The following is a 72,089-nucleotide window of genomic DNA, read 5'->3' on the forward strand; positions in this document are numbered from 1 at the left end:
ATACATGTTTCTGTATGAACACGACTATGTGAAGAAGTTATTAAGTAATCGTTTTATTCTTTTCATTTACCTGATGGTATTTTCATATAATAAATATTTTCAGCACATCGAGTAAAACGAGAGCAGCGACGACATAGTAATAATTTGCAAATGGCCACACGTAAATCGCTTGTTAATTTACCTCAGTTAGGGTTTTATTGTAACTGTTCATGTAAATGCTTAAATAGTAGTAAATTACACGCCTCCTATCACCATGGCTTAAGAACTAATACAAATGCAGTGATATTAATTACAATTTATTAGACGTCACTGGTTTAGAATTACTCAAATATTTAACATACCTTTTAACAGTAAATAATTTCCATTTGCCCTGGCGGTGCAAGATATCTATTCACCCTTGTTTTATTTGAAAGGGACAACAACCCGGACGATGCATCTTATTTGGTCTCCTCTCGTGTCGCCTACAGGACGAAGGGGATAATTCCCAGATTGAAATTGTAAATTACCCGAAAATGGATAGTAATATACTATAGAGCCCTGCATATGGCGTATACATCTCACCTTGTAACAACTGTTATTGACACAAGTTATTGACTTAAAGACTAGTGTGTCAAGGATGCTCCCTCAAACCTCTCCACTCTTCAGTTTCTTAACTTCTGTGTAACACTCTGGCTGGCAGATGTGGGCAGATCATTGCAAACCTCTTGCGATCTGTTTCGTAGTTTTTACCTAATTCTGTTTCCGCTAGAGGCATACTAAGTATCGATGTTTATTACATCATCATGGTACTTTTATGAACATTTGAAATCAAACTGCGACTGACATATACCTATAATTGTAGTGCTGTTTTAAGTAGTTTTGCAAATGCATATTGCGATTATCATTCTTCACGGTCTATGAGTGGTACATGAATGTTGGTCTTGTTTGGGCCGTTCATGAAAATTTTCGATATGACCTAGAAAACTTTTATCTTGCTCATCAGCAACACACTGTAGAGGAATACAATACCTCTAAATTACGCAAGGAAAGTGTCGGTGTGCTAAATAATGGCAATTGTCTAAAAACAAGTAGATCTATTAATCATCTGAATTATCCTCTCTAGTGGCGTAGAGTACAAGCTATTGCGCCAGTGGTAAAATATCGAAAGTTGTCAAATACATAAACCATTATGGTATAGAAGAGTGGCACATGTAATTGCCCTGCTTGCCAGCCTGGAACTGAATGGCGACGAGAAAAAAAGTGACGTCGGTGTTTTGTACCAGCTGTAAATCTCGTGACATAAGGTGTATACAGGTATATAGGAAATGCACCGTCTGCCCCACGTGTTGATGTGAATTATGCGCTATCTATGTATGGTTGTTAATTGGTTGAGTGACTGGCTTTGTTAAGATTGTTCAATCATATCTATACGTCGCATGCATCTTACATAGATAGGCATAAAAACTGTAATATACTAAAGACAGGTGTCAAAATAGCATTTCAGACAGTTTAAGCCACAGAAAACCCTGAAATGAAGTACATATACCAGATGAAAGGTCATTAAACGCTCTTCAGGAAACAGTTTTTTAAAAAATTTTTCGATGGTCTGTTAGGACCCAGAGGGCACCATTATCACAATATGTTACATCTGTGTTTTTGGGTCGAAATCAAGGTCCAGTCGACGAATGCGTTCATACGTATTTTGAATTATGAATTATACCAGTGTATGAGTGCTAAATAGACCCTCATGTGTCTTGATAGTGGTCTCAATATGGCCACCATAGAATCCAAAGTTTAAAACGCGTTTAAAAAGGCTGAACAAATTAAAAACAACATGTCAAACTACTTTCTTAGATTTAATGTTTTTCGACATCGTCTCCAATCGCCTAAATGATATTCGCCAGTAATACGTGAACCATGTCCCTCTCATCTGTTTCACTACACAAATAACACTGTGTCCTAAAATAACGGTTCCTTAAAAAAAGGAAATGCTAAAAAGTTCACAGGACTACAAAAGATGTACATTTCTTTATCGTTTTACGCACCGAACGACGACTAATGAAAGAAAGAGCAAGGTTTATTATCCGAAATGTGTTTATTTATAATTTTACGATTGCATGGGCGCTACATCATGGGGGAGGAGGGTGCAAGATCAGTACAGACTCACAATTTCATTACGGTGCTGTGGGTATTGAGCAGATCACACTTGGTCGGAAGGCACTGAGGCTTAAAGTCACTGACCACACAATGTGATGGCTTGTGGAAAATTGTGGTGTGTCACACTCTCATAGTCTCAGCGAATCAATGACCACCAAGGTCCGGTCTCAACCCAGTTGACCATTTACAGACGTGGTCATTTTATTTGTGACTTATTTGTGACAGGAATGATGGATTTCCGTCTACGTGCCCTCTAAGTGCCCAGTTTCCCATGTAATGAAGACGTTTATACTCACTGAACCGAATAACTCAGGACGCCGGAGACACTTTGATCATTTACCTCTGTGACCCGCCTAGGTATTAACCTGACCGACGCTGCATTGGCCTTAAATTATCCCTGGATTTTCAATATACCTTACAATTAGAACAGGACGATCTATCTGTTTACCGCACGTAGAAGAACTGACCAGACATTAATATTCCTCAAACGGTGGGTCCAAGGTAAGGAATTTAGCAGCAATTAACAGGCAAATATAGAAAATCATTTACTGAAGAGGAAACGTCCGGCGTCGGCCCACCTTGACGACTCCAGAAGTGGTTATTCTCGGCTATAAGTAAGTCGTTCCCTTCTCAGAACCTCGGAAGTGGAAAGAGAGATAGGCCTATCTCAGAATGGATGCTCGACTGTTATTAGCAGCTAGTGGTTCCAGAATCACGTCTAAATTAGACATTTAACCTATACATATATCTAAACTACACCATATTCCATGTGTTCGTGACGGTCGTTCCATAAAGTAATACTGAAACTTGCATACAATTGACTGGTAGCATGCATGTATGGGGCATGCTAACATAACATCGTTATCATGTTGCTACTTATGGATAATGCATTCCGCTGGAGTCTAGGAGGTGAATGTCGGATGTAGTGCAGAAACACCTGAATCTGACCACTGATGCTTGGAGATTTCATGGGTGAATGGCATTGCAACATCCAGTAAACTGAACATGTAAGGACACTAGAAGTTGTATTTTTATAGCTCAAAAAAGTCATCACGATTGTTTACTAATGTTGCCTCCTAATTACATTGTACCGTTAACGTTGTATTCCAAGCACTCATATACAATAATGTCTCTCGAATGCACACTTACTCTGTTTTCAGAGCTCTCTCAAAATATGCAGGGATTCTCTGAAAAAACTCCTTCGCGTGTACACTAATAATATATTTACATATGAGAGTTCTAATCTCCAGATTGACATTTTCTTCATATTCTTCAAATGTACGAGTACGTAATCCTGTGGATCAGTCCGTTACAAATCAGTTTTCCCGAGGTTTTTTAACCTCGTTTACCTCCAAGACCAGTTACATATCAAGTTCGAGTTTCGATACGTTTCGTCCATTTTCATCACAATTATGACTGTTCATTAAAACAGCTAGATGTGTGTCCACGGAATTAATCACCATTTTTTAACGAAGTCTTTCTAATTTTATACTATGTACTTAGGCCTCTGCTTAGAAAAACTAACAGATTGCATATAGATATTTAAATGACCAGGCAGGAATGCCTGTAACTACAGTATATCATTCTGCACTAATCCTGATTCAGTGGGGACGGGAAATAAGTTACAATTACGTGTAAAATGTGTGAGAGTATCGCATATGTCTATTCTTAAGAGAATGAAGGAAATCCGATCGTCAGAAAGAATGGCGCCCTTCATTCACCGCTTGAAAACAGCAAAACTTTTGTTCTCTCTGTTCATCACACACACACCCGTATTAAAGAAGAAAAAAATTTAAAAACAGGGCACTATAGGCTGAAAAGAGCACATATTTTTCTATCCGGTGGTGACTGCTGCATAATTTTGCGATTTTTTCTCGCCATACACGTGAAGTCTATAAACGGCAGAGCTGGCGTAAATCGCTGAGTAGATCGCATCCTCCATCTTAAACACCCTGTAATTTATGCTGGGGGTGTGTTGTCTCTCAGCCAGTGAGAGTCGTTAAAACTGCCGGCTTGTTCGTGTAAACTCGGAACCTATGTCCAACATTCCGGTTTCCGGATCGTCAAGGGGAAAACGAACTGTACTGTTCGCTAGCTTCTGTGAAGAAGAGTTCTACCGGAAAGGTACGAACTGCACTTCTTCGGTTTCCGACGGCAAGACTTCAGGACTAGTTCTTATCCAAAATGGAGTCGCCCACAGCGGATTTTGGATTTATAATTTATCAACTTGAGGTACATATTAGAATTTTTGTATGGCATGCACCTGCGAAGAAAAGCATACTCTTTTCATTGGTATTTGATTGATTTTCAAATTTTCTTCTCCTTTAACGGAAGCCTTTGGTTGCCGTGGGAAGCATTGCAGCCGATAGGCCTACAGATCAGCGCATAAATCAGACAGATGTTTCTCTCAGCCTTTACCACTCATTCTAATAGAAGGGGGTCCCTGTTTCGAGTTTGTACCATATTCTGAAGCACAGAACATTATGCGTCAAAAGTTTATGGTAGGCCTATGTCGTTATAATCACGACTGACCCGACCATTGACTTCTAAAGTTCCACGTTTAGCTGTATATTTCTTGGGTTTCGCCTTATGAAGAATTTGATGATTTACACGTCTATCCAGTCACATGCAAATGTAACTATAGAGAAAGTAATTTACCATGTGGCGACACGTATTTTGTCCAAGCCTGACCACTGGTGAATCGATAGCTCTTACAAGTTTATTATTTCCATCGGATAACCTGGTTGAGGTTCGCCGACACATTGCCGACGTGTTGTTAATCCGCAATATTCCCTTTACTTTTATTACTGACCTTTCGAAACAAAATTATAAAGTCTGGTAATGTATATGAAATCCTGCAACATTGTCTTTTACCTTTAACCTTTCGCATAGATAATCCTTTTACCGCGTTATGGGGACCTAAATGAAGACATGCATGCGAAAATGTCTTAATTATAAACACAACCAGATTCTAGGTTTATATGGTTAAAAATATATCTATGTATTTCTTTCAGTGAATAGCGCTCTATGCGGCTGTAAATGTAGCCGTAAATTTCAGAATGGGTTACAAACATGAATATCGATAGGGATAATCATGCAGTCTCATAAGCGATCGACTTAATAGTCCTTCGCTGTCTTTGATAGTCTATTTCCGTTTCACCAGAGTTTAAGAAGGAATTTATACACGAGTAGCATATTTTCTAGCTCTGAATTTTTTATTCCACGTGTTATGTCGTTTATTGCTGCTTCACATCACCAAAAACTCTATCAGATTAGGAAATATCAATTGTTTCATAATAAGTACCTATTTACCGAAGAGACAACGTGGTTGATGTAAGATTTGCAACAACATCGGATCTGGTTGGGGAAAGTCTGGTTTGTAAAATCATTATTTATAGTTCCACTAAACTAAAATCCTGTAAGCAATGATAGCCTTGGGCCAAAAGCTATCGTGCAATAAATCAGACAAATAGATTCATGGTGACCAAGTTTTTGAGGCTTGAAGAGTCGGGTTTTGGGCACACACTTGACCCCTTTTCTCTGCATGTTTAGACCAGTTTGATAAATCTGAAGCCTGTCATGCAGCACACATGAATCCTAGTAATTTGCTAAACCTTGAATTAATTAGAGCGTCCTAACGGAAACAGGGTATGATATTCGCGGAAATGTATCTATCGTCTCCGTGACAGTTGGTTTAAAGCCAATTTTTGAAGCTTTGTTGGTTAGTTCTAAGACCAAGCCTTGGAACCTTGAATTTGACTCCCCGAATCTCTAAACTGGTAAGGACAAATGAATTGAAAAATGACATAAATTCAAAACATTTGGTATATCATTTTAACAGACGTCACTTCGAAAAATTGGCTATCGCAAGCTGTAAAACGTTTTGACCAATGATCCAGATGATAAAAGTATAAATGGTGATTGCGATTCTTTCAGATTTATTTTCCGTACATCTTCTGCAAGTGGAGTGAATCTGCTGACCAGTAAGATCAAACTGTTGTCCAATAGGACAATTCACATGTTGGAATGCAGTCCCCCCTATTAGCTCAGTTGCATCAACTCATGTTTTCGTGACACAATTTCTTTAACTTCTGCATAATTTTCAATCCATCGCTGATACATCATCCTGAATAGCAGCCCATTTTCTAAATTGTCATTCAACAAAATGACCTCAACACTCATCATTTTTATACCATTTTATACCAAAGGCAAAAGTCAACAATAATAAACAGCAGTCATATTGATCTTTTTTCCATCATGTATATAAGATACAAAACATGTACATTCAACAAAACAACAGCCATGCAGATGAACAAATTCACACACCTGCTGATAATGAACACAGCTTTGGAAAAATTCTATTTTGTTTTACATTTGAACGAATGCATCAATGTTAAGTTCTGAAATTCAACAGAAAAAAGCAGAGACAAAAGAAAAATCACATGCTATCTTTCTTGGGACAATCATGCATACAGCTTTGTCAATACTCGAGGAATGTCCTTATGGCCGTTATCATAAAAGAAATGTTGTAAGAATGGACCTCTTGAGAACAACATAATTATCAGTATCACAGTAACAAATTATTAACATGACTAAAACAAAAATAGTTTTTGAAAAACTTATGTTTATACAACAACATCCAGAAACAATTAAAGTTTTACAAGGGTACAAGGGCACATGATGTATAACATTGTTTTGTATACACTATGAACAATACAAATTTTGTATACAGGAAAAATGTTTTTTTATGCTGTCCTTTTTATAAAAGTTACATACTTAAACACACGTAAACCAAAGACAAAAGTTGTTTTTTTTTTATAACACTGTGGGGCACCTGCACACCCTAATATGAAGCACCTAGAATAAGCTGGAGATGAAACAATGGCAAGAGCCAAGACAATGGCAGCACTTTCTGTGAGAGCAGTATTTAACTCTCCTCTTCTCCTCCCTTGACACTGTTCCCAGGGAGCTGTCCCAGCAAGTCAGCCCATATGCCTCTTTCCAGCCGAACAGTTTCTGGGGAAAGCATTCCACCAGTTATCTTACTTCCATCACTCTGCCAACACATGGAAAATTTTCAGGTGTTTAATTTACTGGCCATTGAAATTAAGCAACTTCAAAATCCTGATATTAGCTTTTCGACTAGATATTCAACAGCTATATAAACCCAAAACAAGAGCAAAAGCAAAGATATATTAAAATTAAAATCTTTTTATGATGTTGTAAATTTGACCAATGGTTTATGGAAATTTTAGAAAACTCCATCCACTGGTTCTTTACAAGATGTTTCAAGGTGTTGCTAGAAATCTATTAAGGCTACCATCTAAGTGATCTAGAAAAACAAACTTCAAAACCATTCAAGATAATATGCATGAGAATTTGGCTGCCGAATTTCAAACAGCTGGGGTTTGCAGTTTTCATATTAATTTATTTGATATTCAAGTATATTTCACTTGTACGACTACATCGTGGTGGGAGGCAAGCAAATCAGAGCCTGAGGAAAACTCAAGACCATCTGAAGGTTGCTGACAGACCTTCCTGCATACAGGTATAACCTGACAGGAAGCCAGCATGTGACAGATGAACTCACAGTAACCACACTGGTGAGAGGCTCCTAGGTCACTGTGCTATGCTAGCAGTGGTTAACCACTAAGCCAGGGTGGCTGCTGCTTGAACAATCTGTTTCAATTTTAACCACTCACATGCAAGTGATTTCTGTGACCCCAGAACGCATCTTTTTCTACTGACGTCATGCAAACCTGTTTTGTCCCCTAGGTCTGTTTCCGCCTCTCTTCAGAGATATAAACTATATTATTTGGTATCTTTTTCTTTTAAGACTTAAAACATTTCAGCACCCTGTACATTTGTTTACATTCAGAGTCTTACAGGTATGTAAATAATGAGCAATAATCATTATTTTCACATCATTTCGCAAAATTTTCATTTTTACCCCGGTAAAAACTTTCTTTAGCAAATAAAAGATTCTTCATAAAAAAATGGACTCACCAAATGTAGATCACTGACCATCAAAGTGAGAGCATTTGGCTGAAACGACTTCGCTGTTTCTGAACAAATAAACGGTTTCTTTTGCTGCCTCCAAATCTTTGCTGAAGGCTATGTATTCAAAGTTTTCCTGAAGTAGGAACAGAAAATAATTTTTTTTACACATAATATGCAACTTAAAAGACTTGTGCAAATGCTTTTTAACAAATAAATAAATCACAAATACAGGCAAATGTTTTTAATTTTTACTTCACATCCTCAGTGATGTCTGTACAAATGCATAGATATCCCTAGATGATAGATGCAGGGTGGCTAACAGATGATGGCTGGAGGATTGCTAAGGGATGCAGCCATCATCCATGCAATAAATTGGCACTCCAACTCCACCCAGAACATAATTCAGAAAATTAATTTGATTCGGGTTAATTCGTTTTCCATATTTTATGTACCATCCCATGTTAAAATTAGCAGGCTGACCAATGTCATATCGGAAAGGGAGGTCATTCAGTGGCCGCAACATTGTATCTCAAAATTTGCGTATCAGCTGAAAGTGTTGCTGACAATGCTCTGGTTAAATATTTAAAACATATTTTAAAAGTTATTGTATATGCACTACATGTATATTTAATGTTATGTTCAAATGATAACTGATTTCTGCTTATTTCAGCTGCTTTTTAATTTAAAATGGAGCTGAAATCTGGTTTTGTATTTTGGACAAAATGTTTAATTTATTTGAGCCTTAAAGGAAACCTCTAAGAAAACATCAACTCAACTCTGACGACATTTTCCCCATATCATGCCTTACCTTACCTCATAACAACTGATAAGATAAAACAAGGATTTAAAACTATTTGCCACAAATGCATAATCGTAATCTGATTTAAGATCATGGTCCAATTTAGAACTACATGTATCTTCTTTAACAGGAAACAGCAAATAATAATTAGTTCAATAATAATGTCGTGTATGTATGTTTAAAGGTTGGACGTGGGCTTCACTTACCCCAGCAGCTTTAAGGATATCTCGTAGAGCAGGTGACACCTGCAGCACCCTCTGAGCCCTGGTAATTGCTACATACAGAAGATTCTTCTCATCCTCAGAAGGGGTGTATAACGAATGCACTATAAACAGAAAATCAAGGCAGTAATATTTAAGCTTGTTATGTTCAGAGGTTACTGTTTCTTAACACAATGTCAAACAGAAATAAAATATAGCTTGCCATGTTCAAATTGCCACATCATAGTAGATTGAAGTCGTTTGAGAATGAGGCTTGTGGCCCCTCAATCTCAGACAGACATGTTGTCAAATATAGTCCAGTGGAAAACTCCGGCCTTCGGTGATCTGAACATGGCAAACTACGTTTTATTTCTGAAATAATGGCAGGTCCAGTCACCTAAAATCTCTGGAAATTTCCACCAACTAACTGTGAATTGTAGTACATAAAAATTATTGTGAAAAATCATGTGAAGTTATGAAATAGATGTACTGTTAATCATATTTCACAGAATATTTCACCATCATAGTAAACACTAGGGCAACTAATTTGTGATAAAGTCCCTGAAATTATTTGTGATTTACTGTAAGCCCAGTATCAACTCTAGTGCCATTTTCTTATCGTTGTCATTGACGATCAAATGAATACTTTGAAATCACAACATTTCAACTCTCGAAACGTAACAAGCCATGGCGTTTTGAGAAAATTATATAGACTGCCAGCTTTGCGTGGTTCATTTCTGAATTTCAGCGTACACCTATACAAAACAACAGAAAACCTAACATAACCATCATAAAATCATGGTTTACAAATTTACAGCTCCAGTTCTAAGACTAAACTAAAAGGTCAAAAGTCATCTCTAAAAGTAGGATTTCTCTCTAGGCTGTGGATCTTCTAACTGACACAGTCAAACTTACTAGAGCCATCGATCAGTTGTTGCACGGACGTCAGACAGGTTATGAAGTCAATGCCTAACCTCACTGCTGGAAATTCTAAACCCTTAGCCTTGTGTGCGGTGGTGAAGATAAAATCTAACACAGAAAAATGAAGAAACAACAAAAAAAAAGAATGTACTACATGATATGAGTGATTAACACCTAGGACCAGATGATGAACACATAGGCCCGAGTGATAAACACCTGGGATCAAGTTAGGTTTAATGTTAACATGAAAATCAGTTCACAGATATAGCACAAGATACTAAACAAGCAAGTTTGCCCCAATATGAAAATAACTTTAATAACATCATAATAATTGTCTGTACATCTAGCAAACATGCCCATATAATGCTTTTCATCTGTTCACATATTCAGACAGTAGGTTTACAGGTGTGGTGTACCTCAGTACTTACCAGCTTTTGCCTCATCTGACACATGTCTCCACTGAATGGCATTAATACATGTGGGTAAATTGTGTTGGTAGCATCGGACAATCTTGACTTTGCCACTTAGCTCCAGGTCCATTGTATCCTTGGCATATTTCTCCAATGCTTCAATGGAACCAAGGTGTTTGAGAAGCTTGCTAGTTATAGTTCTCCCTGCTGTGAAGTCAAAATATAGCACACCAATTAAATATGTTATTTATTTATTTGAGTACTGTTTAAAGCCATATTTAATCTTAATCATATATAAAGACTGGGTGTACACCTGGCCTAGTTTTCAACTTGTGGAAGATTTAACAATAACGGTAACAGTTTTTTTGCCACGATACAAACTTAGATCCATATAATGTATAAAACGAAACTCATTACCTTTCCTTCTTTCTTGATCAGACAGAGTTAGGGTATATATCTCTTGTATCATTGAAAATCCAAAGTTTTGAAAGCCCTAAAAAGTAAAACAAACCAAAATGATTTTCAGTAACTAGAAGATTGCATCAAGAATTTCCATAAAAGAAAATATGCAGGTTGCTGGTAGACCTTCCCACATACACCCGGAGAAGAAGCCAGACAAACTGTCTGTCAAAGGCCAATTCTGAACCTGAACCTCATGTGTTGTACCCATTCTGAACCTGAACCTCATGTGTTGTACCCATTCTGAACCTGAACCTCATGTGTTGTACCAATTCTGGACCTGAACCTCATGTGTTGTACCCATTCTGAACCTGAACCTCATGTGTTGCACCAATTCTGAACCTGAACCTCATGTGTTGTACCAATTCTGAACCTGAACCTCGTGTGTTGTACCCATTCTGAAGCTGAACCTCATGTGTTGTACCAATTCTGAAGCTGAACCTCATGTGTTGTACCCATTCTGAACCTGAACCTCGTGTGTTGTACCAATTCTGGACCTGAACCTCATGTGTTGTACCCATTCTGAACCTGAACCTCATGTGTTGTACCAATTCTGGACCTGAACCTCATGTGTTGTACCCATTCTGAACCTGAACCTCATGTGTTGTACCCATTCTGAACCTGAACCTCATATGCTGTACCCATTCTGAACCTGAACCTCATGTGTTGTATCAATTCTGGACCTGAACCTCATGTGTTGTACCCATTCTGAACCTGAACCTCATGTGTTGTACCCATTCTGAAGCTGAACCTCATGTGTTGTACCCATTCTGAAGCTGAACCTCATGTGTTGTACCAATTCTGAACCTGAACCTCATGTGTTGTACCAATTCTGAACCTGAACCTCATGTGTTGTACCCATTCTGGACCTGAACCTCATGTGTTGTACCCATTCTGAACCTGAACCTCGTATGTTGCACCAATTTTGAACCTGACCCTCATGTGTTGTACCAATTCTGGACCTGAAACTCAAGTGTTGTACCAATTCGGAACCTGAACCTCATGTGTTGTACCCATTCTGAACCTGAACTTCATGTGTTGTATCCATTCTGAACCTGAACCTCATGTGTTGTACCCATTCTGGACCTGAACCTCATGTGTTGTACCAATTTCATTTCAAGCACATTTAACCAGTAGACCACGGCTCACTCCCCACCTGTTTTAATGGACAGCTTGTGGACTGTCATATTATTCTATTTTTCATGATTCACAAAGGCTGTTTATGAATCATTTGTGAAGATTTATCTGTCTTTCCATTTGCTTGTCTATGACAGTGACATGAACAGGAACCTTTTTTTTTTTTCACGCTCAGTCTTCTATTTCCCATATTTTAAAACTGTCTGTTTTTGCATATCCATATTTTAGTATGAGCTGCATCTCTCTAAACAGCTTTGTATATTAAGACAAAAAAAAAAAAAAAACAAAAAAAAACAACTTAGGATCTCTTTCTATGTACATGTTATATTTAAAAAAAAATATGATCTGAAGTCTGTCAGTAATAGGATCTTCACATGACCAGTAATGAACTCACATTCAGTTTCTGAAATAACAAACCTAAGTATACAAGAGAAATATATGTAGACAGCCAAATCTCTGATGATACCAATCACATTGCCACCATTTTCAATCTCCTGCTTTTAGTACTTGGGCCCAGCCTATTTCAATTACTTGGAGCATCCCATTAATCCATAGCCCATGGACACAATGGCTCCTCCCAGAACAGTGCTTGCATAACTTACCCCGATTATATGTATTTTGTGCTCCTTTTCAGAATAGCAGCATTTTTTCACTGCTTCCGAGAACAACCCAAAATTTATGCGATTAATAATACAAATTTGACCCACAGCATCATTGCACACGGAGCCTGAAAAAATTCAAAAATGAAATCACTTACACTATTGACCAAATTTTTTTTCAGGTAATGTTACGGGTAAAAGGTAAAAAGAAAAGTTTTATGTAACAAAAACAAAGATGCTTTCTTGGAAAAAGTTGTAACAAAATGTTTATCATTTTATAGTAAATTGTGAAAACAAAAAAATTAATACATAGAGAATGATACAAAGAAATCAAAGTTTTCTGGCTTCACCTGGTGCATTACTTCCTACAAGGCATCTTCCTTCATTCTTTAAAAATTCTAGGCAAGTGGAAGCTACTCCTGCAATTTCAGCTCCAAAACGGAATGACTACAAATGAGAATATACAGTGTTATTTTGTTTACCAGTAATTAATTTCACAACAAAATCTTAATACTACTACAATGTGGTGTATCAACAAGACATTTTCATCAAACATCACAAATTTTCAAACAATTTCCATATTTTTCATGATATTTGACTTCAACAACTGCAAATTCCTCCTAAAAGTTTATGCACAGCAGAAATATAATAGAAATACAGATATTACAAAATCAGGACAGTTTGACCTTACATAGTAAAAGATAACTGACAGAACATGTGGATTGGGATGTTTGATCCATCAATATAAATCAAGTTATTTCTAGGCAATACAGCTAAAGAAAGGGTCTGACCTGTGTAAGGTAGAAGACACGTGAAGCCTGGACTGAGGCAAGAGCATTCACCGCTCCACGGAAAGAGTAGATCTGCTGGTGAGGATCTCCTACCAGAATCTTACACTGATCTTGGCTCAGCAGAATGTCTGCGACAGCTGCGTCATAACAATGAGAACATTTTTCATTTAATGGTTAGTCTGGTATAGAGCAAAATATATAACAACTAATAATCACTAACTAGTTCCTACCTACCTGGGTGATGCCATTTTGCCATGTAAGTTATCCAACATAACATTATATGCACCATGCATGTAACTCTGCGTACTAAATAACAAATGAGGTCTATGTCATCTGGCATGAAAACTTGATAAAGACAAATAGCCCATGCAAAAATTTCAGCTGAAATCAAGTAGTTCCACCGATAAGTTTCACTAAATACACAAGTACATGTACCTACATATAGTTTAACTTGTCAGACCACAGTTGTTCAAAAGTCTATTAGCTCTTCAGTCCTATATTAATTCACTCTGGACTTACATGTACATCACGTGAGATTTGTATTAGAATAACTTTTAATGCACTTTGGAACAGCCAGCCAATTTATAGTATATTACATCATAAAGCCAAAATTCCCTAGCCCTATATCTCTGTCATTGTTGTCCAATTTATATCACTCTGATGGTAATAAAACAGAATGCTGAAATACTGAGTCAAAAGGTTGTGAGGTTGAACAAAAATGAATATTAAAATAGCACTGCAATCCGATACTTAGAATCCACACTAATAATCAAGAGCTGATAAGTATATTGGCGTCACAGCCAAATGTTTCACATGAAAGTTTCAATTCTAGTGGATGGCCAAGTCCAAATAAGCCTCTACAACATGGCTAGTCGGAGAGTATCATCTGTCAATGTCATATCTGCAAAGCTGAATTCCACCCTCTCAGGTTTTGACCCTTCTCACTTCTTTTTTTTCCCTATGTATATATACATGTAATGGCAGACTTTATGTGCACTTTAACCACTACTACATCTTTCTCAACAAAAGATTCATGGCTTTTTTAACAGTGAATACACAAAGACATTTTGTTAACTTTTTCCAATATAAATGGTTTTCATGCTTTTCACATATCTGTGGTTAAAAAAGCCTTCATAAATGAACCACTGGCTGCAGTTTTCAATGCTTAGGTAAATATCATGTGGCATAGAATGCCATTTAACATTATACAGCAACATCAAAGCCTGAAATTCTCATACTGACATGCAAGTTAGGTGTACACTAGAAGTACATGTACCTGGTGTTAGATCCTGGGCCTCATCAATCAGAATACAGTCAAAGTTTCTCAGCTTGGGATGTCTAAGTTGATACAGCTTCAGGTACCCGTCGTGTGAAATCTTCACCTCAGAGCATTTGATATCCTTCATCTTGTTCCACAGAAATTGAGCATCCACAACATAATTCTGCAATGTTAAATACCATATGGGGATATTAGTTATCTGATTATTTATACCAAGTGAGCATTTCATAACCCAAGTCTAGGATACATTGTTGCAATGCTTGCTTATACAGTTCTGGAGGCGTTATGCTCATAAGAGCTATTAAGAGAAGTCTAGCCAGACACGTACAATGACTCTGCCACTCTCCCAAATTATCCCAACACCTGGGCATACTTCATGACAATGTGCTAATAAGACTGAGGAAGGGAAGGAAAAGTATTCAATTTGCAAGAACCACATGTACATTTGAGAAAAATGATGGAAATCATAACATACCTTCCTAAGATGTGGGCTAATGGGTGTCTTTAATCCCTGTTCTGATAGCATATCAGCTGGGGTGTGATCAATGGTGATGTACTCATCAGCAGATGCCAGGAAAGTCCTTACAGTCTTCAGGACATGCTTAGAGCGAATGTACAAGTTCTCTCCCTTTCTTGGCGGTAAGATCTGAGCAACCTCATACACTTTCATATCACCTCCAAGCTTCTTAGCTGTGTTATATCTCCAAACAGATACAAAAATAAGTATCTATGCATGTAGTCTGCTCATGTACAACCTTCTTTACACTAACCACCCTTAAATCACATCTTAATTCTGAAGATTATGAAATTTATACATTTATTTATTTATTATTTGTTTGATTGTTGTTTTAAGGACATACTCAAGAATTTTCACTTATACGTAAACAATACTGGTCATAAGTTTTATAAGTGGAAGAAACCACAGTACCTGGATTGAACTAGTGACCTTTAATAAATTAGCGAGGACCCTTCCTACATGTCATGTAAAGACATGCACTTGTTATGGGTGGAAGACAAGTGGTCTTAACTAATGTCTTTTTAAATCACAGGTGTTTCCAAGTATGATTTATGAGCTCACCTTCGTCCTACTGTTTCATAAGCTAAGGAATGCCCAGTTTTACAACAGACATTGGGGGGAAATTTCTTGGCAGCATGAAACCTCATGGCCCTGCAAAATATCCATGAAATATGATAATGACAAGTTATTTACTTATCAAAAGAACAAAATCTATTTCTTGTTTTCCATGACATGTTGTTTTTCATATTCGACACCTATTTTGCTAAAATAACTGCCCATCCTTTATATTTTTTGAAAATGATCTTCCACTTTATTATTTTTTCCTTATAATCCAATGAATATTGTAGAAAAAAATTTAGAACTCTTCAAGTGGCTCATTTTCACTCCAGAACTATTATACATTCTTGGAGAAAAGTCAAAATAGGAAATTACCTATGCTATGTTTACAAACCACTGCCTAGCCACTGAATTAAAGCTATTCAAGTACGGTATCAGAAATTATGCATACAGCTTGCTAACATAAAACTGGTCACAGGGAACCATTTCGAAATTGGGGAAAGAAAAAACTAACTTGTTGAAGACAACCAAGAGAAACCTCATGCTGGGTCTGATCTGTGTAAGTGCCAGTAGGGTGGAAGTCTTCCCTGTTCCTAGATAAAAAGAACAAAAACATCACTAATGACTGATTTTCTTTCTTCCACTGCACTTAAAGTCTTCACTTATATGAAAGGTAAGTCAAGAATGTGCTTGTGTACAAAATTGCCACAGAGCAGAATTTCTGAAGAAGCCAAATACTAAAAAATCATCATAAAAGTAAAGCAAAACAATTTACCTTTCATATTCAGTCTTTAGCTGTAAGTGTTTTAAGTGGATAGATAACATTATTTATTTCATTTGATAGGTGTTTTATGCCGTGCTAAAGAACATTTCACTTATAAGATGGCGGCCAGCATTATGGTAGGAGGAAATTGGGCAAAGCCCGGGGGAAACCCACGACCATCTGCACGACCCATCATCTCGGAGACCTTCCCAAGTAGAGGCGGAGAGGAAGCCAGCATGAGCTGGACTTAAAGTCACAATGACCGCATTGGTGAGAGGCTCCTAAATCATTGTGCTGTTCTGGCATGCTAACCACTTCAGCTGAGGAGGCCCCCGGCTAGATAACAGAGCTAGTATCTACGTCGAAATGTTGCTAAAGAATAAACAAGTTGTGAATCAAATAATTATGCATGGTTTTAAATCATGTTTACTGTAGACTCCTATGTATGTGTATAACAAGCTAAAAGTGACATACCTGCAAAAGCTACAATTTTAACAACTTCTCCATGCCTGATTTCATAGTTGCAAATTCGTAGCTGTTCGTTTGTGAGGCACAAATTTGAATCTCCTAATCTGTAGAAGAATAAATTATACCAAATTATTCTGCTTTCATGTTTCAATTAATTGTACATGCGAGGCTGCTTAGACAACTAATACATACATTTACTCCTGAGAGAACATGAGCTTTCCAGTTCTCATTTCTAACCATCTACTGACCAGAAAAAAATGCAAGAAGAAATGATAGAGAGTTTGCATGATCTCACCGAAGATGCTGTTCCTTCAAATTTCTTCTCAGCGAAGACTGGACATTGCCTTGGTTCCCTGCTGAGTTCTCGAATAAGTATAGCGCACAATACAGCCTGTAGTGCATTCTTGAGAAAATTAAAAAGAAAAGAAAAGAAAGTGTGAATATTAAAACTTTGGCATAATTACATGTGCTAGATACAGATGGTGTATATTCAGCATTTTGATCTGTACTTGTATGTTCATAACTTTCATATCTTTTTCCGGATGCTGAGAATGGTTGACTGATATAAAAAATGGCTGTTAACAAAATTTGGTTTGCCTTCGATGTGACAGGTGATTTGTGATATGTCTTTATTATTCATTGATAATAAGGTGACATAAAGTCAGAACTACTGTAGAATTAAGGAAACATTATGACGACAGCACACATGAAAAGGCTGAGTTAGTTAATGGAAGAGTACAGATCTGCATGCTTGAAAACTAAGCTGGGAAGAATGAGACATATCTTACATCCAAATTACAAAGTACAGTGACACTGGTCTAAGCAGATACAAGATTAAGCAGTGTAGGGTAGTGACAGAAAGGGTGAAAAAACTTTACTACCATCTGTGTTGCTGCTAAACTTCTGCAACCTATCACAGCACTAAGGTTAATTATAAAAAAAAAATTGAAGCCTAAAATGTTGTCAATTAACTTCCAGATTTGCACCATCTTCATGTACAGGGAAAACAATGGGTTTTACCATACTCACAGGAAACTATTTTCAAAACTATTCACAAGATGACATAAAGCAAATAAACTCCAAGATGACTGCAAAAATAAAAACTATTACCAGTAGGATATATACTATATACATAACTTTATACATCCAAAGCCTTCTTCAGATCATTGTTCACTTGGGACAACATTGCATATTTGCAAAGTCTGATAATCTTTTAAAGGTTCTGCTCAACTGCACAGAAGTTCTACATTTACCACAAAACAATGCTGTACTGGTATGGCTTAGTAAAGGTCTAACTAAATTATTTATCTGATAGTTGCCTAAAACTATATTCAAAAATTTTATGCTCGTACAACTGTAGTCTGTTATATGGATGGAACCGGAGTGCCCACGGTAACCACTGACCTTTGACAAGTTACCAATGAGCTTTCCAACATGTGACCTGCAGATAAGCAAACCATACTAATGCAAGACAAATGATGTTCAATCCAATTTAAATGGCTACAAAAGTGTCACAATTTGAATGGTAACAAGAGCATGACTGACTTGTTGATTTCACCAAGCATGCCACGGCCACAAGGACAGCACATAAGGGCATGAGAATATACAAATTCCCTTTGCAATGCCAGGTAAGATCTTGCCCCCTTTGGTTCTCTGCCTGGATTTAAGGGTTGGAATACTACTGCAGATTTCAACAATAAAACAACATATAATTACACAATTACACATAATTAATTATTATAGGCAAATAGTGAGAATTAGAGTAGGTGCATTACCCATTAAAAATCCCATTGCGTACTCGTAACTTGAATGCCAAAAAAAATGTTGCCAGGCAGTATAATGCTTCCAGAATCATAATGGATGAGCACTTAGACTGTATGCTGAGTAAACTGGTCAAGAGATTGGACACATCCTTCACAGACTTTGCGATGACCACAAGAATAGCCAACACACATGCAGGATGGGGTTCCTGAATCAAATATAAAAACATATAATCTTTAACTCATGACTGTTAATATCTAATTACCGCAGTCATCATGTAGATGCAATAAGATATCCACTACACAATAAAGTCATGCTGAAGATAAAAAGTTTCAATTTAGAGTTATTTGACTCTTGAGTATAACTTTAGATCAGCAATTAGAACACAGTAGAATGGATATCATTTACTCAGAGTATAAATGATACAGTATAGTTTTTAGTGAGAGCACATAGGAGCTATGAAGATAGGCTGTACATAGACTGATTTAACTTTCAAAATACAAGTACATGTACTTTGTACATGCTCTATGCAAATCTTACACCCCTACAGACTTCATATTGATTATTTAATACACAATCAGACTTGAGATAGCATTATTCTGTGAATTCAAAAAAGTTTATATATTCAGGCATTTTGTAAATATGGGTACAAATAATGCACCAAATGCATTCACACTTTTTTTCTTGGCTCCTGACAGACATATTACTTACAGAAACAATATAAACTGGAGCCATTTATATATGCCAGTGTAATGTGCTTTTTGTTCAAACAATACAATGGAACCCTCTTCCGTTTTAATGTTTAATTCTTCAACAAACTAAGATACCTTTATGTAGGTCATACTTCACTTACAAGATGGCAGCACAAATATTCACCCAAAGAGAGCTTAAAATATTAGCCATATCAGCGAAAGGCATGGGATCACCAGTCATGAAGACCACCTCACTTGAGCTATGAGTGCTACAACATTTTATTGACACCCCAGGCAACATACCTGCAAACACTATCAAAACATTGTGAAAGTCAAGGCTTTGTTCATAACTCACTCCAAATAGGAAACAATCCATGAATCTCTCATTCATCAAGGCAATGGCCCAATGGTATTTTGGGGTTTTCTGAAGGCATTCCAGAAGTCTATCAGAGTTCAACTGCTTGTGGTTCATCATGTGTCTAAAAACAAAACAAATCCCATTTAAGTGAAATGCTTAATAGTTAGAAAAGTCACAGGTGTTTTAAATGTACATTATTTTTCTGGAATTGGAGAGGATGACCCAGTGAAGATGCCAAAGAAAAGTACTGCACATTGTGAAGAATTTGACAATCATTCAATTAAGAAACAATCATATATGACAATGATAAGCTAGTTGTAGAATATTTTGCATCCAACGTTATAAATGAAAAAGGTTTATCGATCTTCAGGTAAATCCAACTGTTTTCCTTCATAGCTGAGAATGGTCTCAAGGCAGTCTGACCCTCAAAAGAGATGATCAAGCTGCAAAATTTGCAACGTCCATTAATATTGTTTTGAAATATCGTAAACAAACTTTTAAACACATGCAGTATATGCATCCCTCTTAACTAGGAAAATTTGCAACAGCATTTAAGATACTGACCTATATTCACTTTTGATGGTAGCTACGAAAGCTCTTTTTATAGCCACAATTTTACTTACTGATTGTGATTAAAGTTTTATCATGTTCCACATCCTGTTTCATCGCCAACATATTTAATATCAACACAACAGCACATTTAATCTTACTCTTTAATCTCAAATAAACATACTGTGTATCACTTCATATAGCAAACATGTAATACAGAACTTCTACAGTACATGTATGTACTTATACCTTATTAACCCTGTGAGAAAGTCATTTTTCTCTGCCATTCCATTTTCCATTAGGAGTTCAATCATCTCACTACGTACAGAACCATAGCTTTTTGATAGCTGAAAATACTTCTTCTTCCAATGCAAAAACTACAATGCAAATAAATTAATAATAAGACAAGATACATGTAAGAACTATGTTGCTGTGTCCTGTAATGATATAAATGCAACAGAACCACTGCAGTCTTCTAATATTTCAAGTTTTCAAAATGGATATAAATCTATATCCACAACTAATAAACATTTTCATTTTAATTTACAACATTTTACTCCTTACATGTATGTAACATGTTTAGCCTATATATTTTTAGAAGAACACAAATACAAAAGAAAAATTTCTTCAAGCCAAACCCCCAACACTTTAGATTCCAAATTTAAGTCTTAAAACCTACTCTCTCAACCATAAAATACATGTAGTACCTGGGGGTTTGATATGATTTGGTTCCAAGCTTTGCAAACTCTGTTTGCATTCAGATACAAGTCTTGAACTGGCAGGAAGCAGAAAATATTTTCCATGACTTCAGCTGGTAAAAGTTCAAACGTGTTGGTTTTATCTACAGGATCACATGGATATCTCCCGGAGCCCAAGAGTCCATACCTGTCTACCACATCTAGGAGATCATTGTCATTCATCTCGCTACTGCTGAAGGCATCTGAATCATCATCTGCATGCAACATTGTGGTGCTTTCAGTTTGAAGCACAGGCAGAATGCCATGGCTTTTAACATATGGAGTACAACTGCCAAGGACATTCCTAGACACTTTTTTTTTATCAGAGACTGAATCAGGACAGCACTCCACAACGTAAATTGAACTTTTTCCAACCTTTTTTAGAGGTGAAAACATTTTTGATGGTGTTCGCTGACTGCTCTGTGACGTAGATGGTGACATCTCCTGTGTGGAAAGCTCTGGTGTCCAAGCTCTCTCTTCACTGCCACTGGGGTTGCTTTGACTGTTTGTCATTTCCATGTCACTTAATGCAGTTTGGCTAGTTTCTTTCTGGCAATTTTCACTTGAGAAATAATTGGTTATGAGGTTCATCTGAGTGGGTCTACACTTAGAGCAACGCTTGGGGCTAGGAGTGTTTTTTTTTTTGGCAGGTGATCTCTCTTTACTCTCAAAGGAGCAAGTAGGTGAAGGCATGTTTCCAGTATAAAGTTTCTTACTGGATACAAATTCATTAAGCCTACACTCTGTGCTCTCTTTCACATATCTAGGCCTGAGACCCTGATGCGGGTCTCGCGAACTCCGAACAACTGCTAATGGTGTAGTCAATGCTGCAACACCTGTTGGAGATTTGCTGTACTTCAAGCAGTCAGTTGTATCTAGGTGAATCTTTATCTTTTTGCAGCAAGGTCCCTTTGGTTCCTCCACACGACTAGTCATGTCAGGTGCTACCTTACTACCTGGGAGACAAAGCTGTTTTCTGTATGCCTCATCATCTTTAATGGTGCTGCTATAACTAGGGCTACCGACGTGGTTCTCACACCAAGGTTTCTCGTTCAAGTTGTTGTTGTTAAAACTTTCACGTTGTAAACACAGTGGGTTGCAATCTTTATCCGAATTTGAGCTTGTCGCTTTATGTGGATGCTCAGACATGACGCTTGTCTTTGTTGCTGACGGTGGCTGGCTACTCAACAGGAAGGCAACGCATAGCAGATACACATATGTTCCTCTTGTCTCTTAGGTTAAGGTCTTGTCTTCCGTTTTCGTTTTCGCAGTTGGCATCTTATCACTGTCTCCAACAGCAACGAAAAAATCAAACATTTATCTTAATTAAAGTTAACAGGTTCACTGTAGAAAAATTAACATCTTTACAATACTATAATCGATGGCAATTAAGTGTAAGTGAGAGGAAATTATGTGAATTGTCTACTTTGAATGTAGTTATTAATGGCTTAAGGGTCTTATTTGAATCTCAGCTTGCGCGGGGTTAGTCGCTGGCTGACTGATGTGCTCATATAGGAAGGATTATGAATCGGAAATAGACGGTTGCATCAATCGCCACCGTAGTTTTTCTTCAGTGAAAAGTTGACAGACCTTCTCTGAATTAGATCCATAAACTGTCATCCTGGTAGCATAGTCTGCGAAGTTTAAATTAGTGTACATTACAAATACAAGCAAAAATCTCACTATGCCCTACCACACTGCATAATAATGGAGAGAAAGCTAAAGGAACGATTGTTACAAGCAACCCAGCATGGAGACATCAAAATTGTACAGAAAGCTGTTGATGAGTGTAAGGGAATTAGCACAAGCTGGGCAGACAGTCAATTGAACAAATCATGTGATACTGTTGTACACTTGGCAGTTCGTCATGGTCATGTAAATGTTTTCCAGTATCTCTGTAATAGCTCATGCAACCTCGAAAAACAGAACACGAACGGCAAACGGCCGATCCACGAAGCTGCTCACTTTGGCCAAACAGAATGTCTTAGACTATTGCTTGAGAATGGAGTGCAAGTTGACAGTTTGAAGAGAGCAGACTGGTATGTTGACAAAGGCATTGGTGTGGTAATTGGCACGGATTACTGGATACTTAACATTAAGCCAGATCAAGATAAACAACCTTGATGTAAACAAATAAAAATTGATCAGATCAGAATCTGAATTAGTCCTGTACAATATGACTCTAGTCGCTTTGTACAGGACTAAACCTGATATAACCTTCTATGTTAAAGATGCAGGGCAAGGTGTTTTCTTTCCATTCACAGAAGAAAATCTGAAAGACTTTTGCTACTGTTTTAGAGTAGCCCAAGTAATTACCTTTAACAAAATGTCAGCCTCACCTGTACCTGTTAACGTTCAAATTTGGTAATAAAGTTAAAAAAAATTAAAAATTTATAAAATTTATAAAGCAGGTTGTATTATAAAAGTTTTTAAAACTTTACAATCATTTTAACACTATACATAGTACATATGCAAACCTGATGTTAATTACCAAAAGGCAAAAATTTGAGATATAGATGGATGGTAAACACAGAAATTGTGATACTGTTAGTGAAGATGGATGCATTTTGTCAAAAATCTGGGATATAGCCTCATTAAGGACTGTGTCTCAGTAACTTGTGCTTGTATCCACGAATTTATTACTTTTTCTGTACATGTACATATGACCCATGTTATTTATCCCACTTACACAGAAGAAAGTACATTTCATTCAGGCATTTATATTCTGGGATATGCATAGGCAGCTAATATTCGAAGGCCTGCCTCACTGTAGACAGATTCGAATAGGTTCAGAATATTGTTTTGTCTGATGATTCTTACAAGACTCATTCTGCATGTAAAATATGACACACTGAAATAAAAACCCTGAAGTCCAAAAAGAAGAAATTTGTCATGGTTTTTTGAAATGGAAAAAAACCTACACAGAGAAATGGCGTTTACAACCCTGTGTCAACATGATTCATAAGTGTGCAAGTTATAGCAAGGCATGTGACATCATGCATACATGTATGGTTGCCCGCACCTTTCATTTGCTGGCTGATTCATATCCCTGTGTTTATAATAGTCCCAGATTTGAAGAAACATACTGTTCACCCTGAGACTATGGCTTGGCTTGTATTCATCACAACATTGGTATTAGAAGAAGTACATGTAAAGTTAATTAAGCTTGATATTAAAGTGATGGTTTCTTCACATCAGGTTGTAACATGACTGTAGCATATGCCAGACAATATAAATACTTCAGTTTTATCTGAACATCAAAATTTAGATGGGTGCAGATAAAATCCTGCGATTTTCATGGTATGGTTTGTGTTTCATCCAGGACCCCATTAATGCTGGCTTGCACAAAGAAAAACAAAGATATCATAACATTGCTGCTCGAGCATGGGGCTAACCCTGGCCTGAAGAATAAAGATGGATGGAATAGTTTCCATATTGCATGCAGGTGAGTATGTCCCTGCATTGTTCAAGGCTAATTGTACTAAATGTACTATATATATATATATATACATATATATATATATATATATATATATATATATATATATATATATATATATATATTTATATATATATATGTGCAGTTTGTATGCTGGTGCTGTATACACTGGTAAATGTATTCTAATATTTATAATTATTTTTTTAATGTCCACTATCACATGACCAATTCTACTGTTGCCATGGTATCCATACTGGCAATTTATATCTGCTGTATGCATAGGTGTGACTATGTGTCTAAGCTCCAACTTAAAACTCATGTTGTTTTTCATGTACAATTTTAAATTTTAGTGAGTACATTGATACACATTCAGGGTTGATTTCTCTATTCACAGTTGCTGTGGTAAAGAGATTGCTAATATACACCCAATATCAACTACTTAAATATGAATGCCTTGAGATACATGTACTGCTACATGTATATATATGATTGTCATTCTTGATGCTTATCATATTCACAGTGAATGTTAGATACTGTGTATGTTACATATCAGTCAATGGCAATTTGAAACATGCAATTATATTCTAACAGGGAAGGTCATATGGACATTATATCTTCTCTGCTAAACTGGAAGAAAGATTTATGGGATACGAAAAGTAACAATAGACGAACACCCTTACACACTGCAGGTATTGTACACCTGTTGTTGTAAATGTTCAAATACAAATTCCCAAAAGAGAAAATGTACAAGACTGGAGGTTCCAGGTTAATTAACCATTTTTAAGTACAGTTACAGACATTGTGAAAAAATTAGTTGAATAATTATTTTAATCTACTGATTTAGTAGTTAAAAGGTTTACCAGCGACAGGTGCTTTCTCTGTCTGGAAACATACCAGGTTTTTTGGAAGTGTATTTCCAGTAAACCTAGGAAAATTAATATGCACATGTATGATATCTTTTCTGTATGAAAGGGACTCAAAGAGTTTTTCTTTCTTTCTGCATTTCAGCTTTGCACGGTCACAGGGAAGTAGTGGAGTTCTTAGTAAGTCACTGTGACTACCCCAGTGACGTTACAGATAGTTGTGGCACGACTCCTTTCATGGATGCTGTCAGGACAGGGGATATCCCTGTGGCAGATTTACTACTCCGAAAACATCAGGTGGGTGAAACCCTGTTTCACATAATGAAATATATGTCCTAAGACAGTTTATTTCAGACTCAAAATTAGACTGGTTTAATGGCCAGATTAAAATTCACATTCAAAATGTATTTGACCATCTTAAAAAAACAACCAACAAAAACACAAACACTTGTCACTCTGATCAAGCATGTATTTTGCCAACGTGGGACAAAATTTACTCTTGCATTCATATATTTGAATATGCCCCTGCCACGGCTTTGGCTGGCTCTCTTCTAAGCATGCATAAACCAGAAGATTATACCTGTTGATTCCACTCGCCCTTTTCACATACCATTACATTCTCATGACAACCATGATAAGGTTAATGAAAGACACCAAGAAACCTCTTGCAATCACGAAAGACACCAGCACTGAGCCTGATAAGAACATCACTGTTGTTGTTTTTAACTGGGTGAAATTGGGCCGGTGGTAATAATCAGTTTTTTTGCCTGTCTGTCAGTGGTTTGTTCAAATTTGTGTTTGTATTTTGTATGCCTGTTGAAGTTTAAATGTACCAATCAGATGATAAAAAAATAACTAGCTTTGTATCATGGGTGTACAAATACAATCTATGTATTACACATTTCAAGTTGAAGTGTGAAATCTTTGTATGTACACTGTATGCTTGGGTTTTATGTTTTTCAGTGGTATCACGACTGGGTGCCATTAGGTGTGTGTATACTGTGTCATATAATGTGTCTTCTGGTGACAGGATAGTCCATGGTGCCAAAGTGCTGTGGCCACTGAACTGTCATGCTGAAGACACAAGACATGACACCTCTCACAGTCACATTATACTGACACCAGGCCAACCAGTCCTGTTTCCTTGCTTTAGCCTCTCAGTGCTTACTGCCAAACAAGGCAGCATCAAGTACTGTTTTTAGCTGGCCTTACGAAGTGAGAGAGGGATCAGATGCTGTCGGCAGTGGTGTTGGTATCCAGTTTGGTTAAAGCTTTTGGGCAGTCATAGGGTTGAAATGGCCACCCATAGTACACAGATAGCCAATCATCAGTAACATTTTGCAAATCGAAGACCAAGGAAGTCTTTTACCTAATAGCTCTACATTTTACTCAGCTATTCACAGGGTTGCAATTGCTTCCCATAATACATGGATTGCCAAATACAGTTCACGATTTGCATATCAAAGGCCTGTGGTGAAGTACCACATTGTAACTCCCCACAGTGTGTCTTTACCACCACATTGATTTACAACTCTGTAACATATGTAGTCACTGCTCTGCAACCTTTAGGCATATGATAAACAGTGATAGTTGTGAGAGTATAATAATTTTAGTCTTTCTGGTATGTGTGTATGACAGTGTCCATCATTCTACTTTTTTTTTTCTTTGGTTTAGAGGTCAATATTTGAATGTATTACATGACTTGAACATTTTGAAGTTTTACAAACTGCTCAATCAGGCCAGCTACCAGTATTATTTGCTGAATGCCGTGTTAAAGTCTTTATTATGGCCTTACCCAGGTTTGATCCCAAGTCTCTCGACTTTGTACCAAAGAAAATTTTGAATCCTCAATGAGGCTGCATTGAATTACACCTTTGAGGTCCTTCTGAATGTCACCAGCCCGGATAGCACAGTTGGTAGAGCGTCCGCTTCGGGACCGGTAGATCCAGGATCAATCCTTGATCGAGTCACACCTAAGACTTTAAAAGAGGAAGTTGTAACTTCCTCGCTTGGCGTTCAGCATGAAGGGGATAGTGCAACGACTGGTTGACCCGTATCAGTATAATGGCTTGGGCAGGGCGGCTTACTTGCCTTTGGTAAGTCGTCTCAGTGAAGAAGCACTAAATAAAAGAGCGGTGGAAATCCGTCCTGCAACAAGGAAGCACATTACACGTACATGCACCCTAATGATTCCTTCGTCGTCATATGACTGAAAAATTGTTGAGTACGACGTTAAACCCCAAGCACTCACTCACTCACTCCTTCTGAATGTCTTTATGATGTATATGTAAGCTATGGTCAGGTTGATGCAACACGTGGATTGGCCTGAAAATAACTCATGACGAGTTTCAAAGTTATCTTATATGGCATAAGGTACAAGTAGTTGAAGACCTACCTTCAAGACAGATTTCACTTTTGTAAGCTGATTTGAAAAGCCCAGGAAAAATGTTCTATACCTTTGTGTCAAGCTATTTGCAAGCTATTATAAAATTCCCTGTAAGGGTACAGTATTGTACATGTACAACATATATACAGCTTAGGTGCACTCCATCTACATGTACTTTATGTGTTACATACCGACGGACAGTCAGTCAAACACAGAACAGGTTTTCTAGACTTTTTTTCAAAACAGTTCATTGTATTGAATTTAAAATCTGTATATTATGGCTTCACAATGACAAGTTGCAGATGAGATTCAAGTTTTGAGCTATTTTAACAGTTTTAAGCAAAAAACAAAATGATGGCTCTGATAATTCTTGTGGTGTGGGTTTTTTTGCATAAGGTGCACATCTTATGGTTTTAAAATCCATTGGTAGACACCAGAGCAAAATAGTTTCTGACTGATTGTTTCTTCACGATTGGTTCTTACAGCAGATGGATAATTACAAACTCTTTGTGTTTGGCTACAGACCCCGTAGTAATTTTCCGTAAGCGACAATGTTAACATTTAGCGCTGTAGCTCAGTCCCAAACATTCCATGGTCAATAAGCTTTGGTGCATACCTGGCCCAGCCTGTGAGAAAAAAGCCATAAACATCTTGACATAGGTTGACCGTCAAAATATAGACGTTTCTATGCCGGCAGCTGGGAAGAGCCTAGCAACGTCAAGGGATGTCACTCGCAGCCAGTCACAACCTGTCTCCCTGTGTCCTCTTGCCCCGAATTTCAAACTTTCATCATTAAAACTCATACCTGCCCGAAGCTTAGACAATTTCCATCATTTTGATACCAAGCAGGCACCTGTACACCAAAAATGGCAGGCTGGCACTGCGAAAAAACTTTACACCCTAATATACACAGAATTACATTCGTCTCTCCCGAAAAATAGAAGTTGTAATGGGGTGCCGAAAAACAGAAGTTGTAATGGGGTACTGGATCCATTTAGTAGGCCTACTGTGAGTCCTTTTTTTCTTCTCTACATTTTTAGGCAAATCCAGCAAAGGGAGACAACTCTGGTTACCAGGCCATTCATATAGCAGCTCAGACTGGTCATTCAGAAACTGTTCAGTTTCTGATTACAAAATGTAATGTCAGTATCAACTCCTCCACACATAATGGGATAACACCTCTACATATCGCAGCAAAGGTGAGTCCTAGTTGACATTGCCGTACTTGTATATTGGTGGTCTGATGAGGAACTGGAGAGAGTTAATTCTCCTTATAATTCATGCAGCAGGCAGCCTTCCAGAGTTAGGTTAATGTCATTCAGTTTGAATTTCCCCAGGCTGTACTCGGTTTCCTCCAACCGCCATCATATAAGTGAAATATTATTGAGTAAGGTGTAAACCACCAGTCAAATAAATAAATATTGTAGGATAGCATGGGATGGCATCCACAATGTCCTTATGATAGGTACTAATGTTACATTCAATAAATGAATGAGTAGGGTTCAAAACCACATGGGCATTAAACTACTTGAAGATGATTCAGTCATATTCTTTCAAACATTGTGTATGTAAGTTTATTTACATGTTTATAGATCATACATAGTGTACACTTCTAAGAATGTAATACTATGCAAAATCATAAACAGAATGAAAACATGTGAACTAAGGTTGACCCGTCCAAACCTACAGGCACATGTAGTGCTGTTTACTATTATGGTGTGTAGGTGGGTGTATCCCAGTTGATGTCTGACATTGGCCAATCATATTTCACGAATTTTCAGTCCAAACCAGCATTTGGTTATATCCCTTGTCAGCTGTTTCCTGGTTATGTGACCACAATCCATTTTAATTACCAATGGGTAAGAGAGGCAATAACCTACTTACAAAGTACCTCACTGACTTAGCTCCAAAAGCTCCTGATACCCAAATGGGCAGAGATGCCCTTTTATTATTTATACATCAGTGAAATCCCAGTATTTCCTTCGTTGATAAAAATGATATCTACATTAATTAGATATCACTTTTGTTATTACATTTTGGTATTAGACTGCTTGAGACCTTGACCCCACCTTGACGCGAAGTGTCTTGTGGGTTACCATTCCCACCTCTCACTCGAACAACATTTATGGTATTCAACCTTCACTGTGCAATATCCTGTATTAATCCATTTCCAGAGGAGTATAAAATCAGAACTTCAATCAATTCATTTCAGTCCTATAATGGAACTCTATGTAGATGATACATGTGTATGAGATTGATGTATTTCAAAACCAAAATGTACTGTAGAAAGATTTTTATGAAAACCAGCTATCTGGTTTTATAATCGTCCCCAAATCCTTCTTGCTGTTAAATGATAGTGCTTTAGAAAACAAGCTATAAAGTAGCTATGATTTAATTTCGACAGAAATATTTAGCTTGTTAATTTAGCTTACTAACTATAATTGTTTTTTGGTGTGTCTGTGTCGAGGTGGGGAGGGGGCATTAATTTTTTGGAGAAACTTCAAAAGTAAGATGTATTAAAAACAATTTTCAGCAAATAATCTGAGAATTTTTACTATATATTGTAGGAAGGACAGGTCGAGGTGATAAAAACTCTTGTTGAAAATGGGGCATGTTTGAATGCAGTTGACAGCAAAGGAAGGACAGGTAGGCTGATTCAGATGTTTTCCAGATACAACTTTTAGGTAGTGGTAGAATTTGTTATTCTGCACTTTTGCAAAAGCTTCATTCTTAGGTTTCACCACTGTTTCTCCTGAAGAGAAATAGTACTGTTTCTCCTATCACTTTTTCTTCTACAGCTATGCTACTGTTCGTTCCACACTTTAATACCACTGTTTCTCCTACATAACAATGCCATCTTCAATCCACACATAAATACCACTGTTTCTCCTACATAACAATGCCATCTCCATTCCACACATTAATACCAATGTTTCTCCTACATAACAACACCATCTCCATTCCACACAGTAATTCCCTCGTTTCTCCTACATAACATTGCCATCTTCATTCCACGCTTTAATACCACTGTTTCTCGTACATAACAATGCCATCTTCATTCCACGCTTTAATACCACTGATTCTCCTCCATAAAAATGCCATCTTCATTCCACACTTTAATAACACTGTTTCTCCTACATAACATTGCCATCTTCATTCCACGCTTTAATAACACTGTTTCTCCTACATAACATTGCCATATTCATTCCACGCATTAATACCACTGTTTCTCCTACATAACAATTCCATCTTCATTCCACACATTAATACCACTGTTTCTCGCACATAACAATGCCATCTTCATTCCACACATTAATACAACTGTTTCTCCTACATAACAATGTCATCTTCATTCCACACTTTAATACCGTTGTTTCTCCTACATAACAATGTCATCTTCATTCCACACAGTATTACTTCATTCCACACAGTATTACCATTGTTTCTCGTACATAGCAATGCCATCTTCATCCCATACATTAATACAACTGTTTCTCCTACATAACAATGCCATCTTCATTCCACACATTAATACCCTTGTTTCTCCTACATAACAATTCCATCTTCATTCCACACATTAATACCACTGTTTCTCACACATAACAATTCCATCTTCATTCCATGCATTAATACCACTGTTTCTCCTACATAACAATTCCATCTTCATTCCACGCATTAATACCACTGTTTCTCGTACATAACAATTCCATCTTCATTCCACACATTAATACCACTGTTTCTCACACATAACAATTCCATCTTCATTCCACGCATTAATACCACTGTTTCTCCTACATAACAATTCCATCTTCATTCCACACATTAATACCACTGATTCTCGTACATAACAATGCCATCTTCATTCCACACAGTAATACCATTGTTTCACCTACATAACAATGTCATCTTCATTCCACATAGTAATACCACTGTTTCTCCTACACAGGAATGCAGCCCTCAAGATTTGAAAAATCTGCTCAACCAGAAAAAAAAGGTCTTGTGAAATTTACTTCGCAGAACCTTAAGTTCATTTAAGCATATTATTTTTGCATAACCCCTGGGTTATACAAATGGGTTTCACAGGAATTGGTTATGAAATTTGAAGTGCTACTTCAGTCAAATGATATGTTTCATAAGTCTACTAAAAACGGACATAATTTACACATATTACTAATTGGGAAGTAAAAAAAAAATTCACTGTTTTGGTGCAGTAAGTTGGCATTTTAAAGTCTATTTTGAAGTTGTGTCGAGCACGCCCAAAGACAACTGCCGAGGTGGAGTGTTATGTGCATGAAGTCACAGGTAGATCCTCACTGTAGCTAAATGGCAGATAACGAGAAAACATTTGATTGGGAAGAATTGGATGAGAGCGATGATGAAGTCGTCTTAAAGTGTTCTGAGTTTATGTGATTGAGTTGATGTGTAATTAAATCGGCACAAAACCTCTGTTTGCTGGAATATCAAACAGCTATTAGTTCAACTCAGATGTGAAAGTCTCAGGATTCGACAGTGAAATGCTGCTAAACTTACATGTGGGTTACGTATGGGTAGTAGTCATTATGTTCATAGCAGCATGCCAATTTCTATAGCAGTTATATTCAGCAGTACCAAATAATATTATAATACCATCAACTTCAGGGAGTCTACCTGCTCACCTGCACGTGGACTACTCTCTTGTCCGCCATATTGTGTATACGTTGACCCTTGTTACTGACACATTTCTTACACAGCCTGGCTGACAACACTATTCATCCTCTAAAATAAATTTACTGAGAGAGTAGGTCTACTATCTTGCTTCCTGGTGAATCATGAATGGGACTGAATTCATAGCATTCTTCTGAAAAATGCTTCAAGCACAAAACAGTGGTTGTGGTTGCAGTTGTGGTTGTGTCCTGAGGGCTCGTTGGTCTGGATGAAAGTTGCCCACAGCATCGCCTTTCCCTTGTCTTTGGGCCACCTGTGTAGGCTCACACTGTCGTTGTTAATGCAGAACAGCTGTAGGCAACACATTTCTGAACCATCGCGCTCAACTTTAAAAATCTACTTTTCTGTGTACTTTGTTTGGCAAGTCTATTACTGGTCTCTACTGTTAACTATATGACTAACTCACATGTCTACTTGTGACATCATAAAGTACACGGACACGAAAATTACCGAGTGCAAACAGGTTTTGGGGCAAATCCCAAAGTTGACAAAAAAAACAATCCACTGAAAAAAAAAAACATTATATTTGGAGAAAATCAACTTTTTAATCTACTCACACTAAAACTATATACCAAACTTTCACTTTTTGATGATGTAATTTTACTGAACTAGGACTTAAATTACATTTAGATTTAATAGTGGACAAGTACTGGACTCTCCCAGTACAGTAAGCAACAGTCGTCCATTAAGAGGTCGCCAAATGTCGGACTTGCAGGTTTATAGATTTCAGACTTGCTGGGAAACGCTTTTTCAGTTCCGTGTACTTGTTTCGCCACAATTTCTACTATGGGAACTGATTTCGCTCATTTTTAAATTTATGTGACCTCTGCGCAAACTGAACGTTTCCCAGTTTTTGAGAGCTGGGAATGCCACTGTTGCCTACTGTGGCCAAGTGGATAGAGCTTCCACCACAAGGTCGGCAGACCTTCAGTAGCAGCATGGACTCGCCCTACCACAAAAAGACATAGTACATGTATATGTACACACGCCTAATGACTCCTCGTACTTAAGTACGACATTAAACCCCAAGTATACATACATTTCTCTCATAATTTGCCTGTGTCAATGATTTAACAACAGTGATGTAAATTTTCAATAATCCACGCATTGTATAAATAAACTGAAATTTTGATTGGTCTCCTGAACATTCATTGACAAGCTTATGCAATGAAAAACTCCATACTGACTACTTCCATTGTTTGTTGCTGTGGAAAAAAAAAAGGCAGGCTAGCAATCACTGACTACACTGCAATAGCTGTTTCTAGGTAACAAATGGTTAAGTTTTTTAAACACTGGATACGCTTAAAATTAATCTTCATGAAATGTGAAAAATACCAAAGGCTGTTGAAAGGAATAAAGCGCTCGGCTCTAAATGCCTAAATGGGCTGAGGCTAAAACAAGGTACCCGAACACAGAAACAAGAGTTCAACCATCCACGACAGCAGCATCGGTATCAGATTTTTATGAAATGAAACACTTACAAACTTACCTTACTACTTTGTAGAGCACCAAAGAGTTGTCTCGTGTGTATGAACTGATGTACCTCAAGATTATTCTTAGATCTAGTCCATTTTATTTACCACATCAAACATGATAATTGGCCACACTGTGACCTTTTGATTCAACATCACGTTTAAGGGTCTACCATCACATGGAAAGTCCAAAACAGAGCCAAAATGAAGCCCTGTGAAACACAGTTTGTTGCATTCTCAAATTTCCATGATGGATTGTAAGACAAGCAAATAAGTTTTGAGGTGAATTTTTGGCTTCAAAAGCCTAAATTTGAATATTTCATTCAGTATGATTTTCAAAATCACCGCTCCTCACACCCTGCAAGTCATTGTGTGACGTCATAGACATAAGTTTTGGAGCCAAATGTTTTGATAAATGAGCATTTATGAATGCTGATATTTTCAAAAAAATTAAAGCTCTTCATCTCATTGTGCAAGAGAGTGTTATGTTTTCTGATTACAGAAATCACAGATTTCCTCAATGTTCTCTTGGGCTATGTTTAGTTGAATGTGTGATTCAGCTCCAACCGTTTCACATATATTGATATCAGTACGCATCTCATTTACATGCTTGTCAAAATCATCAAACATTGTCTTCTCTATCAACCATCTAAAACCACAAAAAAGTAAATTATGAGATTATGATTACATCAAATCAAGTTTTAAATGAAAATTACACCACTTGTTTGATAAAATTGATATAATGAGTCATATTGTAGATTGTATATCATCTGTATATACCACTGTTTCTCCTACACAGTAATACCACTGTTTCTCCTACACAGCAATACCACTGTTTCTCCTACACTCCTACACAGTAATACCACTGTTTCTCCAACACACCAATGCCTCTATTTCTCTTACACAGCAATGCCACTACACAGCACTGTTTCTCCTACACAGCAGTGCCACTGTTTCTCCTACATAGCAATGCCACTGTTTCTCCTGCTCAGCAATACCACTGTTTCTCCTAAACAGCAGTGCCACTCTTTCTCCTACACAGCAATGTCAGTACAAAGCAATGACACTGTTTCTCCTACACAGCAATACAACTGTTTCTCCTACACAGCAGTGTCACTGTTTCTCCTACACAGCAATGCCACTGTTTCTTCTACACCACATTGCCACTGTTTCTCCTACACCGCAATGCCACTGTTTTTCCAACACGATACATGACAGTACTTGTCAAAACAATTGAGATAGAGACGGCCACGTCTCAATGAGGTGATGTTTGAAAGAATTTGCTGCAGTTGTATAAATAAGGAGCTCTGTTGGAGATGCATAAAATGTCAATTCAAGCATGTGGAAATGGTATGGCGAATGCCTCAGAGTTTTTCCCGAGTGGTGAATTTTTAGAGGCAAATAAATGTCATAAAATGTTTCTTTTGGTGCTGAAACTTACATTTTGTCAGTGAGATATCATCCTGCCTTCTACACAATGCAACCCCAAATGACCTTTCTAAGACGAAAATGACGGCCTCGATAGCACAGTTGGTAGAGCATCAGTTGGTAGAGCATCCGCTTCAGGAGCGGTGGAAATCCGTCCTGCAACAAGGAGGCACATTACATGCACTCTAAGTATTCCTATGTTGTCATATGACTGAAGGATTGTTAAGTACGACGTTAAACCCCAAGCACTCACTCACTCACTCTAAGATAAATAGAGAGGGGCCTCCATGGTTCAGTTGGTTAGCGCGCTAGCGCAGCGTAATGACCAAGGAGTTTCTCACCAAGGCCGTCGCTGTGAGTTCAAGTCCAACTCATGCTGGCTTCCTCTCAGGCAGTTTGGAGAAGGTTTGTCAGCAACCTGCGGATGGTCCTGGGTTTCCCCCAGGCTCTGCTCGGTTTCCACCCACCATAATGCTGGCCGCCATCGTATAAGTGAAATATTCTTGAGTACGGTGTAAAACACCAATCAAATAAATAAATAAATAAATAAATAGAATTTTCAATCAGACAAAATGTGTGAGGTAGTCATGGGTGAAATTTATAAGTAACACATTCATGTGTACTTGTATGCACATGTATACTCCTAGAGAGTATCTCTCTTGTACATATGCTCTTGTCTTGAAGCGATGAAATCGTGATGTTGTGGAACTGTGTAAATGTGTTTTTGTAGAATTGTCAACGGTATCCCTTGAAGTGAAGAAATCAAGCTATGTTCACTATAACCAGTCCAGAAGTGCATGCAGAAACATGTTATGATGTACATGTAGCTAAGGTTAGGAATGCAATATTACCTTCGTTCAGGTTTGGTCTTTGATGTTTGTGCATACATTGAAAGATCTTACATAAACACCTGGCTACCTGCATCGGTGCACATCCCATCATTAAACTGTTACGTAATACCCACTTTACCAATGGATTAGATTTATGTGAGGTCACCTGTTTTTATCTGTTCCAGCTCTTCACATTGCCTGTGGGGCCTGTCACCCAGCTGCTGCAAGAACTCTCCTCCAGAGTGGTGCTGATCCTCAGGTTAAAGATCAAAGCAACAGAACACCCTTTGAAATGACATCATCTATGGACATACTACACCTGTCAACTGTTAATTGACTCACAAGTCGAGTCTTACACTCCTGTGGCTAAATATCTGTGTTTACATGGGATACTTTAAAAATATATCATTGTGATACTACAGTAATTCGCAGCATGAAGCTATGACTAAATATATTTATATTTAAGAGAAAAAAAAGTTTTAGTATTTACCTTCAAGGTGTGGTTTTTGGTCCTGAAGACCATTTGCTCAAAGCTCAAAGGACTATCATACCACATTTAGGTGTAGACATGTACATGTACATAATGTAAATAACTTAATATGAGATACTGGAAAAATGTGATATTTTGTGACCTTTCATGTATCATTACATTACATCACAAAATTTATGACAGTGCCTCTTGTTTGTAAACAAGAGTGATATATCTAAAAGCATTGCATTTATTGTGCGGAGGTTTTTCATACATGTAAAGCTCAACATTACACCAGGGGGATGTTCCGTTGTTGATGTTTTGTTTGTAACTTATAAAATTAACAACTTAATCGCTAGTGTGTATTCTGTACATGTATTTAGCTCAAGCTTTGCATACATAAACTGCAATGACACGAAGAAGGTGTTCTTTTTCTTGAAGTTGCTAATTACCATCAGTAACAAAATTTATGACTTAGTTACTATTTTGTTACATTGTATATTAAGATATCTCAGAAAGTACTTTTGGATTACTCCCAACTTTAACATTCGTATGTTCTAAAGCTGAGTTTTTTGGTAGCCAAGCTTCTTTGCTTCAATAGACTTGCTACCTCTTCTATTTTTCATGTGTGTATTGCACACCTTCATTTAACTATGTGTCTGTTATCAGTTGTATGTAAGCCTATTCAGTATACAGTGTATTAGGCTACTACTCATAATATTATCTTCACCAGATGTCTCAAATCAAATCAGCAGGAAATATTAGCCCATGTTGCATAAGAGCAGAAACTGATTTGATGAGAGGGCATTGATGCACATGTACTTGGACTTGGTGCCGTTATGGATGACCTGTTGTGAATTTTCACAGACAACAAAAGTATATCTATTTCACCAGTTATACATACATGTACATGTAATAGTAAATGAATCTGCCAAGAGATTTTTTGCTTATACTAGGTTAGTCATGTTTTTTTTTTTTGTCATGGAAAGTTGAGTGCCTAGGGCTAACCACAGACCTTTTGCTATCTGCTGATGAACTTTCCCATGTGTGATGTAGGCCTACTATTGCAATAGGCTATGTTACATTTGATTTAAGTTACACCCTCTTCATAAAATAGGTCCAAGATATGCATAACATTTTTGTTGACAACATGTTGTCAATAATCTATGCAAAAGTCCTATTGAATAGTAGAGAAATCTGTAAATTCCATGTTATATCAACATATTGCCAGGAATTAAATACATTTATGTTTATGTCTATACATGTATGTATTCCACACTGTATAAAGTTGTAAGGCTGCTCTGGTGGTGGACTTGGTTCCAAACACTAAGATATAAACTAATATTCAGTTTTACAATTTGGATTTAATCCTTTGTACGGAAGTTTCTATTCGTAAAAGGTACAAATCTTTGGCCTGTTTTAAGTACATTCCTCCCTACAACCGGGCTTAGTTGTTCAATTTATGATAGTCCTGCTGAGTGAAGTGTGCACCAACTTTGGGAACAATACATCACAGTAAAGGAGTCTTGTTAAGGCTGTCATTATCTACCTCCTAAACCATGTATTTTTTATTTCATTGGCGATTTGTACTTATATCGTCCATAACCCTCCAGAGGTGATGTACAAGTACCGGTCATCATGTCCGTCGACAGATCTGTCTGTAATGATTTCTTGTTCACACAACTCTTTCCCCAGTTCTACCCAGACATTTGTAAGACTTATCAGTTATAGTTGTCACCCTTTTGAAGAATCTGGATTTTGAGACCTTGTCAATGCAGATTCTCTCATTCTAATGGGATTCATGAATCTTAACAGATGTGTTTGGAACATATAAAAAAGCGCTTTATTTTACGTGCACACCATATCTGATGCCTTTTGTCAGATGTATGCACACTCTTTTCAAGACCTTTACCATTTGGCTAGTTACTGACAAACTTTACCAATTGGCAAGTTACTGACGAACTTTACCGATTGGCAAGTTACTGACGAACTTTACCATTTGGCAAGTTACTGACGAACTTTACCAACTGGCATGTTACAGACAAACTTCACCATTTGGCATGTTACTGACGAACTTTTCCGATTGGCAAGTCACTGACAAACTTTACCATTTGGCAAGTTAATGACAAACTTTACCATTTGGCAAGTTACTGACGAACTTTACCATTTGGCATGTTACAGACAAACTTCACCGTTTGGCAAGTTACTGATGAACTTTACCGATTGGCAAGTTACAGACAAACTTTACCAATTGGCAAGTTACTGACGAACTTTACCGATTGGCAAGTTACTGACAAACTTTACCATTTGGCAAGTTACTGACAAACTTTACCAACTGGCATGTTACTGACAAACTTTACCAACTGGCATGTTACAGACAAACTTCACCGTTTGGCAAGTTACTGATGAACTTTACCGATTGGCAAGTTACAGACTAACTTTACCATTTGGCATGTTACTGACGAACTTTACCATTTGGCATGTTACTGACAAACTTTACCATTTGGCAAGTTACTGATAAACTTTACCGATTGGCAAGTTACAGACAAACTTTACCATTTGGCATGTTACATGAACAAAATTTTTTCGGCTGGAACCGTATGTCATGCTCTGAGTAAATTTTCAAAACGTGCACATGTACCTGCATTACATACATTTACATCAGGTTCTAACACAAAAGTTTGAAAGGGACTAACACACGTGTGTAGGACAGGGTCAAACACAAGCATGTAGGATAAGGTCTAATACAAACCTGTAAGACGGGGCTAACAATTTGTGTAGGACATTCCTGGGTACACATAAGGGTAGTAAGGGGCCTATTAAAACACACTGAAGCACAAACAAGAAATCCTAGAGAAAAATTCCATCAGAATCTTTATTCCAAAACAAAGTGAATGTGAATGAGTGGAGATTGGTTACTGTGTTAAAGTTATGCAAAATCAACTTACGGCCATGGGAAGTGGCGTACCTTGGCCAGCCTGTTGCCAGGAAAGATGTTATTATGAAAGACCACCTCACACTGAGAGTTAAATGTACCATAGGTTACATGTACTTAAATCTGAATTTGCAAGATCTACTTTGGTTTACCATGGAAAATACATGTTGCACCTGTGAAAAGACTAACATTTCATGAAATATGTTCAATATGGTATGCATCAGAGCTACAGGTAAAATATTAAAACTGCTTAGATAAACAGCTCTCCAAGCCTTGAACAATGCAAGTCAATATCTGAGCTTTTTAGTTTTACCTTTCTTAACGGCAAATATTTAAACCCAGCCATATGCACAGCAGAATGCCTGTGCTAATAACATTATCGTATCACGCCAATAACATCTAACAGACTACAATGAACGGTCCCACAAGCATCATCAGCTGCTTACAGTGACAAAGACCCACAGACAGTGATAGTGGGCCAATTAAAGAGAGATGAAGGCAACAGGATCCTGCAGGAATAAAGAGCATACATTTACATATTTTTCCCAGTGATTACCATGATGTACTTACATTTATCTAAGGCTTTGGAAATTGTAAATATTGACTGTTGGAAAAGGTGATATACAGAGTAAGCTTGCACATTTCTTCAAGATATTCAACTTATACAAAAAATAAGTACAAAATGTGCTTTATAGGTTAACATGAGTGTGTACAAAGTCTCTAACAACAAACTTTATACTTTTGCACAGAATAAATACCTGGAAAGAATGACACTTAAATTCACTACATGCAATGTAACGTTTACCTCTAAGAAAGGGTCATCATAATCTTTTGTAAGCTTAAACAGAAGCAAAATTAGTATCTGGAAGAAACAAAAAAAAATTGTCACAAACTGTCAGAATCAAACTGCACTGTAAATTAACATCAGTCTTTGCAAGAAATGACAAATATTCAGTTGGACAAACTGCGAATCAAACTTCTGTGAGGGAACATTGCGATGAAATGGCAGAAGTATGGATTGTGTCAAAACTGTTGGAATCCAACTGTACTGCCAAAGAACAATATCTCGGAGAATTGACAAAAACACCCATTGTATCAAGAACTGTCACAATCAAAAAGCACTGCAAGGGAATAACTGCTGCTGCCTATTGTTATTTCTTTTTTTCACTCAAATTTCATACATTACACAGCTGACAATTTCTGAAATCATGGACAGAAAATATTGATTGCTGGTGGATAACAGTGATGATCACAGCACAAAAAACGATTTCATGAAGTCACACACAATGAGCTTTGGCCTTTATTGTCAACTATTCCAGGCAGCATGAATTTGTTCTGCCTGTACCCTGAGAACTCTCAATTCCTCTTGAATGCAATCTGTGATGAACTTCCGTATTTCCCTCTGAAATAGAACATGAAACTGTCACACAGATGGTTTACTTTCTCAAAAATACATGGATATTTAATATTTCCATCAAAGTCAATGCAACCATAATTTATAATCTTCAAAATAAATGTATACAAACACATATCAATCCTGTGGTGGGAATTATGCTCCATATATGCTGGTAGTGTTAAACACAATGGCACCACACATTTTCATAGACTGAGAATTTAATGTACGAATGGCTATTTTCCATTGCTCAACCAGACGAATCAAATTTAATACATCTTTCGCAACCGTTTTAACCAATCACTACCTTATGGCCACCAAGCAGTGCCTAGTACCTAAGAGAAAAGGAAGCTGGGGAACCTTAACATTCTCTGTCCAGATCGATAAACCTCACATGTGCATTTGATGGTCCCAGGATTTAAATGTAAGACATGCACAGTTTTTTCTTACTGAGAATAGATCCTAAACTGTACATTTGTTTAAAACTCGTAGATATACAATGATATACAATGATACACTGCTCACTGTAGCTTATACTAAGCCATCACACAAACAGTAAAAGAGAGCATACAAGAAGATTCTTGATTATTAAATACATATGTTTGTGGCTGACTTAAAATTCTATCTACACATTATAAAATATTCAGTTCAATATCTGTGAGACTTACTGGTGTTTTGTGAGCTTGTTTTAAATGACTGATTTCCTCTGAGATCTCGATAGGCTCTCCAACAAGGACGGTCACTCTCTGTTAAATCAGATACAGATCTGTATATGGGATCTTACATCAACTTGTCTTGAACATGCATGCAATTTTGTCCAAAGAACAACTTTAAGATTAGAGCTTACTTATTAATTTAAAAATTAAAAACATCTCCCTGAATATTGGGAAACATTAGTCAACACAATGACCTTCACAAATACTGAATTCTAATCTGTTAATACATGTACATACAAATATACACTGCATTAATATCTAACTGTCCATCATACCTTTCTTATCCTGGGTATGTAAGGCTCTCTGTTCGGCAGAATATCATCAATACCTATAACATACCATAATTTATATTAAAAAAATATAATTTATTCTTGGAAGTACCATTCCAGTCAAACACATTTTCTTCATTCTCCTCTTCATTCCATTGGTGTAGAAATCCCTCTATTCTTTGTTGTTTTTGCTCACACGATGATCTTGCTCACAACAAAGCCATGGTCATTCCATCATTTATTTATGTAACTAAAAGATTTATACATGTACTTTGTGACTAAGACATGTATTTTCACATATTCAAGACTGCAGACATTTGCTGTTACACTCATGCCATCACACTTTACTCTCAGACACGGTGGATGTAAACATGAATAACATTGGAAGTTAATACAAAACTCCATGTTTTCAAATATCTGAATGTTTGCGGTCTTGAATATGTGAAAATACAAGTGTCAACTGAGTATTTGGCCCAATGTTACTCATTCCCCTAAACCTTCCTGTGGTATCTTTCACCTGATTGTCTGCTTACCATGGCATCATGCGAGTGAAGTGCTCCGAATATGTGGCCTGGAAAATATTAATGACTGCTAGTTGGCTGCACTGAAGAATTAATACTGCATTGGAACCCACCAAATATCAATTCCTATTAGAATATTATCTGGAGAATGTTAGCAATGTTCTTGGATATGTTTCTGACAATACTACACCATACTTACCCAAATGAAACATTGGTATGATGACTGGGGTGATGTTACATTCAGATATAAGTCGTCCTACTCCTGAAAGAGGAAATAAAACAGCTCTATAAAACTTAAAGGGCTACAGGTACTTTAATTCAAAGAGAGACTGGGTGAAAATTTAACATAATATAAAGGGACACAAATGAAACAGAGCTAATGATAAGAATCCACATACTAAGCTTCACTTCAATATGACAAATAGTTCTGGATAAGGTCAGAAAAAATGTTAAAAGTCCAAAACAGGACAACAGCTCTAATGCTGCTAAAAATGGGCAAACACAATGAACTAGACGATGATCAGTAACTTGTCATATAACTTGTCAATAAAAAAAAATCAATGTGAAAAAGAAAAAAAAAAATCTGAGAAACTGATGTGTGTTGAGCCTATGTGATAAGAGGAATGACGAGGGGTAACCCTATAGTTTCCTCTGGTAGTGGTAAGGGATGGAATGAAAAATAATAAAATGGATAACCATGACTGCACATACCCCATTTGAGTCGCAAATGTTCTTTGTTTAGGTTAACTCTCCCTGAAATAAATAAAGAGTACTTACACACTACTTTATTTAATTTATTTTAAATTTTACAAAACCAATAAAAAATGGTATCGGTACTTTGAATTTCCACCTTTTCTATACATCTATACACTCTGAACATTCTGAAGGTATTGTCATCTAACTATCCAGTTAACTAATCTTCAGGTCCAGTCCTTTGAGAAATATTTACTTTCTAAAACTGTACAAACCTTTTAATCACTTCCAGTGAGACAATACACATGTAGTTATCTCACCTTCTGGAAAAAAGTGCACCCAATGACCTTGTTTTAGCCTGTCTGACAGGAAGCCCATGCCTCGCTGATACACACCATCACATCTACGAAGAGCTACACTCTTCCCAAGACTGAAAAACAAGGCGTGGATGTAATTGGTGTAGCATATGTTATGGGCTGCAGGTGACCATCGCATCAATTTGTGATTTACCAGATGCTTGCATTTCAACGTTCCTGTCAAATAAAATAAAAAACAGAGTAGTCCAAATACTTGAAAAGAGTATCCATGCATAGCAGAAAGTTGTGTTGTCTCAGGTATTTTACCTTTTTTACTTTTACTTCACAAACATCATGTAGAGAAGTGTTTACTACAATAAAAAACACTACAAAATGCAAATAGATGTACGTATGTCACATAGATATGAAATAAAGACCTTTATGATAGTCCTAATTCATGACCTACCCCAAAGCAAAGGCTCATCAAAACAACTGTAATGGTTAGCAACTGTTATCAATCCTTGTTCTGGCAGACGATTTTCCAAAGCTTTATATAATAACTCCTTGTTGACTAAATTCAAAGAGTTGAATCCACCTGAAAGACAATCACTTCATGTCTTCAAGAAAATACAGCTTGCAAAATGAAAAACAACATTATATATGTTGTAAATAGCTCAGCCCGATTTCTTCCATCATAATACTGGACACTATTGTATAGCGGTAAGTGAAATATTCTTGAACCTGAAAGACAATCACTTTATGTCTTCAAGAAAACACAGCTTGCAAAATGAAAAACATTATTATATATGCTGTAAATAGCTCAGCCCGATTTCTTCCATCATAATACTGGAGACCATCGGTAAGTGAAATATTCTTGAGCACCACACAGCATAAAATACCAATCAAATAAATAAATAAGCATATTTATGTTTACAGGATTGCTAGCTTTAATACAAACAACCTACAGATCGCTGTTATTTTCTTATTTTATTGGAGTTTCACATACTTTATTTGTGTTTATTATTGACACCATATATTTGCATATCCTATCACTGAATCACCATGTAACGAATTTGTCATGCAAAGAACAATCAATTCAGTGCAGAAGACCAATGTATATGTGAATCGCTGCAGCGATGGGACCATTGTTGGGCCCCAACCAAGGGAGATAACCTACTCAGTAGACACATTTGACATCTGCAGGATTCAAGAATATATCTGTACCCCACGTGACCCCATTGTTGCCCAATGAAAAGTGTATTTTGTCTCACGCATGATAAAGTGATATATTGGTACCATGCACCTTACAGCACATACATCTCATACATTCCCTTTACATCACTGCCACGTACGGCACAACTAGCAAATTTTTTAAAGAAATCTTGAACGTCACAGGGGTCACGGTGAGGAGGCAGGAAGTGATGTCAGACGACACAAACGCTCCGTTTCAACCTTTGTTTCTGATAATGACGATACTTGATACAAATCCATTCTCTTCATCTAAAGTATGAACAACAAGATTCTAACAAACACCGGAAACAATTTTATCAACGAATGTTAATTATTGTTCCGCGTGAGGATTTTAATGGTGAAGCTAAGCCTACGGGCGTCACACAGGCTCCAAAGGTCAAGCTCTTCTAATGGTGGCAGTGATGTAAAGCGAAGGTAAAACCAACACATAGACGCCCTGGCGCTGCAAGGAGTATGATACCGGTACATGTAATTTGTCTACTGCTCGGTCAGGCCTTCAAAAACACAGCCCATGGTACATTTACCTAACCAAAGTTTGCTGAGGAGACCCACTGTATAAACTGCAATTTTGCTGCCAATCATCCATAATCTTGTGCTATTTCGCGGATTTTGTATTTTCAGCCACCGTTGGTCATAACACATCTTTCATCTCTGATATCAGTGCCGTCGCTTCTTGTAGCTCAACAGTAGCGTCATCTAGTGGGAATTCCCCATCCTTACTAAACAAGGGTAGATAACTCAGCTTTACATGACTCCGTGCCTGATGTACATGCGTTGACTAACATGATGCATCTGACGTGTTTAAAGCAAACCGTTTCCGTACATTTTGTATTTTTTTTTTTTATATTATACAGTGGTTTAGGAAACGGGAAGCTGGAGGTGGGTAGGGGTGGGGGTGGTGTTAGGCCCGGTTACCCTGCACTTTCATAAATGCGTGCGCGTGTTTTATAATTTGCAAAAATGGGCAATGTAAGCATTCAAACGGAATGAAAACGTGCACATCTGTTAATTCCTCCAGCAGACGCAGTGGGGGTATTTAAGCCTACGTTATTTTGTGGCTTATTTTCAGCAAGGTGATAATTCTCACTAAGCTAATGTTTTATGAAGCCATGCCTGCATGTTTTCTATCACATACAACGTTAGAATATGGAGGAGAACTATCTAGGATTTTATCCCAATGCTGAATAGGAATTCCAATAAAAATTGCGATCTTGCCATCTTAACACACAAATTTGAGAATTTTTCAAGTTAAAAAATTCCGTATATCTGCTGATATTTACTTTGAAAGAAAAGACTAAATGTATACATGTACCGATAAAAGGTCACACTTTGAGCTTAAAAAAGTAGGCTCCCGGTAATCGATATATCGAAATTTAAAGTAAGCAAAAACGGCCACGTTGGAAAAATGGAACGGGCTGCCATGCTTTCAGTTTTAACCAGTCAAGGGCGAGACATTTCAACCAGCCGAGAGGGCATCCGTCACCGGTTCCTTGTTCAACATTTTGCCATGTAGAAGTAGTGTTAAATTTGCTGTTTTCCTTCTCGTTACCGTATACGGGACAATTGAGATATATTTTAATACCATTTTCAACGCGAAAGTGGTAGTGTAATATATATCTTGCGTTCTTCTCTCAACCAGACTGAGGACTCCATAATGCGAGGCTTTCGGTTGTAATATGTAAGGGGGGCCGCAAAAGGGTCGAGTGTCTCGCCTCTTATACCGAAGAGGGTACGAATGACGCGACATTGTTTATCCAGTTTCTCTAAAATGGTCTCGTGTAAGAATTCCAGATTAAAAGTTGATTTATAAATGTGACAGAGTAACTCCAGGCCAGCTCGTTTGGACTTTAGAATCTTATTTTTATTGTAAAATTTAAAACAAAAGACAAACCCGAGAAAAAAAACCCCAGAAAAATAAAACTTGAGATTAGACATTGTCTGCATTGACAATAACACACAATTCACATACAGGCAGTGTTCATAACAGTAACTTGTAACTCAGGCTACAGTTCACAGTAACATAAATGTTGATAGGGTTTCTCTGCAGTCCACAAACATACATTACTACCGCAGTTATCATAAAGCTCACCAGTCTCATGAAACATTTGTGTCACAGTTACCATATAGGTTATCAGTCTCATGGCTCTGGTCATATAGAACTTTTAACACAATAATGCATGTACACGGTAAAATGATATTTACCCCCTGTGAATACCTGGCAGAATGCATACGGATTACATCATCACTGTCCCTGCCTCACATGTACTGTGACTTTACCAGAGCGTGTGCCTATCAATGCCACAAACAACGACATGTAATAAGAACATTTGCTATTCGTCGTGCCAGTCTAAAATGCACGACTTGGCAGCTTTATTGTGAAACGTGATTCATCCTGTAATCTCTACACGTTAACATTGTGGAAATGACAACTTCCAAAGAATTATGTGAACAAACTAAACTCTTAACCATGTTAACGACATACATATCCTATTTACACTAGAAAAAACAGTTGCTGTTGTTCCGCGTGCCATTATACGACCCCATGCACCAGACCACCCCTCCACATCGCTGCCCATGGGCCTGAATGGTCATTGTATAACTAACATTGTTCAGTTTATCCGCATGCACTGTTCGAGTAAAGATTCTACAACTCACATAGCACATATTTCAACAAAAAGTAAATAGATACATGTAAAGTATGGACGCGATCCGATAACCAAATTAGTGCCAAAATGGTGCTCTGTCCATATTTACTTACAAGAGAAGTATACTCATTATAGAAATTTAGATTGATGGAATAACCTTGACACACCAGTTTTGCAGTAATAACCTTTGACTTTGACCGAAATCCTCAGCTAACACACAGGATCTAACACGTGCAACAAGGCGAGGTATGTACATGGAATATTCAGGAACTTCTGTATATTGCTGTCCAAGTAAGTATAATTTATAATTTAAAAATTCAAACTAACCCTGTTGTCGTAAAGTCTGAGAGAAAGGAAACCGTTTTGGTCTTTGCACAAATATAGGTTCACATTAGAAGTGCCATCTGTGGTTTCTTTTAAATCCAGCGAATGTGGTTGTCTATCTTTCAAAGCCTTTACTACATGTGGATTGTATATAGTGTACCGTTTAGTTCATGAGAAAGATCGGGCCTGGTGAGGATTACTCCTTAACAGATTCTGCATATAGTCGTATTCATATGACAGCAGGTATTGGCGAAAGTTACCAACGGCGTGACATCCGAGTTGTCTCGTATGAAAAGAACAGGTGGCCAGGAAAATGGACGAAACTATGGTAGAACAAATCAACACAATCAGATCTGTTGTACATGGTGAAATAGCTGTACAGGCCACACTTACCACCGCTTGAACCACATTCAGGCATTCAGTTATGTTAAGAATCATCTCACCCTCAACATCTCAAGGTGAATTCACTTGTGAAGAAAATTCTAAAGCTTGATGACCTAGTGCTTACCATCCAAGCAGAGGAAGAATCTCCAAGTCATGACAGCACCAACACACAGACCCTATCGAGAGAAGAGCATCGACTACGAGACTGCCGATCAAGGCACCAGTGCGATATAGACTTCAGTCCTGATCAAGATGTGTCTTCACGAATGAGAGACATTCACAAGAAAGCCAAGTACAATGAACTATAACTCCAATAAGTTTCTTTAAATTTCGGATTAACTTGTTATTTCTGGACTGCAGTTGTGTCATGAAGTGTTTTAAATGTGTTATGAATCTTATGCTATTGTTGAACAGCAAAGGGCAGCTATTTTGATGAGGAAGAAGGTAGTGTGACACCCACCTCCGCGTAAAGTCTAATTGTAAAAAAGGTCTTTCCCAAATTGTGTATTTCCTGTGTTAAATTATGCGAAAAGGTGTTCCATTTTAATGTGAGATACGATGCATTTTTTACAAACCTATTTGTTTTTAAGGCTGTTTCAATCCATGTTACCACTGCGGTAATCTAAATTAATCCATGTTTGTAGTTGTTTTCTAACGCTCACGATCGCCGAAGACGGCCATTTTGAATTCATCAGTAAAGTATTACTCTCACGTCCTTATGGAGGTTAAATCTTCTAAATTCTTATAATATTTCTGGTATGTATTTAATAACGGTTTGAACATGTTTGAAGCTGTTAATGACATTTTATGCCAGTTAATTCTAAGCATAAACTATCACAGAATATTGGTACACAGCATTGTGGCATCAGTGATGAGTTAGAGAGCATCTTGTGATTCAGCAACTTTACCAGATGGCGCTGTACGTTCTAACTTGGCTTCCAACCAAATTAGGATTCTCACTATAGAGTGGCCGATACAGCACTGGTCACACCCTGAGTAATCCCTGAATTATTATATGAACTGGTACCTCTTAATCTACGTTCTACTGGTGATACAAGCTATGGGTAACCTTACCTAGCAAATAATTTACGGGTAACTAAAGCTATATAAGGATGTTTGATTTCCCTGTAGGCCTAAAATAAACGATTGGTATATACCATCATCCATCTGAACTACTGACTCGCGGCGCTATAAGACGGGAAAGACACTGCCAGTATAAACGATACTGACCAGTTAGAATCTAGCCGTGATTTTATACCAGGGTATGGATCTCAACAACTAATAATAATTCTGGGTACCGATATCAGGTAGGTGAATGGAAACGCCCGATCGGACTCACGAATACCCTCATATGTAAAATGGGACTTTGCTGTTAGGTAAAGAGCAGAAACAGAGGAAATATTATTCATACATATGATATGGTTTGGTGATGTTTATTTACACTGAAGAAATGCAAATAATAATCTGCTTAAACTAAAACCTGTGATGTTTGCCACATTCATAAATCTTTTGTTACTGTTGTGGCGGCATTTTGAAAATCATCCGAATTATTCATTCCTGGAATGAAGGAATAACTATACATAGTCTGAAATAATGACTATCAAATATCCTCTGATGGCTATAAATATCAGTGGCCTCATAACGGATTGATGTTTTCAACCACGGATTAATTCTTGACCAGACATTACCTTATGTGATTAAGTACTCGTTTGCCTGACACCCAGTCTCTAATTACATTGCATGTATATAAGGCGGAAATATCACGGAGATATTACTAGCAACACACAGAGCTCACCGGACATCGGCAGTGTAAAATCAGATTATAATTGTCTGTGGTCGTTACATTATACATTAGAGTACCAACAGAACAAGGAATACTGTGTGATAGTTGACGAATGGTTTGACGAAACCGGAGAAATCAGGCTATATTGTCAATTTTCCTCAGTCGAACGCTTAAACCAAGGCTGTGAAAGAAATATATCAAATTTCTCTTCGTTGGATTTAAAAGGTAACCGCAAATTGTCTAGATGATATAGCTTAATTGTATATGGACAAAAACGCCAATATTTTCCTGTCAGGCAGACTTCATGAAAAAATCGATGGCTACAATTTTGGCATTGTTAATTAACCTTATTTGGGTAGCAGTGAACCCACGAGTAAGTTAAGAGTGTAATGAAGGCTACATATCTCACCTTCGGTAACATTTGCTATATTTCGTGTTGAGTGATGATTTCAATCAACGTCCCAAGTTATTACCACAAACACTGCTATCTCAGTAATGTTCCATCAAACGCCTTCACCCAGTCTCTGTATTTTAACTTGTGTACAAATTTCTTGTCAGTTCATAATCCCTGGTGCATTACATAATATTTACCTTTGCCAAAGGCCATTATGTTTTTGCCGGCGTTTATTTGTCTGCCAGGAACTTTATCGCAAAACGTTATGCACGTAGTTTGGTGAAATCTTTGAACAGAATTTGCTCCTATGATAATGACCAATCTATTCAATTTTAATACTCATCAAGATTCAGGATTTGCTTTAACATGCTTTCACGTTACAGAGTAATACAGAGTATTGTCCCTTCGTTTTGATCAAGGTAATTTGTGAACTCGGTTTGTACTCCCAGGATCTCATCTTGTCGGGTCTAATCCCCTATATCCGGCGATACTAATCACATCATGTTCAATTAAATTGCCTCTATTAATATGTTCACATTTGAAATCAAATCGCAACTGAGACAGATATAAACTGATTAAGGACAACTTACTTAAAATGAAAGTTCATGATTTGGATTTTGCGGAATAGTTCATTTATTAAATCAGTCATAAAATATTTTTGCTATAAACTGCCAGCTGTAGTGTAGTTTTAAGTGTTATATCCATCTAAATGCCTCATATCATCAGTGTGTAGGTATTCTGATGTGTACAAATTATGCGCCCCTTTCAGCTGATTTATACTTGTTCCTTACGAATACAACCATATGAAGAAATTATTAACAGTAATCTTCTCCAGACCCGATCTTTCTCATTCACTAATCGGCACTGATGATCGGTCAGCTTTAAACAACCTGTACTTGACACAGGCTGCGAAGGATATACAAGTATATCCTTCTTCCTTGCATTTAAATGAATGTAAAGGCTTTCCAGATGGAACATCTTATCTGGCTAGCATTTAAGACAAAACGGTCTCACATCTCGAAGACTTTATGACAAAAGTTTCAATTTTGACATTGTAAATTATCCTTACTTGGGTAACAATATACCAAAGGGTACATATTTGGCCTTGTAGCATTTGTCAGATCTTGTGTGTTATGTGACGATTTCAGTGAACGCTATTACTGCAAAAAACTGGTGTGTCAAGGTTATTCCATCAATCTAAGTTTCGGAAGTTTTACATTAAGTATGATTCTTTTGTAAGTAAATGTGGACAGAGCGTCCAGAATCTCTGGCACTCTGCTTCATAATTGTTTCTCATTCCGCTTAACCAAGGACTGGGACAGTACTCATCGCGTTGATTGAGATATATGCAAATGAAATACATATTTTACATATGATGTACTAACATAATACACGATTTGAATACTGATTTCACTCATTCGCCTAGAACATTCATTCATTACGTCCTTCCAACATCACTGATAATGGTTGACTGCTTCTCTTTGCATGGCCATGTCCTAATTTTGTGCTTTAAATACTTTCTTAGTTCTTTGGGCATTTATGTTAAACGTCATTTTGGGAATTCGTCTTGCGATTTTTGAGCCGGAACGTGCGCCAAGGTTAACGTGTGATATATATACGGATGTCTGTTTTGACACATAGATTAAATGTTCATTTTGGTCAATTTTTCCAGATTTAGACATGCATGTACATGTTTTGATTATGGACAACATGATTCCGGCCTAATTTCGCAGTTTATATACTTTCTTGCGACCCGGATTGTCCGTTTTGGTTGACGTCTGGTATAAGAATGCCTGCTTCGACGCATAGATTCGATGTTCATTGTGGTAAATTAATCATAATTTAGGGATTTAGGAACTGAACACTATCGCGTAACGTGTGTTAGTAAAAGTTTGTTGGACTGAGGAACCATAGGTTTTAGTCCGGATTTATCATTTCAGCAGAAACTTTTTTTAAGCACATAAGTTTGAAATCATAATTGATAATTTTTATAATTTTGTAACATGAGTAGTATGAAAAAATACATACTTTCTTATGTGTGATGTGTCCATGTAGGTTGAGTTAAGGATATCCCCAACGTCTTTATTTGCAAACTAAATATTGGCTATAGGCCTACACAATAATTATTTCACAAGCCTTGGACGTCCAGTATGTTGATTTGTAGTGCATGTCGTGTCGTGTGTCACTAACAAGAGGCAAGTTGGATTGTGAATGTGACTGATTACACAAAGAGGTGAATACAGGCAAGAATTTAAAACTGAGAAACAGACTACAGACAATCGAAGCAATGCTTTATATTAAAAAAAGGAACCTTCCAAAAAAGAAATAAAGCTTGAATTAACTGAAAAGCGATTGGTAACTGAAAGAGGCTTCAAGGTACCGGCACCGGATACGCAACGGATACACCTAGACACAACGGTATCAGTGAGGTGAGAACTGAGACGGTGGGCTATCGCAGACTTGTAATCTTCGCGGCTAGCCTGCTGTTAGGGTCACACTTTACATGTGGTTTTGTAGATGCAAGTAATAACTTTGGGAGGGAAAAGTCTGGACATCATTTTTTCTTTTGTTTGGCTTCATTGTGGTAGATGTCAGTCCTTTCGGTTAAGTATACTTGGTTCATTGATCAAGTGGAATGTCTCGTTCGAATCATCCGTACGGACCCGTTCTCACGATGCAATTTGTATAACCAACTTGTAGCATTCGATTTGTAGTGTTCGACAAAAACCTCACGCCACTTGTCTCGGATATCGCGTGTTTCTCGTTCGGTTTCGTCGCTAAGGCCTGGCGTTGTTGTAGCACCTGTGTCCTGGTAAGTTCTTCACTGTAATTTACGTGGTGTGTATGTCATAGTAGATCTTGACAGAGGGTAACAAACTGCTCAGTTTCAGTGAGCTCTAAAACCAGTCTGGTTTAACATTTGTATCGTCTGCTTTTTCTGATATGACTGTAGACAAGCTTTTGATGGATGACACAAAGGGGGAAAGTGGAAACATATGAAGCGATTTGATTGGCCAGTGTATGCGTTTTGTAGCATGAAAACAGAGCACCATTTCTTTCGATTGGCTCACAACTCGTTGAATGCAATCAAAATCGAAATGATTCGAGTGTTCTACTAGGTTGTATGCTACAAGTTGTTACTACAATTCGCACCGTGAGAACGGGCCTTAACCGTAGTGTGTTTCGAAGACATCTGGTCAATTTTTCTAAAGGCATGGCTTTATTCGGCGATGCGTGTAACTGACAGTATCCTGCATTGTGTTATTACAGTCACAAACAAAACATCGGTGTGACAGGATTTCGAAATTAGTTGTAAAAGTAGAGATCGTCTACCGAAGCCCATTAGTGTCATGGTGAAAAAAATGGAGAGTAAAAACCTTAAATTTCGACTTTCCTTCTCGAAATTTCGACTTTTTCCTCGAAATTTCAACATCTAATAAATGACACACTCTGACGACATACGGAGACATCGTATGAAGTACCACGCATAGTTTGCTCCAAATCGCGATATCAGGGCAATGACAAAAGAAAATCTAAATTCCGGCTTTTCTGCAAATTTAGACGTTTTTCGAAATTCAGACCGTTGTCCATAAAATTTAGACTTTTTTCTCGAAATTTCTACTTCGTGTTAGGTCAATCACACACTCTGATGACACGCACACATAGTATACAGTAATACGCCGGACATGACAGGACATAAAAAAATTGGGTGTAAAATAGGCGACATTTCGACATAGACAAGTCGAAATTTCGAGGAAAATGTCTATATTTCGAGAAAAAACTCGAAATTTCGACTTTTTTACACCTATTTTTTTAACGTGACACTAATGGGCTTCCATAATTGTCTCCTGTGGCCCGTGTTGTAAACAGTGCGACAGGTCCAGTGCCTTCAGCAGCTGACTGCCATAAAGGTCGGTACACCCGGATATGTGCTCTTGCCAGTAAAATTTTGGGTGTCGTGACTGAGGGCATTTTGGATTGAAGTTAAAACATTTGAGATTCATTTTCTCCAGAACACAATGTCCGATCGACTTGAAATTTAACACACAAAACAACCGTTTTCTGAACCCTATTTGGAAGGAGAAAGAATGCAATGTGTATGAAAATTAAGTGATGTCACATGAAAACAAAAAATGAATTTGAAGAATCTAAATATGTTATCCCACGTAGCTTGACGCCCTGATCACGAATCCGGTCTTATTGTTTTCCTGAGGTGTACATTTTTGCCGGAAATATATATGCTGTATATGTATACTGTATATATTCTGAAAATCGTTGAGTTGTGTTAAAAAATGCAGAGGACATGAACGCCCTCAAATACTGTTCAAAGGTCGATTTACTACTTTTGGCACATCTACATATACATACTATATAGTTTAGTTACAATGCACTAATTGTTGTTTATATATCAATGTATAGACACAATTCCAGCAACCGAAATTGACATCGCACAGGCCGGAAATACCAGCTTGAAGCTCGGCATCGCTGCTTTAGCACCTATATTTACGGGTCTAAGCTAGTATCCCAGCCGGACACCTCTTGCAATCGCTCAAATATTTATTATTCTTATTCAACTCGTAAAATTGCAACATCTCGAAATACTGGAGTCTTAATGAATAACACATGAAGCAACTTTTGTTGTTTTGTCCTGTTTCACCAGTTACGTGATATAGCAGCCATTTTGAATTTTATTGATACGCTAACAAATCTTCTTCTCCAAAACGGCTGTACGTATCGAGATAAACTTTCAGTGTGCAGTTTTTAGGCGTTACCCATATTGTAAGAACTTAGATTGGTATGCAAATAAGGCAAAAAACTGACCAATGAACTGGGTTCAAAAGTCAACTTTTACAACTGCTTAAATTCATTTAACAAACACACTGTCTGATTGCCCCTTGCTGTCACGATTACAAATCTGCAAAAATTATTTTTTGTACTTTGTGTTGTTTTCATGTTATTACACAAAATCTAACAAAAATTTGACAAAACCCTTCTTTGTAAATAACCCGGGAGCTTTGTGCTAGACTGCATGAAAACATTGGCTGCAGTTTACGGCCTGAACCCGTCATCAGCTCTGCAGCAATGTATTCTTTCTGTCCTTTGCCCTCGGATATCAACTTTGCTACAATGTATTCTTTCTGTCTTTAGTGCTCGGCTGTCAGCTGAAGATCATAGGCGCTTATTCTCCATGCTAGTCTTCAGTAATTGGCCATTCCAGGGTTCAAATCCACTACGTTCCTTTCCATTTTTTTATATAGATAAATTTATAGATTTATAGATAAGTCTAATAACGTGGAACATGGCAACTCTGTTGGATAACAGCTTTAATTTTAATTGCAACTGATCTTCATGACACGATGTTAGTTAAACTAATGCCATATGGGGATGCTATACTCCTATGCTCTGTGAAAAATAGTGACCTCACACCTGGCTGTACTTGTGTTGACCGCTGTTTTGGGCAGGAAACAAGGAAAATATTTTCAAGAGATTTAAGAGCGCACCTGCGACAGTCTGCAGACGTCTGAAACCGTGGGTGTCCGGTTCTAATTTCGAATATCCCGTTGTCTGCATGATGGCAACGATTATGGTTGAAAAGTCGCATATACCAAACTACAAGTCATAAAGTACCATCAAAACGTCAACCCACACATGGCCTAAGCTACAAATGAACACGAACTGTTCACATTTGAGTGCGTGTAGAGATACTGGCATCTTTCTGCTATATAGGATATAGGCCTACGGTGGTGCAGCACAGAAAAACAGCTCTGCAGTTCCATGCAGAAAATCTTGTTTAAACTAAAAGATCAATTACTATAAAACAATTAAATTCGAGAGATGTGATTCGCGTTATTTGTATTATCGGAAGACAAAATTACTGTCAAAAGCAGATTTAGCTATCGGTATTTTAGACCCTTGTAAACCATTTTGAAGTACCACGCTTGTTTACTGAATCATGTTTTTATGAATTGTGAAAAAAAAATATTTGTTTGGCCATTATATATAGGTGTATATTTACCATAACAGTCTAAAGTTATCAGCTACAGGCTTAGATGATATTTTCATGTCTGATCTCAAACTCTCACCCACCAAGGGCTCCACAGTCAACAAGATGGGCAGACGGTCTAACTTTAATTGGAACTAGTTAAAACAATATTTTTTTTAAATGCAGTTTACACTCACATAGCATAAATCTTGTGTCTAGGGAACATTCTGTGTGAAAATAAAGTCGTCGGGGATCTCCTTTAACAGCAGTTTGGTAATCAGCCTTAGCGAGATGGGGAAGATTTCCGATCTACGTGAAAGGGGTCTTTTTTGCGACTACAACACCAGGCTTGACAATGGGATGTGAAAACCTTGCCTTTCGCTGGACAACCCGCAGGCGTCAATCCGTTGTGCAACAAGCTATAGCTGCACTGACTAAGCATTGGGAAACTGCTAGCAGAACATTTTTGTGTATGTGCTGTTATTGCTAATCTGATTCATTTATATAAAAATAAGTTTATGCAATTTTAAAAAGTACAAAAGGAGGCAAAGCTGGGCTGTGTATACATCACGTTGAATAACATGGTCACGTCGCAGTCAACGCGTAACTGTGATATAATGTTGACATTTAAGGACAGCTTCCAAATCAGCATAGCACCTGATATGGGTGAAATCTATGCGCCTACAACATTCTGCGTATCTTTCGGACATCAGTGAACAATCAAGACTATATCAGAGAATAATACCACAGGAAAGCGTGATTACAAATCTGTTTTCGCAATATACATGTATTGTAATATTTTTTTGGGTGGTAAGCGTGATATTAAAATCATGAAATCATAAAAAATTGGGAAAGCAAACCTTTAAAGCGATGCTGTCAAAATACGAGTTTAAGAACCAAAATTAGTCTTATGCAGTCATATATTTAGACATTCATATTTTAAAAAATAAATACGTCGCATCCCAATACGCGTTTTGAAGGACGTCATCAGGTAAGGCCGTCACCACAGTCAATTTGTTTTTTATTCAGTAACCTTGGAAACGGAACATTTACATTTCGAATAAATAAACATGTCTCGTTTGGTTAAGCCGTGTAGTAGAATTTTGCAATTCCAGGACAATCTGTCCTTGGGGGCTGCCAGTGAATCACCACACTTGAACACAAGACAAGAAGGTGTCTGAAAATTAAAGAAAAGTTTGTGCGATATATTTAAAAAGGTGGGACACCATGCAAATTAGATCCATTCCATAATTAGTTTTATCCCATCAATAATTGCTGAATGCTTATAGCCTAGGCAACAATAAACGACTGCGTTTGGTATAGTTTGTATTTTACTGTAGTAACTGTTTTCTAAGTTACTTTATGCTAATAAATCTTCTTAAGGAACGTAAAATTCAAAACCTCGGTGTATGTTTAAATAACCATATGTTATTTAGTACCAAAAAAAACAAAAAAAAAAAACAAAAAAAAACGCATTTTCCACCATATCATGCAATACCGCCATTGTAATTGAGGTACCACAGTTCTTCACGAGTTTATATGTCTACAGTATGATATCCATACGTTATTATAGCATTTCATAACTGTGCATAAACAACAAGTTAATTGAGTAAAGAAACTGCGTAAAAAATATGGAGGATAAAAATCTGTGCGTCGAAACAGATATTCATGTACCAGTGGTCAACCAGTAAGGACGTTCCAGGTCATTAATTGCATGGTTATTTCCCACAACGACGCATAACACAAACCACCAAAGAACTATGAGAGTATGTAAAGAACGAAAATAGGACGGAATTTCACAGGTCGGCTAAAGACCCATGCTCAGTAGGCTAAACACCTTTACACCTATCTCCGACAGGCTGAGCAAGTTTTGAGATCACTTTTGAGATCTGTTTACTTAACAGAAAACACCAATCTACCATGGATTAGATACAAAAAGGTAATAAAAATAGATAACTGGAGTAGCTAACATGGTATTTTCCAGGTAATGTCTGCACTATACCATCCTTGCTCCTTATTCAAGATGGCGAGAGTCAGCGCCAGATTCCTACAAAGGCTATGAGCATTTATTGGTATGGCTATATGTACGTCTGCGCAACTTTTGAAATCGTATGGTTGACAACACTGTCTTGGAATATGTCTACTCCTTAAATCCAGCGTTATATGAGAGTTCAGGTCACTAGAATCTTCGTCAGATAAGTGATGTTGTGCCAGTGGCGTTCTGACAAGTAGTAGTCATGTTAACTGGCTGTAGCAAACTAGCTTCAGCTTAAGCCAAACACATACTATTAGACCTTATGCACAATAAAAAATATATTTTGGATGATGTATGCATTTTATTTATATTTAATCCTAAGCATTAAAAAATCGAAATTTTCGGAAGAAAACCTTCAATAATAATAAAACAATATATATCATTTGGGGCGGAACCACATTAAGCTAAGAAATCATACATATGTTTCCCAAACACAGAAGAAATGCATTTGACTGAGGTTCCTTAACTGTAGTGTTTTCTGTAGTGTTTTGTGATGTAGGTCCCAGTTGGTACACAGCACACAATCACTGAAGGCGACGTGACAGTATGTCATGTATTGTTTGTGTAAGATATGAAAACGACATATAAACATAACCTTAAACGGCGAGATTTTATATCGCGTCTACTATATATGGATTGTACAGGAATATATATCATCAAGATACAGTTCGGTTAATGAACAAAGGCCGCGAAAAATGACTGTATGTCTTCGTATTCATATGAGAACTGTTTAGATCTGCGAAAATGTGTGGGCAATTTGTGTTCAGTGGAATATATACTTGATTTGTGATATAACAGACGTTTGCAAAGGTATGAAAATGAATGATGAAAATACATCTGTATACTCTCACACAACTCAAGTTTAAACGCCCTAAATTCTCATTTGCGCTTTGTTCTTATGATTTTGCATCACGTTTCTCTTTATGAAACCTTAAATCCGGAACATACCGAAAACTAATGGTACTTGTTGCTGCCTCGCTTGGCACTCAGCGCTTGCTGTAAGAGCAAGAAAACAGGACTGATTGGCCCGGTGTCAGTATAATGTGGTTGAGTGGGGTGTCATGTCTGGTGTCTTGGACATGATGCGTCAGTGGCGGCAGCATGGACTTGCCCTGTCACAAGAAGACACACTATATGTACACACACCTAAAGACGCCTCGTCGTCATATGAATAAATCTTGTTAAGTACGATGTTAAACCCCAATCGTACATACGTCCCCTTGTGTTACGGTTCATGATAACACTGATTTCTAGAAATTTTATCATTAAAATGTATTAGAAATTTTATTGGGTGGCACATTGCCATATTATCCTTAGAGCTCTGTCATCCAATATTTCCTCGTGGGTCGAGTCACACCTAAGACTTCAAAAGAGGAAGTTGTAACTTCCTCGCTTGGCGTTCAGCATGAAGGGGATAGTGCAACGACTGGTTGACCCGTATCAGTATAATGGCTCGGGGGTGGGGTGGGGGGTGGGGACTCAGTGAAGCAACACTAGATAAAAGAGCGGTGGAAATCCGTCCTACAACAAGGAGGTACCGGTACATTATATACACCCTATGGATTCCTTCGTCGTCATATGACTGAAAAAATGTTGAGCACGACGTTAAAACCCAAGCACTCATTCACTCAATCACTCACTCCAATATCTATTTTAGATTGAACTCTGTGAGAGCTTTGGCTTCTAAAAGCGTGTAATTTTAGACCTAATTTTACAGTAAATTGATAGATGGATAGTGGGCAAAACTATGTCTGTACTACATCGTAGTTCCTTGGTATATAGAGCGATTCCTAATACATCGTAAGAAAAGGCCTTGGTTGTCACAGAAAATAACCGCTTGACTCATGGAGACCTACTTAGTTCTACTAAGCTGGAAACTACTTTCCACAGATGGCTATGCGCTCCAAAACCATATTAATATAGGTTTGCTCAACAAAAGCAGATGGACTGTTGCCCACGCAATATCTTGTAGGAGACCATACATGGATAGCCCTATGTTAGCCATGCTAAGTCAGAGATATGGCGCAAGGCGACCTCATCAGCCACAAATATAACGCTACATGAGTTCGAAAGAAATAATCCCAAGATTTTTTCATTTTGTCTCTAGTACACATGTACTGTCTACTATAACAGAGGCAATGCCAAAAGACTACGCTTACCCTTGGACAGACGTGTCGGATGTCGAATGAAGACGGCTTCAGACAAATGGCCTTTTCATCAGGTCACATGTACAGACCGCTGCGCGAGGTATAAAGTAGGCTTTCATCAAACCATGCCCACCTGAGTATAAGATTACAGTGCGCCAGCTGGGCAGACTCTGATGGAGAAATATAGGGTATTGCGCAGGAAGATAATTCCAGTGATTTACTGAACGTGTTTTTTTGTACATCTCAACGTATGCGTTACTTGATAAAGTCTTATCATTAACAGAATAATTAATTATACGACACCAATCACACAATGTTGGCGATATTTTAGTATGAAGAATTAATATGTAACATTTATACTGCACGCAATCGGTGAAATACAGTCCCTTAACAATTTACCATTTAACAAGTTAGGGTTTTATTTTAAATGCTCAGGTAAATTCTTAAATAGTAGCAAATTACACGCCCCTGATACCTTGGCTTAAGCACAATTAGGCAAAAAAAAAATCAAAGAGAATTATGCAAAATGCTATGTTGCAATCACATTTAACATACAATAACATTAAAGCAATGCTAATGGATCCTGCCTTGGGGATTCTCAGTTCACTAAAAGAATACTGGTTTATGCATTAATACAATATAATGCAGGAATACAAGTACAACATAGAGAGTAAAACCAGATCAGTGACGATGCTGTGATAGCTGGCAAATTGGTCACTCGTAACCGGTGAAATATGGCAGCTTGTCAATTTACCCCAGTAAGGGTTTTATGTTAACTTTATGTAAATGTTTTACTGGTAGCAAATTACACGATGCCTAGTACCCTCGTTTGAGCAGAATTAAAAAAACAAATATAGTGATGTTAGGCTATATAGACGTCACTGGTTTACAATTACTCAAAATACTGTGTTGTTATCACGTTTAATATGTGATCACAATAAAGGACCACAGAATGGAGATTATAACCTGAGTAGCGACGACCGTGTGACGACCTAGTGGTTTGCAAATACGTTACCAGTTAAGTGCGTCCTTTTTGACCCAGGTAAGGTTTTCTAACTATTCATGTAAATGCTTGTATACATGCAGTGTTGAGTATTAAGGGCTGCATTGAACATGAAAGTCGTATGCATTTAGGACGCGCTGTAATTCACATTCGTTCGTGTAGGCGCTGGTTGGAGGCGGCAGATAGAATTGCTGAAATCAGACATGTACTGCCTCACGCCCTTCTGAACACCTAGAGTAGGCTCTGTTTCACCCACATCACCACGTTGATTCCTTTAACTAGGATATCACTGTGTAACCGTATTGAGTATTGTAGCTTTCTTAATCCATAAATAAGGAGGGTATATATACATATGGGTAAAAGCAATACACTTGTTGACAAATATGGACAGAGCTGTTAGGTTGCACATCATTCATAACTTTCTACAAATATATAAGTGAATGGTAGAATTCAAGACGCGACAGAGATAAATATTTTTGTTTGAGTGCGACTTCATAACGATTTCTACAAAACAGATGATGATGGTGTATTTTAAACCTGGAACAACAACTATCGAGAGCGTCGACATCATTTTAAATGGCTGACTTGCTCAAATTGTCTGATCTGTTTAAACAGACATCGGAGAAGTACAAGTTTACGGAAGGGGAGATTGACGAAATTGGGTTAAGGCCCATCCCATATCGTGGAGATAACCCAACTGATAGTCATGTAGGGGCATATTTCTATAGGGATCAGACTTCCCAAGACTGGAGAAGAGAAAAGTAGTTCCCCGTGCCATTAGACCCAAAGACATTAAATATGTCCACCCTTCATGGTTAATGTAACTCATGACATGTTTGAGGAAGGAAACACGATACTCAAATCCTGTCAGTAACCCGATGAGAAGGTTGGTATATTAATCAAGATAAAGAGTTTTATTTCAGATCTTCAAGTCTCTGCATTAACTCCACGTGGCTCTTATTAAAACTGTTAACTTTGCATTCATATAAGGCCATAAAAGCTGGGGAATGTTATTGATAATGCAACACGAGTCAATTTCTGTAAAGCGATAGATATTTGCTTTCTTGGTATAAGCTCAGTGGTGCTCTGTTCTGAGGTATATCTTGCAACTGCATTATGTTGGCGTGTATGGCTACATTTGTTCTGGGCACATCCAATCTTCCTTTCAAAAATGATGTAGTAGGCTTGCTGCCTGTATTATAGATTTAAGTCCGGAGGTAGGACAATATTAAGTTACTGGAGAAGGGTGTTGGATAGATATTGACTTTTTCCGATTGTAATCAGCATCCAACTAAATAAATAAATTATACGGGGACTGCAGAAGCTTGACGTTGACGGTTGTAATCCATTTCGTGACCGTCCATTTTGTATAGTTTCTGTTTGGTAAATCTGTTTTACAGTAATTCAGTTGCGAGGAATCTTACTTATTTTAGTTATTTCACCTATCCACAGTTATACAGTGGGTATTGTTTATAATACAAATATGAACCTTTCAATCTTTTAACATCAAGTGTTATGAACTACTCGCTGATCTCTCCGGCATCATTGGAAAATGTTGACTGTTTCTGCTTCCAGACCTTCGCCCACTAAAAATATACACATATATTAAAGCGATCTTATAGTTTTATAAAATCTATCGGGTCTTTTGAGATTTTGAATTTGGATATTGTTTGTCGGTCGACGGCTTAAACTGTAGATACTTAGCTTACTTGTTTACAAATGGTGATTGTTTTATAGAGATGTTGTCTTATAGAGACCCTGCAAAATACATCGCCATTGCAGTGGACATTTTGTGAAGATGCAGCGCGGTCCTTTACGGGTTAAAGGTAAAGCTCTCCTGATGCTGAAAGTACATTCATTTTCACCTTCTTAAAAATTTTGTCCAGTTTATATACACACAACATTCAGTAAGTGCATGCATACATGAAAATGCCTTCCTCAGAGGGGTAAATTTATGAATATAAAAGCGATTAGTATTATTGCATCATTCAGAATGTGGTGTGTTTCGTAGCTCAAAAGGGTACAACAGCGCAAACTTTAGGAATGAATACACCCTTGAGCTGTGCATCTACATTCCATATATGTTTAAATGACACATTTCACTGAATGCGTTTCTGTTATTGTATGTGTAACCGAAAAACATTTTAAATGACAGGACCCAAACGTGAGGAAAAACATAGGTAACACAAAAAAGAAATAAGTAGAAAGTATTCCTGTGAAATAATACAACCTAAGTCCAAACAGCTTAGTTAACATCTTGAATCAAAAGTGGAATTCATCTGGAAATGCAAACAGTGCCCATCACCATATTTGCCGGTCATGCAATTGCCGTCTTTTATATGAACCCTTTGTTGATTATTGTTGATACAATCTGTCGTATCGCAATTTTCACGCGATTAATTACACTAAATCAGGATTAAAATTTACACGAAAAACATTTTTTGTTTACACATGTATTATGCGGTAGTCCAGCGCCTTGTTTGTACCGAATATATGCGTGTAAGCCTGAGATTGTTGTACTATGTCTTATAAAGTTACTATGTCTTAAAAGTAATATAATATAGACTCTCAATAGTAAAGCCTGACTATGAAGATTCACTGGCAATGTTTTATGACATAGATCATATCGCGTCTCTCGTGTAGTGTAAGCCTAAGTAACAGAGCGAGGGTGAAATTGAAAGTTAGTAAGCCTAATATCCAGTGTGTGTTGATCTTGCTTGTAGATAACCGCTGCTCATTGAAACCCACAGATGAGCAAGAACCCATGCTCCCTCATTGATATGACCGTGGTGTGGGATGGTTGGGGCAGTTTTCAGGATTGTTCGAGGTGTATTAAACTCAGCATGCGTCGTTAAAAGTAGATTTCCAGGATATGTACCGTCACTTGTGCTTTGGAAATTGCTCTTAAGTCAAGCAAGTGCTACAATCGTGTTTCGATGATAACACATGAGCCGTGCAACTTTCTGTGGTGATAATTCTGTAGCAAATGTTCATTCATTTTTTTCGTTCATTTAACGCCAAGCGTGACATGACGTCATGTCTTCCTTACCTTCGTATACCAGTCGCCAACCAATAAGGACGTTCCAGATCAATAATTGCAAGGCCAGTTCCCAACACAACGTTTAACACCAAGTACGAAAGAACTAAGATACAGGGTATATGAAGTATACACATAGGATTTTCAGTGATTGGAAATGTATGCCTCGAAACAGACATTCGTATAGGCCTACTAGCCGCCAACTGATAATAAGTGGGTTTCCAGGTCAATAATCAAAAAGCCAATTCCCAAAACGATGTATAACACAAGCCACCAAAGAACTAAGAAAGTATACAAACTATTTAAAATAAATGATGTCCTGTTAGAAATAACCTCAAAGTTCTCTTTTTTAGAGATCGTCTTTTCAACTGGTGGATGCTTTGGCAAAGTAACTATCTAAATCAATTTCATAATTTACACAATTTTTACTCATTTTACGAACTAATTATGCCCATTCTTAAATATGGAGCGAAAGTTGGGTGGGGGGTGGGTCTTCAGAAACCATCAGATGTCGAAAGCGTCCATACCAAATATTGTAAAAATGACCTGAAATATTGCACGCAAAATGGTGTTGGAATACAGCAGACCATATTCTGCGATTCAAGTGTTTATTTGACATTACTCATTTTTACGTGACTAAAGAAGTAAATATTGTACCAGTCGTCTAGCAACGTGAGTTTTTTTTAACATAATATAGCATTTTTTGTAACGTCCTGGACAGCCCACATATCGTTGTGAACAGTTAGAATAAAACCCTGCCTGAGGTAAACTCACAAAAGGCCGTATTTCACCAGTTACGTGTGACCATTAGCCAGCTATCACACTGTCGTCGCTGCTGTTTTAACTCCCTGTGCTGTACGTCTTTACTTATATCGTATTCCTGCATAAACCGGTATTCTGCTAGTGGACTAAGCATTCCCGAGGACGTCTAATAAATTGCAGTTATCATCAATGCATTTTTTTCACCTAATTCTGTTTGGGCCATGGTGTTAGGAGGCGAGTAAATTGCCACTATTTATGCATTTACATGAACAATTAGAATAAAACCCTGACTGAGGTAAACTGACCAGGGGCCGTTTTTCACCGGTTACTGCCATTTGCCAACTATCACACTGTTGTCGCTGCTCTGGTTTTATTCTCTGTGCTTTACGTCTTTAATTATATTAGCTCCCTACACTTTACCTCTTATGACAAACCACCACAGTTGCTCGGACCCATCCAAATACGACATTTTACCTACCAATTTCTGAATAAGACCACCTTTTCACGGAAAGTGTTTTTATTTTCTACTGGCCCATCCCTGAATGTAATACCAAATCCACTGTACTTAGGCCAACACACCACTGCTTGTTACGAGTAGGCTTTGTATTTCTGCAGGCCTCTTCGCTGTTGGTGCTTTACGTATTTAGCACAATAATGGATTTTCATGTACAATGTATTCTCTTCTGATTGCTGCATTTCTTTATTTAAGTTCGATTTACATTACAAATTATATAGTGCAACCAATGCACACAGCAAATGAAACTATCTATATAAAACCAGTTAGTGTTACCATTTGGCAACTATCACACTATCGTCGCCGCTGTCTATGTTGTCAACTTTTTTATTACGTTCTTCATAAAACTGACTTGATCTAAGTTTGTAGTCTGATTCTACATGAAATAACTAATTCTGTTTAAAACAAGCTAGTACAAAAATTACCTGTCTCATTCACGGTTTACAATTACGCAAAACGGAAACCGAAATAGAATCATCGTTGTTCAAGTGATTAAAAGCGGCAGCTCAACATTTTGAATATTTTTATTTGCTGACATTAATCAGTTTATAGGGAAAGTGATGCAGTAATACTGAAAACCGCGATTGATGATGCTTATGGCACTTCTAGCGGAAAATATATAAGTCTGTAATTCGCCTCACACCCCTATTAATTTTATGACAGCAAAGGTTTTAGTATGAGATCTTTACATATTAACGCGAAAGACGTAATCGTCCGTTACTTTTGAATCACAATCTGTTCGATGAAAGTCTGTAACGCTCGTCATTTTCGAACTGTATCTAATACCGCTTAACCTGGGACTAGGGGCCGTAAAGGCAGCCATGCTCATTACATCTGCATGAAGCCTTTGTGAACAGTTGCAACCAAAGGGCGACTGAGATACCTTGTTTAATTGTTATTTGACCTGGAACTTCATGGACTACGAATTTGAACTTTAATATGGAATTCATGCTTGGAATATCCACTGCCTGCCCGGCATCATTAAAAACTGATGACCACTTCTCTCTTATGTGTACCGGCTTTATTTCTTATTTGTATAATTTCTTACATACCTCTGTCTTTGGGAGCTAGTGTTAAATGTTGTTTTGGAAATGGATCTTGCGATTATCGACTTGGAACGCCCTTTGGTATACGAATGGTGTATGAATGTCGGACATGATGCTTATATTTAGACAAGTGTACATTGTTTAGTGATGAGGCTTTTTCTCGAATAAATTGGATCGCTTCAGCTAACTGTAGACACCCCTTAAAACTGGGGAAAAGATACAACGGTTTAATCTCTCGCAGACTGTACGACAAGAGAAAAAATTTTAATTTTGACCTTGTAAATTTTCCTTACTTGCTGGCGTTTATGGCGTGTACATATATCGCCTTGTAACATCTGTTAGGTCCTGGGTGTTGTGTGGCGATTTAAATCAAAGTCACAAGTTAATACTGCAAAAACTACGGTCTCAAGGTTATTCCACCAAACGCCTTCACCTCAATTTCCTTAAGTTTTACAATGAGTATAAGTCTCTTGTATATGGGCAGAGTGTCGAGAATCTCTGGCCCTCTGTTTCAAGATTGTGTCTAATTCCGCTTAACACGGGACTAGGGGGCAGTCCATTCATCGTCTTGAATTGGACCGCCGCTTTGAATAATGGAACAGTTGCAATCAAAGCGCAGCGGACATATATATTTTATTATCGACAACCTATACTCTAGCATGGTACACGGTTTAAATATTGATTTCACCTATTCAGAACCCAGAACATACCGTGCGTCTTTCAACATCATTGAAAACTGTGACTGCTTCTCTTTGAATGATTCAGTCCAATTTTCGTATTTTATATACTTTCTTAGTTGTTTGGTAGTTTGTGTTAAACGTCGTTTTGGGAATTGGCAGAACAGCGAAGACAGTACATTCAGTAATTCCGGAGCAGGGACGACAGTTTGATAGTTTGCAAATATTCACAAGTGTTACCGGGGAAATCCTGCGTTAATTTACTTTACTCGGTACTTAGTCATGACTGTCTGGAAGCTGAACTATTGATAGATGCAAAAAGGGCTTATCGTAAAACCAGAAAATGTAGTGGCGAGATGATGGATAATATGTCAAAAAAAATGCAATGGTTACTCAATTATTAGACCGTTAAGACGAGTTCATTAGTTTGACCACGATAACATGCATTTCTGGACATTTCTAGACGTACATGTACGTTATACATTTCTGGACATTCTTATTTTTTAAAATCTAAACGTCCAAAGAAGTTTTTCACTGAGATACAACTCAATTATACTTTTTTAATCATTCAATTTTCCCCAAATTTATTTTGCGAATGCTGCATTGTTTATATTTAAAATTAGTTCTCGGTAAATTAATACATATCAGGATTATTTATATTTATATAAATATAATGTTATATATATTACAAATATATATATTTTGGATTGACTTATTATATAATCTGGAAGCTGTATGCAATTGACTCATTTTTAAATATAATTTCGCACATTGATGTTCCTGTCGTATATTGTTATGCTATAATAGCTATTCAAATAAAATTTAACACATGTATAAAATTAACGCACATATGGCAATGGTATGATTTCATTTATACTCTCAATAATGGTCTGCTGCCTAATTTTATTTTATTGTACATACATGTAGTACCTTCACGCTGCCTCATTCTTGTGTTTTTCAGACCTTACACAATGCCTCCTAAACGGGGTGCTGCCTCAATAGTGGCAACTAGGTCCAAACGGGCCCGGACCCTCATCGTGTTGTCGGCCACCTACCCTTTCTCCTAACACCACCACAGGTTCAGCCCCCAAACACATCATGTGCATGCCCTTCTACTGAGGCCATTGCGCCGTAGGTGTTGAAGATGCTTGAGTCCCATCAGCTCCTGCCGCCCCCATCCAAGGCCTCCTCTGTCGTGGCTGAGTCTAAACCACCGAGCGCAGTACATCAACTCATCAGCCACGGCCCAGCTGAGCTACTGGGTGAGATATCTTCGAGTTGTAATTTCTCTCTCCACTCCTAAAGATATTTGTGCAACTGGTTTCCTTTCCTCCTCATTACCTTTAGGATTCAATGTTAGTGCTTTAGTAAGAGCCAAGATACATTCCAATGATACATCAAGTTCAGTCAGCTCTTCACTCCGTCGGATGACGAACCTTCTATTAAACTATCATCTGATGGGTCACATTTCAACACCTAGTCGTAAAGAGGTTATTCACATAGGTCAGTGGTCCCAGGCATTCGATATCTTTATGTCTGTGTACGCAACAAAGTTTTTAGATCAAGTGCCCAGTCTCATAAAGTATGGGAACACAGTTAAACTTCTAAGCCAACACTTCGGCTTTCCTGCTGCAAAGTATTTTGACGAAAACTTCCGGAAATTGCGCGTATTACAGCCGCTGCCCTGGGAAAAAATTCATGATGGACTTACCTTAACCTTCAGCAAACTCAGCCAAAAAGGGCAATTTTCGACCCTCTTCAGGTAAAGGAACCTTTAGAAAGTTCCCACTTGGATACTGAGCAGGAAAGTGTGACACACAAGATTGCCAGCATAAACACTCTTGTTACAAGTGCCAAGGAAAACGTAATCCAACAACCTGTAAATCCAGCTCACCTGTCCCATCCACTTCCCACTCCTGTTAACATTGAGGTGCTGTCTTTTTATTTGGTAAACTACCCTGATCAGTTGAAACAATATCTCATTGGCGGCTTTTCGCTCGGGTTCAGATTTGGTGTTCAATATAAGCGTCAAGTCCGACATTCCTATACCATTCGTAGTCCGTAAAGGGCGCTCCAACTCGATAATCGCAAGATCCATTTCCAAAACAACGTTTAACACTAACTCCCAAAGACAAAGGTATGTAAGAAATTATACAAATAAGAAATAAAGCCGATAACACACAAGAGAGAAGCGGTCATCAGTTTTCAATGATGTCGGGCAGACAATGAATATTCCAGGCATGAATTCCAAGGTAGTCCCTCACTCCACCCTGCAAGGAATCATACCGCAACTAGATTACAATTCGACTCTGTCGAAAGCAAAATTACAACAGAAGTACGTATAGGCAGGATTGCAGGCCCTTTTTCTGAAAAGTCTATTTCTAACCTAATTTGTTCTCCACTTGAAGTTGTTCCAAAGAAGGAAGCTGGTAAATTTCGTCTAATTCACGACTTATCTTTTCCTGAAGATCAATCTGTCAATACACATATACCAAAAGAATTCTCCAAAGTGCAGTATGATTCCACAGAGTAAGTTATTTCTCTAGTCCAACAACAAGGCAGACATTGCCTCATTTCCACAGCAGATATTGAAGATGCTTTCCGTTTAATTCCAATCCATCCAGAAGACTATCACTTTTTAGGTTTTGTTTGGCAAGATGAATATTACTATGATAAATGCCTACCCATAGGCGCATCATCGTCCTGCAAAATATTTGAAAGTCTTAGTTGTTCCCTTCAGTGGACCACTTCAATGTGACTGCTATGTCGCACCTGTTGGATGATTTTGTTTTTCTTGCCCCAGCAAATTCAAGGAAGTGCACAACCGACACCCTCAACTTATGCGAACGCATAGGTATTCCCATAAGACATTCTAAAACTGTAATCTCTAAAACTGTAGTTCAAGTTTATGGAAATGAGATTGATTCTGATAAGATGGAAGCCCGCTTACCACAAGAGAAGCTAGAAAAGGCACTAAAGCTTCTTCTTAAGTTTAAGCATAGAAAAGGTGGGACTCTAGTAGAGCTTCAATCACTGCCTGACTACCTAAATTTCTGCTGCTCAGTCATCATTCCAGGACGATCATTCTTGCTGTCGTCTGCAGAATCTCACAATTGCTGTTACTAAGCCTCATCATCACATTCGAATAAGCAATAATGCCAAAACAGATATTGATGCTTGGTTGTCATTTCTTAACGACTTCAATGGTATGGCATGCTTCCTTTTTCTGAGTGGGCATCATCTGACTCAATAAAACTTTATACAGATGCAGCTGGGAGCAAGGGATTTGCTGCTGTTTTTGGAAATCAATGGTTCGTAGGTCCATGGAAACAAGACATGGCTACTCAGATCATAGCGGCAAAAGAGCTTTTCCCACTTGTTCTAGCTTTAGAGATCTTGGGTTTAAAGCTAAAAAATCAGTTTTTAAGTTTTTAAAATGACAGATAATGCGACTGTTGTGGATATAATAAACACAGTGTCACAAAATTCATGCGATCCGAAAGACAAAGTTCTGCAAAGAAAACAAGTGGTTTCTCATCCATGACAGTTTTAATTCACCATGTCAAGTTCAGTTACTCTCACCCGGTAAGCATAAATCTGTGTCTCTCCGAAAACCCCGATCTTTGCCCTGTACGAGCCCTGAAAAATTATCTATCAACTTGTAGGCCCTCTTCCAGCTGGGCTCTGGTGCTCCTGTTACCTACAAACATTTCTGCAGCACATTACATTCAGCGCTTAATTTTAATGGCCTTGACACAAAACAGTACAAAGGGGCACAGTTTCGGCATTGAAGCGGCTACAACGGCTGCCTCTATGGGTATTCAAGAAACTGTGATTCGTAAACTGGGTCGTTGGAAATCTGATGCAATATATACGCATCCATGTTTTCTCTCAAATTAAGATTAACTAGTCAGAGCAGTTTTGTAGCAAAATGCCTGGGGCCATTGACTTGCATTCTTAAGGCCAGTAATTTGACTGCTCAAACAGCATACCTTTTTGTTCTGGTAAGACATTCATGGCTTATGGTTCACTTAGTTACACTATGCATTTCGATAGGGCCAGGATTTGACTGCCTACTGTTGTGCATTATTATCCATTACTGTTGTAAATATATTGTGTTATCTCGACGGGAAGTGTCAGAAAATTCTTACATGGGAAGCCAGTCTTGATAGTTAAACTAGTTATACATCCATATTTCATTATCGAAAGGATGTTGTTGGTGATTGGGGGATGTCACTTGGGCATTCAGTCTGAAATTGCAAGCAGGCCAGTACTTGACTGCTCCCTGAGCTTTAATATCGTACATGTGGCATTTTTAGTAAGTGAACTTACATGGTGCAATTGTTCTGGGAGGCCAGTACTTGCCTGCTCTCGATATTGTTTAATTTGTAATATATCTATTAGAGAGAACTGCATTGTTGGGAATTTTCTGGGGGGCCAATACTTGTCTGCTCTCAGTGATTTTAAAATACTAAATTCATTTCTATTTTTAATTTTCTGTAACTAAATTCTTAATAAATTTGTCATTTTAAAAAAATGACCTTATTACACAATCA

The 72,089-nt window shown here is 37.6% G+C and overlaps 3 protein-coding genes across 4 annotated transcripts; 1 reads left to right on the forward strand and 2 right to left on the reverse strand.

Moving 5' to 3' along the window:
* Positions 1-7,058: 7,058 nt before the first annotated feature.
* On the reverse strand, positions 7,059-22,392 carry LOC135470146 (F-box DNA helicase 1-like). Of its 2 annotated transcripts, none has more exons than XM_064748921.1 (19): positions 21,510-22,392; positions 20,647-20,774; positions 19,846-19,969; positions 18,813-19,006; positions 17,333-17,440; positions 17,044-17,141; positions 16,321-16,399; positions 15,810-15,899; positions 15,207-15,432; positions 14,729-14,894; positions 13,453-13,589; positions 13,012-13,108; positions 12,665-12,789; positions 10,884-10,959; positions 10,485-10,673; positions 10,051-10,164; positions 9,142-9,260; positions 8,143-8,269; positions 7,059-7,192 (listed from the first exon to the last, which is right to left on the reverse strand). In XM_064748921.1, exons 1-18 carry the CDS (start codon positions 22,281-22,283, stop codon positions 8,153-8,155), a joined length of 2,961 nt encoding a protein of 986 aa, XP_064604991.1. In that variant the 5' UTR covers positions 22,284-22,392; the 3' UTR covers positions 7,059-7,192; positions 8,143-8,152. The 2 variants fall into 2 exon arrangements, with proteins under 2 accessions (XP_064604991.1, XP_064604992.1); XM_064748922.1 differs by lacking the exon at positions 21,510-22,392 and adding an exon at positions 21,105-21,488.
* Positions 22,393-22,638: 246 nt separating this feature from the next.
* Positions 22,639-36,937, forward strand: LOC135471589 (ankyrin repeat domain-containing protein 16-like). The gene is made up of 7 exons (XM_064750876.1): positions 22,639-23,173; positions 24,457-24,579; positions 25,165-25,262; positions 25,582-25,733; positions 28,863-29,021; positions 30,390-30,468; positions 36,442-36,937. Exons 1-7 carry the CDS (start codon positions 22,842-22,844, stop codon positions 36,591-36,593), a joined length of 1,095 nt encoding a protein of 364 aa, XP_064606946.1. The 5' UTR covers positions 22,639-22,841; the 3' UTR covers positions 36,594-36,937.
* Positions 36,938-39,593: 2,656 nt separating this feature from the next.
* On the reverse strand, positions 39,594-45,460 carry LOC135470394 (tafazzin-like). Its single transcript, XM_064749311.1, has 8 exons — positions 45,324-45,460; positions 44,015-44,143; positions 43,573-43,785; positions 43,271-43,312; positions 42,759-42,821; positions 42,045-42,097; positions 41,722-41,799; positions 39,594-41,062 (listed from the first exon to the last, which is right to left on the reverse strand). Exons 1-8 carry the CDS (start codon positions 45,439-45,441, stop codon positions 40,967-40,969), a joined length of 792 nt encoding a protein of 263 aa, XP_064605381.1. The 5' UTR covers positions 45,442-45,460; the 3' UTR covers positions 39,594-40,966.
* Positions 45,461-72,089: the final 26,629 nt, after the last annotated feature.

This window comes from Liolophura sinensis, chromosome 7 (assembly GCF_032854445.1).
Source record: "Liolophura sinensis isolate JHLJ2023 chromosome 7, CUHK_Ljap_v2, whole genome shotgun sequence".
Taxonomy (NCBI): domain Eukaryota; kingdom Metazoa; phylum Mollusca; class Polyplacophora; order Chitonida; family Chitonidae; genus Liolophura; species Liolophura sinensis.

What these genes read in the sequence shown, in the direction of transcription:
- LOC135470146 (XM_064748921.1), bottom strand. Translation starts at nt 22,283, where the DNA reads ATGTCTGAGCATCCACATAAAGCGACAAGCTCAAATTCGGATAAAGAT. An exon ending in TATGAAACAGTAGGACGAAG is followed by an intron (nt 15,433 to 15,809) that starts GTGAGCTCATAA and finishes ATCTGTTTGGAG; the next exon opens with ATATAACACAGCTAAGAAGC. An exon ending in GTGTCTTCTACCTTACACAG is followed by an intron (nt 13,109 to 13,452) that starts GTCAGACCCTTT and finishes TCTCATTTGTAG; the next exon opens with TCATTCCGTTTTGGAGCTGA.
- LOC135471589 (XM_064750876.1), top strand. Translation starts at nt 22,842, where the DNA reads ATGGAGAGAAAGCTAAAGGAACGATTGTTACAAGCAACCCAGCATGGA. An exon ending in AGTTTCCATATTGCATGCAG is followed by an intron (nt 24,580 to 25,164) that starts GTGAGTATGTCC and finishes ATATTCTAACAG; the next exon opens with GGAAGGTCATATGGACATTA. An exon ending in TACTACTCCGAAAACATCAG is followed by an intron (nt 25,734 to 28,862) that starts GTGGGTGAAACC and finishes CTACATTTTTAG; the next exon opens with GCAAATCCAGCAAAGGGAGA.
- LOC135470394 (XM_064749311.1), bottom strand. Translation starts at nt 45,441, where the DNA reads ATGTGTTATGACCAACGGTGGCTGAAAATACAAAATCCGCGAAATAGC. An exon ending in ACATTTGCGACTCAAATGGG is followed by an intron (nt 42,822 to 43,270) that starts GTATGTGCAGTC and finishes TTCCTCTTTCAG; the next exon opens with GAGTAGGACGACTTATATCT. An exon ending in AACAAGCTCACAAAACACCA is followed by an intron (nt 41,063 to 41,721) that starts GTAAGTCTCACA and finishes GTTCTATTTCAG; the next exon opens with AGGGAAATACGGAAGTTCAT.